The sequence below is a fragment of the Gossypium raimondii genome, chromosome 13, assembly GCF_025698545.1.
Source record: "Gossypium raimondii isolate GPD5lz chromosome 13, ASM2569854v1, whole genome shotgun sequence".
NCBI lineage: Eukaryota > Viridiplantae > Streptophyta > Magnoliopsida > Malvales > Malvaceae > Gossypium > Gossypium raimondii.
This window is the reverse complement of record NC_068577.1, coordinates 34,329,016-34,401,104: the sequence shown is the minus strand read 5'-3', so window position 1 is coordinate 34,401,104 and position 72,089 is coordinate 34,329,016. Positions and strand designations below refer to the sequence as shown.

Sequence of the window (72,089 nt, the reverse complement as noted above, 5' to 3'; positions counted from 1 at the left end):
CTCTGCCTGGTCGGACCCTCGGGCATTTTTGCCCTCTTATAATCTTTCATGTTGTTTCCAAGTTTAGTTTCAAATTGGGCGTGGAAAAATAGAGGTAGGCTTGGTTTGCCTAGTACAAAATAATATCATTTGCTTTGGGCTTTGGCATTTGCCATGAGAAGGCAAAATACCAACAGTTCTGAAATCCAGGGATGGTGAAAGTGCTTAATGTCACTTTTAAGGTATAGTAGGTTTTGATTTGATTGATCTTTGACGATTTTATCTCCTAAACCGAAGATTGTGTGAAAATTTATATATACTCGATTGAATTCTTTAGTGCAATACGAATGGTGGAATTCAATCTATCATGGCTCTTGCTTTGGGTTAAAATTGGATTGAGATATGTAAATAAGTAGCTGCCTGGTTATTTTTCCAGGAGCCAAAGCGTTGATCTTTCCAAAGCTTTGAAAACGAAACCCAGAACAAGTTTTTTCTCTGTAATGGGTAAAAGTGTAGTAAAATTTAAAAACCATGAGTTTGGTTAGTGGTCCAACACTGAGAAGAACAGATGTTTATTTGAGATTGCTCAAGCCGGGAGAAACAGTTCATAAAAAAAAAATACCCATCTATCATCGCTAGGGGTATGGTACAAACAAACAAACAAACAATCAATCTTGGTAAAAATAATATTTTCATTATTACTTTTCTGTCTCCTAGAGAGAGAATTCAAAGCTCAGATTTTGATGTTGTTAAGCGTGCATGGGGAGGTTAAAAGGTAGCAATCACCCCCATACCATACTACGAGACTCAACTTAGCATCCATGGCCATAACGTTTTTAAGATATTTTGATTTCCTGTGTGGTGAGGGCTTTTTTCAATTGACATCCCCACATTTCGGCCCTGTTGGAACATTCATACCATCACCCAACGGATATAATATAATTGGATAAAAGGTTGTTTCCCTCTATAATACCAAAATTATAAACTGAAAATGTATGCAATGATTTGTTTTTGTACTCTTTTTGCATGACAAAAATGGTACTAGCTTTAACCAAAAAGTGCAAAGATAAAATCATGTGCGTCACTTTAGTCTGCCTGCCTGAGTCACAAATTTAGATATTTATATTTGGAATTTTACTTTAGGAAATCATAACATCACAATTTTCAGTTTTACACCAGAATTTAGTTAAAGGAATAAATTTGTTAAGTTTGTGAACTCATAATATTTTAATATTCTAATAATTATAAATTTTATATTACATTCAAAATTATCAAAATATAATTACCACTAAGATATCTTTTCTAAAAAATCTGCTTTTTTACTTAAATATTATAATTTTATTTATTAAAATTAATTGTTGTCAAAATTATTTTTCAAAATACTTTTTTTTAGAGATGCCTCAATAGCCATGTTAGAATATTTACGTTAGCACGGAACTTTAATGAGAATTCTCGAACACACAAACAATAACTTGAATCAATAGGACAAGGCTCCAATGCGTGTATAAAGTATCTTTAAGGTTATACTCAGTGTGAAAATGAGTTTCAAGCAAATGAACCTCGAGGATACAATGAAGTTTGGTGACTATTTGCGTTTTGCACTGACGAAAATAGTCCACTAAGCACTGAGTAAAGTATAACAAGAAAATAATTTTTTTATAAAGAATTTCTACAGTGATTCTTTATAGAACAATATAAGAATAGTAGAAAATGGAAGAAGAATAGAAAGAACTTTTTTTGAGAACTTTTTTTTGGTATATCATCCAAATGAAATCTCACTCCTATTTATAGGAATTCTCATTATTTATGAATAGTCATTACTCGTAATTAATAACCAAAAGTTATAACTTTTGATTACTTTCACCATTTCATTTATAGTTATGAAATACTATAAATATTTGAAAATGTTCCAACAGTCTGCACCGCCAATTTTTCACTCCTCATTGAAATCAAGATAATTTATTTGAAATGATTATAACACCTCGACACATGTAGATGTCGAGCACCTTAAGAATTTAAAATGTAAATAGCAATCAGGCATGTTAGTATTTCACAAGAAACAAAAAAAAAATCATTTGCTACATTCTATGTAGCCTACATACCTAATTATCTCAAAATTCTAATTTCCAAGCATAATGTAATGATTGTATTGAGATCCATAAGGACATGTTACTAAGAATGCAACAATATTGGAGAATTTTCTTGTGGCTCACTTTGCATAGCTTACCGACGACAAAATTATTTTAGTTAGAGGAAGTTAGTTTTTATCACTCTAGCCAAATTGAAAAAGTTACTTTTGTGTTGTCATTAATTCTTCTCTGATTGAATGATGGAGACTCAAGACTTATACACTTTATCTCCCTTGCAGAAAAACAACATTAACATAGGAATATGTAGCGTTGTTGATAAGGCTTTCAATGGACATGCATCCTATATCAGGAAGTTTCGAGCATAATTTAGGACAGGTTCTTTGTTAAACGTTTGGAATAGGTATTGGCCTTAAGTCTAATTTTCAAGAGCTTCCAATTAAGATGGCATGGTTGAAAACTCATTTCAAGCACCTCCTACAAAATCCAACACTCGATGATATTGATCATCAAGCTAAAGCTTACATTCTTCGCTTGATCGAAGGTGTGCTGATGCCAAAAAGTGTTCCGTAACTTAGTTCATACCATGTACCTCAAGTTGTTATCAAATTTCCAAATGGATGGTACATAAGTCGGGGTTTGTTGTTTTGGCATGTCTATACGTAGCGCTATGAAAGGTGTGAAGAATACGAAAAAATGAAGTAAATGGATGCCTTGTGACTTTACAATCGTAGAGGTGGTATTGACATTCATAGATTGTGCATATACACTTTTGACCTCTCAATTTCTCTCTGGCTAGAAGGTAAGAGTAAAACCATAAAATCCATTACTTTTTAAATGTGTTATATGTTCGATCTAGTGCATTGAATGTAGTATATTTGTTTGTAAACTTGTAATTTTTTCGAACTAATTGGTTAATACAATAAATTCATTGATTACATTAATCAACCAATTTTGGAAGGAACTCGACTAAAAACCTAACAAAACCCTTACCTCGCTTGAGTAACCACGACTTCGCACAATCACAGCGTCGATTCAAAACCACCAGCCCATTGATTAACTCGTAAACACCAAAAAGGAATCCCCCTTTCAGAGATTAACCAAGAACGATTAACAATAAACAAAACCATTACTTACTGAACACACGCAATCAACAATGAACAGCCAAATCAATTGGAAAATAAAGAAATAAATGGAAGGGGAAAAATAAAGGAAATTTCGGCAGTAACTAGGGCAAAAAATTGGCAGAGGGAAAAAAGAATAAGAAAATGTCAGAAAAAGTTTGGGTAATTGGAGAGAAACCCGAAACTCTACTTTCTTTTCTGTGACAAAAAGATAATCAAATTATTTTCTAATAACCTCTCCCCCATTATCTCCTAAAATCACTCCATATTAACCCACTAAAACACAACTACTTAGAATTTTTCCCCAACACAACTCTTAGCCGAAATTGGAGCAAAAATACTATCTCCACGCCATCACATAGAATTGAACATAAGGCCTCCTTCAAACCAACATTCCACTTATTCACCAGACCAACAAGCCTATTCTGTTAATTATTTGCCAACTTTTACTTAAAGTTCTACTGAATAAAGATAGGGCTTATTCATAAAAAATACTAAAATTTGCCCAAGTCCTGGCTTGAACTTGGGACCTCTCACACACCCAGAACACTTAACCACTGAATGAGATACACAGTTGTGTCACACCTTTGCAAGAACAAAAATAAAAATTTTAGGTGTTACAGAGAAATTGTGATAGTTTTAAGGTATGTTTGAGTTCATGGTGATCCGATGGTGCTCGGACACTGACACATTAGAAGATGTTGCATTACAACTCGGGCTCCCAGTTGGCAGTTATGCAATCATGGGTTCAACTATAAATAGGGCTCCTAGTTGATAGTGATTATGCAATCATGGGTTCAAATTGGTTATGGTTCCAAGGGAACCCAGTTTTATGCTACTAGAAGATGATGTTTTATAAACCCTATAGTAAGTTTGAGATCGTAATCATAAAGGAAAAAGAGGGTTAAATTAGTATCCTTAACCTCATTTTCCAGAACCTGAGTCAATGGTAGAGGTAAGAACACTCTTAGGAGGTGCCAATTATAGTGGGCACAAGCTAAAACGCGACTCGGTGCAACAACGATTGTAGTTATTAAAGTGGTGCAAGAAAGGAAGGTCGATTGAACCTTGTCTCATTAAATGCACCTTTATCTCACAGGATTCCTGATGGATCCAGCTCAAGTAAAGTTGAATATCATGGGATTCCTAATGGACCTAATTCAAGAAGAAAATGATGGAACCAGAAAAAAATACTTATTGAACTACATTAGCAACTGTGTAATGTAATTATTCCAATTGTAGTTAGTATTATTATCATACAGGTTAAAATGATAGTGGGGCTAATCATTTTTTGATCCATTATTCATATAACTAGAAGTACAATGAATTAAAAATAAAAATTTTTCAGTTCACTAAAAAAAGAACGATCGTTGTTAAGCTCCAAAAAATTATCCGTATCTTTTTAATATGGAATAACGGTGCTGAGAACTATTTCTAATAAAAAGTTGTCATCAGAAATGAAATTCTGAATATCTTTGACATCTAGTCAATGATCAACCTTACTATAATAATTGTATGTGTCACTCCAAGCATCAATGTGGAAAAAAAATAAAACCTGGAAGAAAAAAATAGAAAAGGAAAAAAAGAAAAAGAATGGTGGACATGTAAAAAAGACTAAGAAAAAAAGGGTACTTGACCGTGACGGTTCGAGAAGAAAAATAGAGTCCTTGAAAAGGGGAAAAAAAGAAAAATATAGAACTGGGATGAATAAAACAAACTGAATAAAAGGAAAAAAAAAGGGTGAATAAAATAAACCAGAAAAAAAAGAGAGAAAATAGGGGATGAATAGAAAAAGGGGGGGAAGCCATGACCGACGGGTCACATTGGGGGCAGGGCATTAGCCCGTTGAGTACTCAAGTAGCAACAACATATCTTTTCAAATTATTTGAAAATTAAAATTTAAAATATATGCTTACACAAAATTGGAATTTAAAATTTGAAATTTAAAATATTTTAAACTCAAATCTGGTAATATTTTATTTCAAGTGATTTAATATTTTATATTAAATTTTCTTTAAAACTTAATCATTTTAATGTAAAATGATTTCAACTCAAAACAATAAAACCGAACTATGATTTAAATTAAAAAATTATTAGTAATGGTGAAGGCATGTCTTAATATTAGTTCAAATGGTAATTAATTTTTTTATTTTAAGAAGTTAAGAACTAAAAATAATTAATTTCTCTCACGTAAATTCTAAGTATGTAATCAAATATGAAAAATATGTTTACCATTTTTAATTTAGAATTTTTAAAAATTCACAAAGAAGATAACAAACAAATTTAAATACAATGGAACATTGGGTACATATTTTTAGACTCCTCCAACCGTGACGATTGTCTAGCATGATAGTTTTGATGCGGGCACTTCTTTTGACTGTGGCCAATTGTTCTGCACAAACTACAACATTTTGGTTCGACCGTCTCCCTCAATTCCATGTCGCCATGAAGCTGTTGGATCTGTTTAATAAAATAAATATATTGATTACATTAATATACCTTTTATAATTTTCCTCATATGATTTTTACACACAAAGCAAAATCGAAGCAAATGTTTCTCATTGGTTGTCCAATGTTTAAACTAATACTAAGTTGTATTACGTGGTCGAATTTTAATACAAAAAGACAACTTATATTAGTAGATGAACCTAAACATGTCTTAGTCTAACCGGAAATGAGCAAACCGATTGAAAAACTAATATGTCGTATATCAAATCCAATTAGGGAGATGCTTTGTCTTCGGCATCGGAGCGGATAACTCCTAGAAGATAAAGAAATATATGTGATTGACTGGACTAACAGTACATCGGACTGGACTCAAGAAGAATAGATCTTGAATCCATTTATGGATTTATTCACTTGTGACATTTATAGTGTGACATACCTAAATCTTGAGTGGATGACGAATTATGTATGTGTGACTCATACACTTTGATGTAAGTAAAAGCCTGAGTTTGAATAGATAAAGAACTGAAAGCTAGTGCATTGGGTGTACGACTTTTGCAGTATGTAGCGTCATTCACAAAACTGGAATTCATAGCCCGAGACATGGGTAAATGATATCCTATCATTGGCATTACATGGCTGATGAAAAGTAAACGTGGCAACGGGTCATTCGTCTTTATAATGAATGACTTGATTACTATTTAATAGTAATTGACTTTTCATGAAGTAAGATGTAATGGTTACCATGAGATAAAACATGATCATATTGGGAGAACGGATATTATACCAAAGATATTAAAGATATCCTATGAAGGTAACATACTTTTGATAAGGTCATCGGACGACAACTAATCGAGTTACTTTCATAATGGTACGCCGTTGAGGACAACTCAGTAATTATATTATATTGGAATGACTTTGTGACTAAATGAGTTTATAATTAATAGGAAAAAATTTGGAATTTAATTATAAATCATTTGTGCCTCAATTGTATATGTCCAATTGGTCCCTCCGCTAGCTCGTTTAAACTAGAAATGAATTGCATGTTGAATCAAATAAACAGAAATGAATAGAAATGGTGAAATCAAGAAATATTAAACATTTAGAAATGATTATGGTTTTCTCCAAAATGAAAATAGAGAAATGGAATTATTTGTAAATGAATGTGGGTTTCTCCAAAATGAAAATGAAAATGAAAATGAAAATGGGAAAGAAAAGAAAAATGACATGAAAAGTGAATTTATGTTTTGAATTAAATGAACTTCGAAAATGTAAATAAATCATTTGGTCATAGTGAACCGTTTAATGCGGAAATATTAAATATATTTTTCTCATAGATTCTTTTACAGAAAATTGTCATGATTTTAACAGAATTAGAATTGAGTTGAAACAAATTATTTAATTGGAAATATATTGAAGTTTATTTTTGGGAAAATAAAAAACAAATATTGGGTTGGATCAAATTATAATGTATTGGGTTAAAAATTAGAAAGTACTTGTAATTGTACCCCATATGGAAGAGTCCCAAAAGCCCCTTATGTAATAAAGGGGGATGACAACTAAGGTTGACGCCCCTACATCCTAGTTGAACTAGGATTACATTTTTCTAGTTGAAATAAACTTCGACAATTCAACAAGGATTCTACATTTTCTTCTTATAAATAGATGACATCGGTAGGGCTATTAACACAACTTGAAGATATTGTTACTCTGTTAAAAAATAGAGAAAAATTATTCTCAACTATTAAATATATTTTTCTGAAATAACAATTCTGTCAGTTTCTATTTTGAGAAGAGAATTTTCATTTTCACACAAAAGAAAAGAAAACTATTTCTAGTTTTGTGTTTTATTCGAATTGTTCGAGCCCACACTCGAAGCAACTCGTGGTACCAGAATAACGGAGAATATCATTTGGTTAAAAGTTAGGAACGACAATAATTCGTCTATCCAAAAACACAGGTATGATTTTGGTCTAGGATTTATTACTATAAAAATACAAATCAGGTCAGTTTTCAAAATTTTAATTTTCTGTTGTGTAAGAAAATCATTTTCTAACTAAATTTTTTCCAACAGAATCCTAGTGGTGTGCGATCGAACTTTGGGTACCCTACGTAGCCCCTGGTTTGGGAGCAACTCGAATGCAAGTGGAGGCACTTCCCACATTGAGATATCTCATAGTACAGGGAACTCGTTTCCTCAAATAGGCAATATGCATTCCAGCGTATACACCTTATCGATATATTATGTTGGACCGATATTGGCCCATGCACAAATTGCAATGACGTGTGCACATAGGTATCGAAAGGTTTGGAACCTCCCACACTCGCACCGCTTGTTTTAGAGATCAACTCCATAAGACCTAGCCAGGACCCTCGCGCGACAACTGATGTACTCTACAACCTGAAAAGTTTCCAAGAACCAGGAATATAGCTCAGCATTCATCAACCTCGCTCTCTGAGAGTTGACATCCATCACCTTCCTAAGCTTCTCAATATAGAAGTGTCTTGCCTCCATCTGTTTTACTTTTTTAGCCCTATTCTAGGCATCAATGTTACTAGCCTATAGACCGTAGCTAAGAAAACAACCAAAATTGGAAAATGACAAGTACGCTTCAAGACGGAGTTAACTACCTTTATGATGTTGGTGGTCATATGACCATATCGAGACTCATCATCAAAACTTTGAGCCTATTACTAGGGCTTCATGCCTACCCAACCACTCATGGAAAGGACAATTCATTTCCCCATTCATATAAGCCTTAAGCCTTGTCAGTCTATGCCTAAAATAGTATTGTTCTAGCTCGTTGTCATACCCCAGGATTAGAGAATCCAATTGAGAGTGAGATAATGAATGCTAATTTTTTTTAGCGTACTAAGATAGCATGATCCACCACACAGTTGGTTGGTTTGTGAAATAGAGTTTTGGCGCATATTAACAAAGAATTCGCTTGTTGGCTAAGGATTTAATTTCAGGGGTTTTTTAAGTGAAGAAAGATGTCGCTCAAGAATGGGTACACCTAAGGAATAGTACACCCGATTTACATGAATGTCGTTCAAGTGGATCTTGTACCGGGTTTAGTTGGAAGTTATTGGGATTCTGTAGAAACAGAAGTAAAGATCAAAGTAAAGAGTAGAGTAGCAAGATATATGAAGGATTGCTTGTACACTAAAACAAACCAACTAAACAAATCATCACAGCAACATGGTTGACTATTTCTCAACAGGAATCAATTGAATTTATTTGACCCTCCCCATGACTAGTCAATAGTAAGGTAAACCTTTATCGGATTTTCTTTTACCTACCTTGGATCTAGTAGGGAAATCAAGGGTACTGAGAGTATATCTATGGGAAGGCGACATTTCAGACTTTTTTCTATTTACTTAATGTTCAGGTTCTTCTTTCTAACCTCACCATTCTCTTCTTCTTCTTCTTCATTAAGATCAAACTAAGATCGCGTTTAATGAGTAGATGATTCAGCCTTTTGGTAAGTCTTACAGCTTTTCACATTACGATTATAGAAAGGAAAAGTGTTACAAGAAAGCCCTGCTTGGGTTCGCATGTAGTTGAAATGTTAGTAAAATATCTATAATGGGGATTATAATGAAAATCTTATAATCTTTTAAGCAGCTGTTGATTCTATTTTAGGACGAATATTTGAAACGAAAGCTCCAGGCTAAGGTTAAGATAAGTCTCTGGTGAGTATCTAAACCCAAATTTTGCATACAATATTATAATGATTCCCTGTATGGTTAATGCGCATATGTTCTTAAGAAGTTGTTGTATCTATGTATGGTTATATGTTCTCTGTGAAGCATTCGTATGTATACTCTGAAGTGTATGATGCACTGCATGAATATGACAACGTATGGTAAGCATGCATGAGAAGCTATATGTTAGTAAGTATGACTTTGTTAATATTATGAGGAAAATCTATGTAGATGCGTCCATTATGTCATTTGAGTGATGCATGATAATGTATATTGGCATTAAGGGGGTCCAAATGGAGTGTCGGGAAAGTATGTGATACAATAACAGACCCTACGATGGTACTTTGATGACATCCATCGGGACAGTAAACATGAAGGCCATTATGGCGAGTATGTTGTCCGCTAAAATAGTAAACACGAAAGCCAGTGAGGCAATTATGTGGAAAGAGCATGATCATGGCATATTCTGAAAATTGCAGATGAATGACATTTGTCTATTAGGGTTTCTACATGTCTCAGGGGTGGTGATAGGCAAACCTCAGGCTATGCTGAGTTTAGGCAAATCCATATCGTTGAACATGATAGTTGGTGTAATGCCTTGATGGCGAACTCCCTGTGAAACCCTTGTGGCAAACTCTGTAAAATCTTTTTGGCACATTATTCAAAAAGCCTCAATAGCGGGATAATCTGGGAAATATGTGTAGTAAGTTTTTTGGAATGTCTGTATTGTGAATTCTGAAATGCCTAAATGACGGTTTGATATTCCACCCTTGTGGCAAGAACAAGGCATGTTATAAGGCATTATCTAAAAGAGTTTTCGGTAATATACCCATTTAATGATTTCGCCATAGTGATCCGTGATAACTCTTGAAAAAAGTTATATTTCAGGACTCTAAACTTGGTTAATTGTTCGTACTTAAGTAAATTTAGTTGCATTTTATGAAATTATGTTAGTATTTTTATAACATTGCATCATAAAGTTTGTGCTTTCAATGTCAATATATGTTACTTTTACTTGTGGGAGGAAAGGAACTGCATGTTGTTTATAATAGGTGAAGAAAATAGGCAAAAAAGTGAAGGAGTGAAGTTTTTTCATGAAAAAAGATTGGATAGATTGCCAACACAACTGTCATGGAAATTCCAGGAAGATGCTGACTCAGGTGTCAATCCGTGCCACTCTTAGCCAATTGTACTTGTACCAGCAATATCCACCTGATAAAGAGGGAGAAAAGAGTGTGTGCTGAGAAGGGGACCTATCTTATAAAAAGAAGAAAGAGAAAGAAAGGAAGGAGGTAATTTTTCCTCCCACATAATTTCTCATGGAAGATCCAGAGATGCGAGAAAAGAAGGTAGCAGCTAAGGAATAGAGTAGCAACACAAGGAAGAAGGAGAAGCATTCAACCTTGGGCTTCGCAAAATGTTGCAGCACTGGAGTTGAGGACTGGAGTTGAGGGATGGATTGGAGAAAGCTTTCTGAAGTTCTTCCTTCATTATCTTAATCGATTTCTGTGAATTTTAACTGTGGAAATATGTTGTTGAATGATACTTTCATTTTGGATTTTAATTTCCAACTCATGAGCTAATTTCATCGAGTTGGGATTATTGGATGAATCTTTAGTTCCTTTAATGACAAAGGCATTATCTTGATTAGATTTACTATTTCATTTGATTTGCACTATTTTAAAATGTATGCATGTAGTCTCTAGACATGGATTAATGTATGGTATGCCCATAAACTCAATTTAATTTTGAAAAGTTTAGATACGCTATTTTAAATTGTGATTTAATGATACAACTGAGTATTCGACAGAATACTCGTAGCACTCTAGACATAGAGTTACGCTTTGTACGGAGAAAGGAAGAAACAATGTTGGTTATCCTTCTTAATGTTTGTAGACATGCAAAGCTTTAGGTAGGGTAGCTTGAATTTTGACTCTTGAAAGAAGCAACTACCTTAGATTTAATCTAAATAGTAGATTGGTTAAGATTTTGCCATGACATTATTGTGTTATGAGGAAAGAATCTTAGTAATCCCAACCTTCCTATTCAACAGCGTAGATTCTCTTAACTTTGTCTCCGTATCTTTGCCATAGCATTTTAAGTTAGTTATTTGATTTTAATATTACATACATGATTATTCCTCTACAAATTATTATTTTGTTTTGCTACAGCCTGATTCATATATTTTATAGTAATAGCTTAACCGAATTAATCCTATCCAATCCCTGAGTAGATGATTTTACTTACTACTTTATTACTTGATTCGACGTGTTCACTTGCACATTCCCATATTATATTCATGACAATCCGTCATGTCAAGAAACCTTGTGTATTTGGAATATTAGTAGTGCAAGTGTCCACCAAACTCAGAATTCCTTAGGTCTTCTTTTAAAGTCATCTGGGATTCTATTGCTTGAATTAAAATGTTGTATTCTTTTAAGCAAGTATGTTTATCTGGATTGATTTGAAGATACGATGTAACTGGTGTTCTGATAATCACTGGGTAATGTAAAGGAATCTTCAATAGTTGCATCCGCTAAGTTTCGTTCTAGGAAGTATATCCAATTCTTATCTGCAAAGAAATATATAACGGGATTTGAAATATGGAGTGAAGTCTAAGATCCGTTAGTTGGGTGAAATGTATATAAGACGGTTAAGTGTAGAGATTGGCGTATGGTTATTCGCCAACTAGGAATCAAAAAATTATCCGCCAAGGTCTGAAAGGAAATCTGAAACCCTTGAGTTAAGAAATTTTACAACATCGCTTAAAAGTAATAATGAGTGAGGCCGCTAAATTCCTTTGAACTTATATAGGTCTTTTGGTATGTAGGTTCTAAGAATCTAACTAGTGCATCGGGGGGGACCAAGCCAAGGATGTGCCATGGTGGCATATCGAGGGCAATGTTATGCATATATAGAAACACTTTTAGAAACATGCTTTCCAATGAAAAATAGTAATACATGCTACGAGTATGTTTGTTTTATCAAGCATTTATGTTGTAAGGCTTTATACTACCTTTGAGAGTCTATGACAAACAATAAATGTTTCATTCAAACCCATTTATCTTAGAAAGGATTTTAAATAAACAAAAGGTGCATTCAGTATGGCTTTCGTAGATTGTAAAAATTTTTTAAGTATGTAAGTATTGTGGCATATTATATTCTAATTTGATAAATTGGGTCAAGTATAGGGTGTTATACTCATACCTTCCATATGTATTATAACATGACATGTTACCTTTCCTTTAAGTTCGTAAAAGTATTCAAAATATTTAAAAAATAAAATGAAACTAATATTTACCTATGTTCATGACTTGTTTGCGCAAGTCTACATTATTGTAGTCCTGGTATAAGTTAATGGAGATGTGGTGGATGTGATAGGCGAATCTCCACAGAACTCCAAACTGCCTAATTGTGGAAACTAGTCCTTTTGATTTATCGGAGATAAAGCATATGATGTTTTGTTTAACAAAATGCCTCCATAAGTTTGTCAAGAAAAATTGTCATGATTCCATGTTCTTGGACTATACAATGGCAAATGTGATGGGTAGTACATTCTGGTTATTACCTTGTGCAACTGCAATCAGGAGTATCTACGTATATTTACCATATAGCTAAGTACCATCAACCTACACTAGTCACTTGCAGTAAGGGAAGGCCCTAACGCATAGATCAAACGTCTAGAACAAGTAATGGAAAATTCTTTCTCCAGTTGTAGTTCATCCTCCGGGCTGTAAAAAGGCAACATCTACAAGTTGACGAGAGTACCTGGCATGTACTCTTGCATCATGACTAACCACCCTTGATGTTTATTGTATGATGCATCCTAGTCTTCGTACAACTGCTCCATGACCATTTGTTTAGCCCACCATGCTTTCTTATACAACACTCTGTACTGGAATTAGGCTTGCATGTCAGCAATTAGAAGTGTACAAGAATTGTGGGCATGTCTTTCACCAGTGGCATGATGTAGTTGCAGATCATTTTTGCATCTTGTTTGTAAGAGTCTTGCATCATACGTGTAGACTTTATAATGTTGGTGTAGACTTTATGACTTTTTAGTCCACCGACACCTTCAGGCTATACCATTTGATGGCAAATATGCAGTCCTCCTTGATCGCGAATTGTTGCCCTACAAACAACTCTTCCAATTCAGAATCTACTGCCATTTCATATGGATGTGTCGCATCGAGGTCTACACTTAACATGTAGACCCTAAGGTCATTTTGAATAAAAATGCCACTACTCGGGTTCCCGACTGAAGAGTGTGTACATCTTCACCCTCATTTGTGCCTTCATCGTCGATATCATCCCAGACCATCATTATTATGTCCTTCTTCCACATCTACATCAATGCCCATCACCTCCGAATGTATCTTTAAATGGGGACCTAGAATAGGGTTGTTATACGCAGTCCCACCATGGTGTGGATTTTTGGCCAATGTGGATGTTCCTCCATAACCTCACTATTCTACCTATCTGACATTAAGATCAAAGTCAAACTAGTATTGTTTACTTAATGGAGTGACATTTTGAACAGGCTCCGAATCAACTAACTCAGAAAACAACTCACCTGATTTAGCGTTTATATTCCCAGTTGAGGAATAAATTACGATCATAGTGCCCACGTCTTCATCATCTACTAGTTCCATCTCTGCAAATTTGCACAGATTTGAGGAAGCTAGAATTTTGTAAAATAGTATTTACATCGTCCTTCCACAACAAAGACCTATTTTGACACTAATCATTTGTTTCATTTTTTCAACCTTTACATTCTTATTAATAATCTTTCTTATTTCAGGCGAGATTCAAATACACAACCAATTGTTGTTTGTAAAATTACTCCTTGAAATGAGCATATATGAATAATCGGTTATTCATCTTCGATACAATATCTATTTTCTCTTCTCCTACTAAACATAAACCTTTCCCCTTTGTTTTCTCTTCAACAAATAAAAAAAGTTCAACAAACCAAAACTAATACAGATATTTGAACGGATTGGTGGGGTTACATATTTTGGGTGGTGTCACCTAACAATGTTACAGGACCATCGGTGCCACCTGACATGTTGGCGATACCCCAAAATTTTTCTTTTTTGGTCTCTTTATTTCCATACAAAGCTATTTTTAAAAAAAAATACCACAGGTGTCGCCTGACACACCGGCGACAACAAAAAATTATTTTTTTACATACATACTAGTGTTACTTGACACACAGACGACAACAAAAAAAAATCATTTTTTAAACTGACACCAGTGCCACTTAACACATCGGCAACACAAAAAAAAACAATTTTATTTTTATATCTAACATTTTTTATAAGTTGATAGTGGTGTCACCTGGCACACCTACATCACCCAAAAAAATATTTTTTTTAAAAATTGACACTGGTGCCACCTAACAAACCGGTGGCACCAATTTGAAATTTTTTTTATCTGACAGACTTAATCTTTATAATTCTCCCCGGTGCCACCTGATAGACTGGTGACACCCATTAAACAATATTTTTGTTCTTTTTGTTCCTCCTTGAATATTAGTATTTTTAATGAATATTTTAACAAACACATATTGATGCCGCATAACAAAGTGGCGACACTCAAAAAAAATTATATTTTAAAAAAAAGCTGATAATTGATTAATGATGAGGGGGCAATACCACTGGTATATCAGGCAACACCAGCGAACACTGTAAATTTCAGATCATTTTCGTATTTAATTTTTCTCTTGATGATTATCTTAATTAATTAACTAATTTTGGTTATTTTAGAGAAAAAGCCTTGAAAGATGCTTACTACAATTAACACTAATATTAAAAATATTTATATAACAACTTTGAATTGACAAAAATTCTTAATATCATACGAAGTTTCATGGTCTTGCTTAGGGGAAAATACTTTGCCAAAAATTTGGTTGCTAGCTCGTCCCAAGTGTTGATGGAATCTATCGGCTGTGAATCTAACCACATAAAAGAATCATCAATAAGATGGAAAAGGAATAACCAATGACATATAGCATCATTGGATACCCCATTATATTTGAAAGTATCACAAATGGTTAGAAATCACTTAAGATGTTGATTTGGATCCTCTTTCATTGACCCTTTCAAATTGAAGGTTCGATTGTATCATTTGGATCATGGTCGATTTGATTTCGAAGTTATTAGCATTAATCACCGAGCGATTTATGCTACCTTGAACAACATCTAAATTAGGCATTACGTAGTCATGCAAAGTTCATTGCTTTATGGGTAGGTGTGGTGGTTGTCGAAATTTTCCTTGTAGATTTTTGATAGGCTACTAGTGGAGGTGATACGTCTCGAGGATTTTGCACCCTCCTCGTGTGTGTGATGATATGTTCCAGTTCCGATTCTGACTCAAATGGTAAGACACCGTTACCTGTTCAATTCATACAACACCTCCTCCAAGCATAAAAGATTAAATAAAATTAATTAAAAATTGTAACAAAATATAAAAAAATAGAAAATAAGGTCGTATCTATAAATCCTACTTTTACTACATATCTCTACCTAAGAGTGTACACTAAAAATTACTCAATCTTACGTCGCCTTCCCCAGCAACGGCGCCAACAACTTGACCAGTTGCGCGCGTGTGCGTTAAAACAATGAATTTATATAACAACTTTGAAAGTTCAATTTTACTGCAAGCATACAGTGCCAATCAATGTCAATGATAATATTTATAATTCCTATGGAATACGAAGTATTCCAAGGGGTTGAACCCAAAGGAAGAGGCAATTGAGTAATAGCTAGCATACACGATAGAGTCTAAGCGGCTACTAACACAATTTTATAGTACGACAATTCATAACAAGAGAAATTTGCAAGAAAATTAAATGTTCTACTCTAAGGACTAAATTACAAAGAATGTAAAACTAAGGGACTATCTAGCAAATAACCAATGAGGGTTGGTTTACTTCAATATGGTTCACCATACCTCGGACAAGGGACATAAATCGAGTAAATTATCAAGTGGCTCAATTTTATCTTCCGATTTCATTGGTTAATTCGAGACTCATGAACGGGTGCGCGGCAAGATTACCTTTCGGAATCATTTTATCTTGATATTCCCTTAAGGGTGTCACTACCTAAGTTCTTAGTTCTATTCAATTTAGTCCAATTTATTATGATTTAGTCCTTTATCCAAGAGTTTTAGTTTACCCACATCTCCATCAATCAACCTCGTTTGAGGTTTAACTACACATGCTCAAAGTAAAATAAATAAACATAAAAATGTAAAATAAGGCAGCCATGAAAGTAAAACTTAAGAAAAATATAAAAGTTGAGATTTTTATGCAAGAAAACTTAAATACCAGAAAGCTAAAAGCATATAACAAGAAAATCTAAAGTAAGAAACATAAAAGGAATAAGCTTTAACAATTTTAAAGTAGAATAAACTGGAATACATTAAACTAAAGCTTAAAATGTCTTGAAAGCAAGGTACAGGGACTAAAAATGCAAATAAATCATAGCTACAGTAATAACTAACTTAATTTACACTAAGAATAATAAGAACAAAAAGTAAATGCAGAAAAATAAATTCTAATCTAAGGTTTAAGAAAAGAAAAATAAAATCCCTAGAAAAGTGCAGAGAAAAATTAAAGAAAACCTAGAGAAAACTAAACCTAAAACTAAGTTAATGTGTGTCTCCCTCCTCCTTAGCAATTTTTGGTTGTTTTGAAGTGTATTCTAATGAATTTTCATTACCAAAAATGCCCTTATAGGGTCTTGTGTGATTGGTGGACCGGGTAGACAAAGACTACCCTTTTTGTCCAAGTTTTCCCCCCTGACGAAGGTGATATTGCGATACCTCGAGCAGTGTTGAACCTTGGGGTTTTCCTTGGGAGGTGAATATCACGATACTACTAAAAGTTGTCTTCATTCTTCTATACTATTAGAGGTATCACGATTCCAAGGGATGGATATCGTGATACCCTTGCCCTTAGTGTCGTTCATGCTCATTTATGACCTCCAACATTCCCCTAAATCACTTAAATACATGTTACGCCTCCTAATGGCGCTATTAGCCAATTTGGGTCACAAAATGGGCAAAAACAAGACATTTACACTTATTAACCGAAAATATAAAAATAACGAAAAACTACGTTAAAAACACTATATTGCTTGAGAAAAGGCTCCTTAAGTGCGTCAAAAAAGTCTAATTTACCACATCGATTTGTGGTAGATCAATGCATATAGAGGGACACTTTTAGAAACATGTTTTCAAATGACAAATAGTAAAACATACTACGAATATGTTTGTTTTATCAAACATTTATGTTGTAAGGCTTTATACTACCTTTGAAAGTCCATGACAAACGATAAATGTTTCATTCAAACCCTTTTGACTTAGAAAGGATTTTAAATAAACAAGAGGTACATTTAGTATAATTTTCACAGATTGTAAAATTTCGTTAAGTATGTAAGTATTGTGACATATTATATTCAGATCCAGTAAATCGGGTCAGGTATAGGGTGTTACACTCGTACCCTACGTATGTATTCTAATATGAGACATTACATTTCCTTTTAGTTCGTAAAAGTATTGAAAATATTTAAAAAATAAATTGAAACGATATTTACCCATGTTCACGACTTGTTTGTGAAAGTCTGTATTCTTTTAGTCCCTATAGAGGTTAACAACGATGTGGTGGGTGCAGTAGATGAATCTCCATGAAACTCCAAAACGCCTAATCATGGCAATTAGCCCTTTCGATTTATCGGAGATAATGCAAATGATGTCTTGTTTAACAACATGCCTCTGTAAGTTCATCAAGAAAAATTGTCATGATTCCATGTCCTTCGTACTTTCTAGTTATCGTATTTTACAATCACAATTAGGAGTATCTGCATATATTTACCATAAAGTCAAGTACCATCAAATTGCACCAGTGGCTTACAGTGGGAGAAGGCCCTAACGTATTGATTGAATATCCAGAACAAACGATGGAAAATTTTTCTGTAACACCCCTAACCCTAATCTGTCGCCAGAACAGGGTTACAGAGTATTACCGAGATTTTAGATCAAATATGAATATTCATATCACTTAACACACATATTAGAAACTAATCATAATTACTCATATTGTCCCTTATATGAGCCTTCGGTGCCTAAAATACACGTTAGAAATGAATCGGAACTAAACTAGAAACTCAGAGAATTTTTCGCGAAATTTCAAAATTCTCTTAGGTGTAGGGGACACAAGCCCATGTGGCCAAACCGTTTGGCTCACACGGCCAAGAGACACACCCGTGTAACATCCCGATTTAGGGCCTAGTCGGAACAGTGGTTTAGGGACCACAAATTCAATGAGGAAAAATTTATTTTTTACTATATTTTTATGGCCTACAATTTCATGAAAAGATTTCGTGAAAATTTCGTTCAAAAATTTTGACGTTTGGGCACTCAATTTAGTTAAAAGAACTAAATTGTAAAAACTGCAAAAGTTGAGTTTTATATGTTAAAGGTATTTAATTGTTATGGAAATATAAATTAGGGGTCCTTATATGGTAATTAGACCATTAGTTACTGATGGACAAAAATGGACTTGAGATAAGTGAAATAAGATTTTTTTTAAGTAAGGGCATTTTAGTCATTTAATAAATAAATAGAATTAAAAGGGCAAAAGATGTAAAAATTTTGTTCATCATCCTTGCTTGCTGCCGAAATTTGAAGGAAGCCATAGCTAGGGTTTCTTCACTTTCTAAAGTTCATAGCAAGTGATTCCAAGCCCCGTTTTTAATATTCTTTACGTTTTTGGAATCCCGATAGCTTAATTTAGCTTATTTTAGCAATAATTTAACCTAGGGCTCATATTTGGAAAAATACTCATAGGTGAAATATGTTTATTTTGCTGTTTTGTGGTATAATATGAAGCTAGGAATCATGTTAAACAACTTTTGCTACTCGATTTTAAGTGAAAACAAGTATATTGACATAATCGGCAAAAATACCTAATGTTCATAAGTAAGTGTTAGAGTTAGAAGTGTTAGAGATGAAGTTTAATTTCCGAGTTTTGGGGAAAAAGTGTAAATATGCAAAAGTTTAGGGGCAAAACTGTAATTTTACCAAAATTTAGTCAAGGTCTGTTTTGATGAATGTGAGTATTAAATAAGCTAAATTTATTATTATAAATCAAGAAGAACGAAATCTGGAGCTAGACCGGGGAAAGAAAAAGCTTGAGGACTAAAGTGTTAGATTTGATCACATTTTTGTACCGAGGTAAATTTACGGTAAATAAATGCAATATTTCAATAATTATTATTAATGCTGCTATTTTCCAGCAATTATGTATTTATTTCATGAAATTATTTAATGTTGACTTCAGTATGAGATGACAGAGAATCAGTGATAAAGGCCCATTGAAAATTAGGAGTCTATTGATACAAATGTCATGACATTTGGGTAAAGAGATCCCATGTAAGACCATGTTTGGGACATGGCATTGGCATCATTGAGGTTATGAGAGGTCCCATGTAAGACCATGTCTGGGACATGGCGTTGGCACCAAGATGAGAGGTCCCCGTAAGACCATATCTGGGACATGGCATGGACACCGATATGAGAACTCCCATGTAAGACCATATCTGGGATATGGCATTGGCAGTACAAAAAACATCCCATGTAAGACCATGTCTGGGACCTAGCTTTGGCATGTTATTATCAGAAAAGAGACCCAAGTATCCTTAGAATTCCAATGTGGCTCAACGGGCTAGAAAACAGATTATGTTCTATTGAAGTTCAAGTAAAAGTATAATTAGCAACTTCAGGTGAGTTATAAGAGTTAAGAATATGTTATGATATCAGTGAGAACTAATATTTCAGCAAGAGAAGAGTAAGTTGTAATCTTAAGCTATCTAAATAGATAAGTAAATAAACAAGGAAATGAAAGTAAGGAAAGAGGAAACTTAAGAACATGATACTTGCATATCATTATTTGTGTTAAATGTTGTTATTTATTTACTTGTAAACTTACTAAGCTGTATGCTTACTTCTTTTATTTCTTTTTCTTTCATATAATATTATCAAGCATAGTCGGGATCTTGAAGATGTCGGAGAGCGTTCACACTATCAACCACCGCAACTTGGTATTTTAAGACGATAAATGTTTCGAGCTATGGCATGTATAGGGACTTAGTCATTTTTATTGTATATTCTTAAATTATGAACAAAAGATGATATGTAAATATTTTATGATGAATATTTATTAAAATGGCTAAGTATGAAGGTGTTTGTTGTTATAAATGTCTAGGTGATAAATTATGCATAGAAATCATGAAAAGGTAAAAATTAGTAGTGAATCAGTTTTGAGACAGCCGTAGTGACATGATTTTGAAAAATCACCAAGGATAGCAAAAAATGAATTATAGGGTGGATGAGATATAGAATTAAAGCTTATTGAGCCTATGTTCATAGAAAAATAACTGTGTAGACAAAGAAATTATGTATTTTGAGATATTTGCATTTTTGTTAGACAAGGTCAAAGTGGTTTTCAGAATCCCCTATTCTGACTTTGGAAAATCATTAAAAAATTTACAAAAATATTTGTACATTATAATTTATATTTATAGATTCCTTATTGAGCCTATTTTCTTTAGAAATAACTAAGAACACCATATGAAGTTTGTACAATGAGATAATTAAATTCTACTGACGAGAGGTCAGGACAGTTGATCAGTGAAACAGGGGAGAATTTAACTAATAAACTGTACTAATTGGCTAAACCAAAAATTCTGAAATATTTATGGTAAAAAGATATATAAGTCTAGTTTTAGGGAAAATTTACGGATCTAAATCTTGAGTTTTTTAACTGGAGTTATAATTAATTTAGTAACTGTTGCACAAGTGGACAACTTTGTTGTGGATAGTGAAATTAATTTCAAAAGTAAAATTTGATGTCCCGAACTTTTAAGTTAAGTCAAGTAACGCCTCATGCTCGACTCCAGAAACGGTCTTGGGTAAGAGGTGTTACATTTTATTGGTATCAGAGTAGGTTTAGTCGGTTCTCGAAATATTCAGTATGAATAAGAGTCTAGCTATACATAACATACTTATATATTTTGATAGTGTGACGACTCCTGATGATTTTGAAATGTTTTCTTTTATAGTTATGGATCCCGAATGAGCTGGTATAGATGAATTAGAGAGTAATGCACCCACTCCCACAGAAAGGACGGTGCCACCAGATGTTAATGTTAGTGAAAGGCTCATTTCAGTTGGTCAGGGAGGTGGGGCTCGAGAAGCCTTTTTCCAAGCTATGAATGATTGATTTGCCAAGTTCATTCGCACGAATCTGACTGTTAGACCTCCACCCCCTCATGATTCTCAAGCTCCCCATGTAGCTTTTCCAGCCGCAGGTATAGTTATCAGGGAAAGGCCACCAGTTGATAAGATTAGAAAACAAGGGGCTGAAGAATTTCGGGCTACTAAAGACGATGATGCAGAGAAAGCAGAATTTTGGCTCAACAATACAATCAGAGTTTTTGATGAATTATCTTGTACACCTGAATAATGTATGAAGTGTGTTGTCTCACTTCTCAGAGATTCGACTTATCATTGGTGGAAGACTCTTGTGTCAGTGGTACCTAGTGAGAGGGTTACTTGGAATTTCTTTCAGGAGGAGTTCCGTAAGAAGTACATCAGTTAGAGATTTATAGATCAGAAAAGAAAAGAGTTCCTTGAGTTAAAACAAGGTAAGATGACTATGACCGAGTATGAATGCGGATTTGTTAGACTTAGTATATATGCTCGGGAGTTTGTGTCCACTGAAGCTAACATGTGCAAGAGATTTGAAGACAAGCTCAATGATGGTATTCGACTGTTTTAGAGATCAGAGAGTTTGTTGTTCTGGTTGAGAGAGCCAGTAAAGTAGAGGATTTGTGAAAAAAAAAGAAAAGGGAAAAGCTGAAATTGAAGCGCAAGACACGAAGAAAAGGCAGATGAGCAAATCATTTCAATCTACTTCCAAGAGGCCTAGAGAGTTCCCTAGTGGATCAAATTTTCCAACCAGATATTCTAGTCGAAGCAAAGGCAGAAGATTTGAGGGTTCTAGAGCTCAAACTACTACAGTTGCAAGTACGGGTAGTACTCAACCCACTAGACCAGAATGTGCCCAATGCGGTAGACGTCATCCTAGAGAGTGTAGAGCAAATGAAAATGCTTGCTTTAGATATGGTGCACCAGATCACTATATTCAGGATTGTCCAGAAATAGCTAAAAGAGAAGTAATACAGAGTGCGAGATCGAGAAATGCTCCTACTAGAGGCAGATCACAAAAGAACTCGGGAGTTGGAGCAAGTAATAGGGGTACGTCTAGAGACTCAGCAGCTAGATCAGATGTTAGAGCACCCGTAAGAACATATGCTATTCGTGCTCGGGAAGAGGTATCCTCCCCTGATGTGATTACGGGTACATTTTCTCTTTATGATACTAATGTTATTGCTTTAATTGATCCGGGTTCAACTCATTCTTATGTTTGTATGATATTGATGCCTAGTATGAACATGCCTATAGAATCTACTGAATTTGTAATTAAAGTATCAAATCCATTAGGCCAGTATGTGTTAGTAGATAAAGTATGTAAGAGTTGCCCTTTGATGATTAGAGGTCACTGTTTTCCGACCGATCTCATGCTATTGCCATCTGATGAGTTTGATGTGATTCTTGGTATGGATTGGTTGACTGCTCATGATGTGATAGTAAATTGTGGAAAGAAATACATTGAGTTGAAATGTGAAAATGGTGATATTATCCGGGTTGATTCAGATAAGCCAGATGGTTCTCTCTCTATGATTTCTGTTATGTCTGCTTAGAAATGTTTGAGAAAAGAGTGTCAAACTTATCTTGCTTTTGTATTGAACACTAAAGATCCAGAGCTGAAAATTGAATCGGTGTTAGTGGTACGTGAGTATTTAGATGTGTTCCAGGAAAAATTGTCAGGTTTGCCTCCTATTAGAGAAGTTGAATTTGGTATTGAGTTTATTCCAGGTACAACTTCTATTTCTATTGCTCCTTATAGAATGGCCCCGTTGGAATTGAAAGATTGAAAGCTCAGTTGTAGGAATTAACTGATAAAGGTTTTGTAAGGCCTAGTTGTTCTCCGTGGGGTGCACAGTGCTTTTTGTGAAAAAGAAAGACGGTTCAATGAGATTATGCATAGATTACCGGTAGCTTAATAAGGTAAGTATAACGAACAAATATCCACTGCCTATAATTGATGATCTGTTTGATCAGTTGAAAGGAGCTACGGTGTTTTCCAAGATAGACTTGAGATCCGGTTATTATCAGTTCAGGGTTAAAGAGTCAGATGTTCCAAAGACTGATACCATTTGGATTGACTAATGCTCCTGTTGTTTTTATGGACTTAATAAATCGAATTTTCAGACCTTACTTAGATAAATTTGTAGTTGTGTTCATTGATGATACTCTGATTTATTCTCGTGATGAGATTGAATATGCCGAGCATTTGAGAACCGTTTTACAGATTTTGAGAGATAATAAGCTTTATGCCAAGTTTAGTAAAAGTGAGTTCTGGCTTTGGGAAGTTGGATTCCTTGGACACATTGTCTCAGGCGATGGTATTAAAGTTGATCCAAGTAAAATTTTAGCAATTGTTAATTAGAAGCCTCCTAAAAATGTATCAGAGGTCAAAACCTTTCTTGGATTAGCTGGTTATTACAGACGATTTTTAAAGGGATTTTCCATGATAGCTACCCCATTAAGAAGGTTGTTGCAGAAAGATGTCAGGTTTGAATGGACTGAAAAGTGTCAGCAGAGTTTTGACAAGTTAAAGGCACTGTTGACTGAAGCTCTTGTTTTAGTACAGCCAAAACTGGGTAAAGAATTTGTGATTTACAGTGATGCATCCTTAAACAGATTGGGTTGTGTACTTATGCAGAAAGATAAAGTAATCGCATATGCTTCTAAACAGTTAAAGCCACATGAGAAAAACTATCCGATGCATGATTTAGAGCTGGCTGCCATTGTATTTGCGTTGAAGATTTGGAGACATTACTTGTATGGTGAGAAGTGTCGAATATTTACTGACCATAAAAGCTTGAAGTACTTGATGACTTAGAAATATTTGAATCTGAGGCAAAGAATATGGCTAGAATTGATTAAAGATTATGAGTTAGTGATTGACTACCACCCGGGTAAGGCAAATGTTATTGCTGATGCCTTGAGTAGAAAATCTTTATCTGCATTGAGAGCTTTGAATACCAATTTGGTTTATCAGATGACGGTTCCATTTTAGCTGAGTTGAGGGATAAACTGATATTTCTTGAAGAAATCTATGAAGCTCAAAAAAATGACAGTGAGTTGCAAGTTAAAAGAGCTCAATGCAAATCGAGTGTAGAGTCAGATTTTCAGGGTGGTTCTAACAGTTGTTTGATATTTAGAGACAGAGTATGTGTGCCAAAGAATGATGAGCTTATTCGGAAGATCTTACAGGAAGCACATAGCAGTTCTTTGTCTATTCATCCAGGTAGTACAAAGATGTATAATGGTGTGAAGAAAATGTACTGGTGGACAGGAATGAAAAGAGATATTTCAGAATTTGTTTCTAGATGCTTGATCTGTCAATAGGTGAAGGCTGAACATCAGGTACCTTCAGGTTTATTGCAGCCTATGTTAGTTCCTGAGTGGAAATGGAACCGAGTTACCATGGATTTTGTAGCAGGGTTACCGTTGACACTGAAAAATAAAGATGCAGTATGGGTTGTAATTGATAAGCTAACAAAGTCAGCTCATTTTATTCCGGTTCGTATGGATTATTCACTTGACAAGTTGGTTGAATTGTATGTTTCAGAGATAATTAGACTACATGGAGTACCGTTATCGATTATCTCAGACAGATATCTGAGATTTACATCGCGGTTTTAGAGGAAATTGCAGGAAGCTTTGGTTACAAAGTTAAATTTCAGTACATATTTTCATCCTCAGACCAATGGTCAGTCAGAGAGAGTTATTCAGTTACTTGAAGATATGCTCAGATGTTGTGTTTTAGAATTTCAAGGCAGTTGGGAGAAATATTTGCCGTTGGTAGAATTTTCCTATAATAATAGTTATTAGTCGAGTTTGAAGATGGCACCTTATGAAGCTTTGTATGGATGTAAGTTTTGTACGCCTTTGTATTGGACAGAGCTTAAGGAAAATCAGATTTACGGGGTTGATTTAGTCAAAGAAAGAAGAAAAGTAAAAGTTATCGAGATTGTTTAAAAGCGACTTGACGGACAAAAGTCTTATCAGATTTAAAAAGAAAAGAGATCGAGTATCAAGTTGGTGACAAAGTGTTTTTGAAAGTATCCCCGTGGAAGAAAATTTTCAGATTTGGCAAGAAAGGCAAACTAAGTCCACGTTTCATTGTACCGTTCGAGGTGACTGAAAGAATTGGGCCCTTAGCATATCGGTTAGCTTTGCCAACTGAGTTAGAGAAGATTCATAATGTATTCCATGTGTCTATGTTACGTCATTGCCTTTCTGATCCGTCACATGTGATCTCACTGACAGAGGTTAAGATTCGACCAGACATGACTTATGTTGAAGAACCGATAAAAATTCTTGATCGAGAAATTAAGCAACTAAGGAACAAAAGTATTGCACTTGTGAAAGTATTATGGAATAGGCATGGAGTTGATGAGGCTACATGGGAGCCTGAGGAGGCCATGTGAAAACAGTACCCAAATCTCTTCTCAGGTAAGATTTTCAGGGACGAAAATCCCTAAAATGAGGGAGAAATGTAACATCCCAATTTAGGGCCTAATCGGAACAGTGGTTTCAGGACCACAAATCTGATGAGGAAAAATTTATTTTTTTTTATGGTAGAATATGAAGCTAGGCATAATGTTAAACAACTTTTGCTAGTCGATTTTAAGTGAAAACGAGTATATTGATATAATCGGCAAAAATACCTAATGTTCATAAGTAAGTGTTAGAGTTAGAATTTTATGTTGTCATAAAAGGGAAAAATGTTCAGCATGTTATAAAACATAAGAATAAGAGAGATGAAGTTTAATTTCTGAGCTTTGGGGAAAAACTGTAAATATGCAAAAGTTCAGGGGCAAAACTGTAATTTTTCCAAAATTGAATCAAGGACTGTTTTGATGAATGTGAGTATTAAATAAGCTAAATTTTTTATTATAGATCAAGAAGAACGAAATTCGGAGCTAGACCGGGGAAAGAAAAAGCTTGAGGACTAAAGTGTTAGATTTGATTACATTTTTGTACCGAGGTAAGTTTACGGTAAATAAATGCAATATTTCAATAATTATTATTAATGCTGCTATTTTCCATCAATTATGTATTTATTTCATAAAATTATTTAATGTTGACTTAAGTATGAGATGACAGAGAATCAGTGATAAAAGCCCCGTTGAAACATTAGGAGTGTATTGGATACAAATGTCATGACATTTGGGTAAAGAGATCCCATGTAAGACCATGTTTGGGACATGGCATTGGCATCATTGAGGTTATGAGAGGTCCCATGTAAGACCATTTCTGGGACATGGCGTTGACACCGAGATGAGAGGTCCCTCGTAAGACCATATTTGGGACATGGCATGTGCACCAATATGAGAACTCCCATGTAAGACCATATCTGGGATATGGCATTGGCAGTACAAGAAACATCCCATGTAAGACCATTTCTGGGACATGACTTTGGCATGTTATTATCAAAAAAGAGACCCAAGTATCCTTATTATTCCAATGTGGCTCAACGGGCTAGAAAATAGATTATGTTCTATTGAAGTTCAAGTAAAAGTATAATTAGCAACTTCAGATGAGTTATAAGAGTTAAGAATATGTTATGATATCAGTGAGAACCAATATTTCAGCAAGAGAAGAGTAAGTTGTAATCTTAAGCTATCTAAATAGGTAAGTAAATAAACAAGTAAATGAAAGTAAGTAAAGAGGAAACTTAAGAACATGATACTTGCATATCATTATTAGTGTTAAATGTTGTTATTTATTTATCTGTAAACTTACTAAGCTTTATGCTTACTTCTTTTATTTCTTTTTATTTCATATAGTATTATCAAGCATAGTCGGGACCTTGAAGACGTCAGAGAACGTTCACACTATCAACCACCACAACTTGGTATTTTAAGACGATAAATGTTTCGAGCTATGGCATGTATAGGGACTTAGTCATTTTTATTGTATATTCTTGAATTATGACCAAAAGATGATATGTAAATATTTTATGATTAATATTTATTAAAATGGCTAAGTATGAAGGTGTTTGTTGTTCTAAATGTCTAGGTGATAAATTATGCATAGAAATCATGAAAAGGTAAAAATTGGTAGTGAATCAGTTTTGAGACAGCAGTAGTGATGTGAATTTGAAAAATCACCAAGGATAGAAGAAAATGAATTAGAGAGTGGATGAGATATAGAATTAAAGCTTATTTAGTCTATTTTCATATAAAAATAACATTGTAGACAAAAGAATTATGTATTCTGAGATATTTGCATTTTAGTTAGACAAGGTCAAAGTGGTTTTCGAAATCCCCTATTCTAACTTCGGAAAATCATTAAAATTGTACAAAAATATTTTTGAGTTTTAATTTATATTTATAAATTTCTTATTGAGTCTATTTTCTTTAGAAAGAAGTAAGAACACCATATTAAGTCTGTATAATGAGATAATTAAATTTTAGTGACAAGAGGTCGGACAATCGATTAATGAAACAGGGATACTTTAACTAATAAAATGTACTAATTGGAAAAACAAAAAATTCTGAAAATTTTATGGAAAAAAGATATATGAGTCTAGTTTTAGGGAAAATTTATGTATATAAATTTTGAGTTTTTTATCTCGAGTTATAATTAATTTAGTAACTACTGCGCAGGTGGACAGCTTTGTTGTGAACAGTTAAATTAATTTCAAAAGTAAAATTTTATGCCCCGAACTTTTAAATTAAGTCAAGTAATGCCTCATGCTCGACTCCGGCAACGGTCTTGGGAAAGGGGTGTTACAGTCAGTGTCTTAGGCCATGTGGGCATTCAAATTTGGACACACGGTCGTGTCCTAACACGTGTTCATGCCCGTGTAACTCTTTGACTTGGGTCACACGGCCAAGCCACACGCCTGTGTGCTAGGCCATGTGAGCATACTAACTTGAAAAATTAAGGTCCAGGGGTCACACGGCCAAGCCACACACCCGTGTTCTAAGCCGTGTGTCACACACGGTGGAGACACAAGCCCGTGTCTCTTTCCGTGTGGACAAAAATAGGTCATTTTATGGCCACATTTCTCACACATTTTTTATTTTAACCTAAACACTTCAAATTTCATACTTGTAGGCCATAACAAGACCTTCAATAGACTCAACTAAAACTCTAATATTGTCTCATATATCATAGCATTTAAAATTTACCATATTGTTCAAAACACATATACACATATTTATGCTAATTATACTACACTATTTCAATAACCAACATGCCTATAAACTATCATTCATTTAACCATACCAAACCCATATTAAGCATGATAAACTACCTACGTATGTATATAAGTTGATTGTAAGAAAATAAACAAAATGTAATTCATATTATATACACAACCAACTTTGATTAAACCATTCCAACCCTATACATTCCATATAAACAATAATGTACGTTGCAAAAACTACCGGAACAAGTTGGATAGTGCGACTTGATTTCTTGATATGGTCTCCAAACCTCACGATAATCTACAAGGACATTAAACAACAAAAGTAAGCTTAATTAAGCTTAGTAAGTTTGTTAGGTTAAACGTAAATCTTACTGAACCTAATATAACAAATCAATAAGCAAATTATTCATGCAATCTCCCTGTCAATCACAACTTTAATCGATGAACACACTTATTTCAATCAATTCCAATAATAACAATAAGTCTTTCAATTACGATTACATAAGTCACTTACCAAATCTTACCAAATTGGAGAATGACTTACGGATAAAAGTACATCGTTATTAGAAGCCTGAAGCCTGAACAGAAGCTCATGAAAGCTAAACAAAAACCCATAAGGGTTGAACGGAAGCTCGTAAGAGCTGAACAGAAACCCATAAGGGGTAAACAGAAGCTCAAAAGAGTTAAACGAAAACTCATATGAGTTGAACAGAAGCTCGTGAGAGCTAAACAGAAAGTAAACATGAAAGTTCGCAACAAATGTTGAACCCCGGTTTACTTGGGTAATTTCTCATATTTTCCTCCGATGTCGTCAATTCATCAAATGCCGAATATACTCAAATCCCGCGTTCCAAACATTTCGAACATTCAACTTAAATTCATAACTTTAACAATATTTCACTTTCAACAATAGATATGAATAAATGCACAATATCATTCATTAATTCAATATATATATTAAAGTTTAACAGTACGAACTTACCTGGGTTAAATTGTAATATTTACAAGAGTTCGGGGACCATTCTGCTAATTTTCTTTTTTCACGAGTATCTACGGGCTCTTGATCTAAAATATAAATTTATTCATTCATTAGCATATATTTTAGTTCCAATTCACTTCACAATTAATACCCTCAAATTTTAAAATTACACAATTACCCCAAATTTTAAAACTCTTACAATTTAGTCCCTTAACTAATTAGTTTATCAATGAACAAATTTTTTTAATTGATAATTTATCTAAATATTCTAGGCTATCATACAGCCCTTAATAAACAGAAATTTAATACCAAACCCTAATATTTAACCTTTTCACAATTTGGTCCTAAAATCAATATCTAATAAAATTTCTACGTAAAATCATCATACAACAAAATTAAAGCTCTAAATCCATGTTGTTTCATTAAAAACATCCAGTATTCAACAATTGTAACTTTCAAAATTTCTAATAAAATAAAAATTAATGAAATAGCTAGTTGGACATAATTGTAAAGGTCTTAAAACATAAAAATTACAAGAAAATGGCAAGGATTAAACACACTTGAAGATAAAATATGAAAACCAGATTTATGAGCTCTTCAATGGTTTTTTGGATAGAAAATTGATGAAGAAATTGTCTAGAAACTTTTAGATTTTCAATTTGATATTTTAATTTCATTTATTTCCAATTTTGCCCTTGAATCACATCATTTTATTTTTTTTTTTGTGCTTATGCCACCTCAGCCATTTCATTTGGGCTAATTTACTCTTTAAGTTCTCTATATTTATTATTTAAGCCATTTAATCACTATTTATTTTAATTAGCAAGTTTTGCACCTTTTTCAATTTAGTTCTTTTAATTAGTTAACTATCAAGAAGTCAAAATTTTCTAACTAAACTTGAATACTACCTTAATGACACTCCATAAATATTTATAAAAATATTTATGGCTCAGTTTATAGAATTGAGGTCTCGATACGTCATTTTCTAAACCACTTAACCTAATAAATCCTTATAAAACACAAATTACTAATTCAAAAATTTTTCTAAAACCATATTTGACTCGTAAATACTAAATATTAAAAATTACGAGCTTACTCATTGGATTTGGGTGGTCTCAAACCACTGTTTCTGACATCACTAAAAATCAGGCTGTTAAAACTATACCCCCTTTAGGAAATTTCGTCCTCAAAATTTATTACCTGGGAATAGGTTTGGATATTATAATCTCATTGCTTCTTCTGTTTCCCAGATAGCTTCCTCCGAACCATGACGATTCCACAATACTTGTACTAACGGTACTCATTTATTCCACAATTCTTTAACCTCTCGGGCTAAAATTCCCACTGGTTCTTCCTCATATGTCATATTTGTCTGTAGCTCAATCTCACTATGAGAAATCTCGTGTGAAGAATCAGATCTGTACCATCTCAATATCGATACGTAGAACACATTATGAATTTTCTCAAATTCAGGAGGCAAACCTAATTGATAAGCTACAAGGCCGATTCTTTCAATTATTTCATACGGTCCGATAATTCTCGGACTCAGCTTCCATTTTCTACTAAACCGTAATACTTTCTTCCACGGAGAGACTTTTAAGAATACCCAATCACCAACAGCAAATTCTATATCCCTTCTTTTCAAATCCGCATACGATTTCTAATGATCAGAAGTAGCCTTCAAACTATCTCGGATAATTTGAACTTTATCTTCAATCTCTCGAATCAAATCAACTCCTACTAGTTTGGATTCACTCAATTCAGACCAATACAATGGCGTTTTACATTTCCTCCCATAAATTGATAGCTATTATTATATGCAAATTTAGCTAATGGTAAATGCATTTCCCAGCTACCTCCAAACTAAAGTATACAACATCTCAACATATCTTCCAAAATCTGAATCACTCATTCTGATTGCCCATCAGTCTGAGGATGAAATACTGTACTGAAATTTAGCTTTGTACCCAGAGCCTCTTGCAATTTACTCCAAAATCTCGATATAAATCTCGGATCTCGAACTGAAATAATGGATATTAGAACCCCGTGTAACCTCACAATTTCGAATATATATAACTCTGTTAACTTCTCAAGTGAAAAGTTTGTTTTAACCGGAATAAAATGTGTTGATTTAGTCAATCTGTCAATAATCACCCAAACCGAATCTTTCTTTCTCTGAGCCACAGGTAAATCGGATACAAAATCCTTCGTGACATGCTCCCACTTCCATTTAGGAATTATGACAGGTTGTAATAAACCTGTTGGTACCTGATGTTCTGTTTTCACTGGCTGAAAAAACAAACATTTTGCTACAAATTCAAAAATTTCTCATTTCATACACGGCCACCAATACATTCATTTCAAATCACAATACATCTTCGTACTAACCGAATGAATGGAGTACATGCTACTATGAGTTCAGAAATAATATCATTTTTTAAATCTGAATTACGGAACACAAATTTTATTGTGATAACGTAGCATACCGCTATTATTAATGCTATACTCTAAACTCAGATTATCTTGAACCATTTGTCGTTTCAACACCAATTTCGGATCATCATCTTGCAATTCTCGAATTCGTTGAAGAAACAGAGGTTTTGTTCTCAACTCTGCTAATACAAAACCATCTTTATTAAGAGATAAATGAGCATTCAACGCTCGGAGTGAAAATAATGACGACTTTCGACTAAGTGCGTCCGCAACTACATTAGCCTTTCCCAGGTGATAATCAATAATCAGATCATAATCTTTCAGTAGTTCTAGCCACTGTCTCTATCTCAAATTCAATTCTTTTTGAGTTATCAAATACTTCAAACTTTTTTGATCCGTAAACTCGTAACATTTTTCACCATATAAATAATATCTCCAAACTTCAAAGCGAATACAATTGCAACCAACTCAAGATCGTGTGTGGGATAATTCTTCTCGTACAGCTTTAACTGTTGAGAAGCATAGGCCACTACCTTTCCTGACTTCATCAGTACACAACCCAAACCATTTAGAGACGCATCACTATGTACGCCAGATTCTGGCTGAGTTAAGACTAGAGATTCTGTCAAGATCTTCTTCAGCTGATCAAAACTCTACTTACACTCATTAGACCAAACAAATGAAACATTTTTTTGTAATAATTAGGTCAATGGTGAAGCAATCATCGAAAATTTTTTAACAAAACGTCGGTAGTAACCTGCTAGACCTAGAAAATTTTGCACTTCTGAAACATTTTTCGGTGTTTTCCAATTTACCACAGTAGACACTTTACTCGGATCAACTCGAATCCCATTAACTGATACAATGTGACCCAAAAATCCAACCTCATGAAGCCGAAATTCACATTTGCTAAAATTTGCATACAACTACTTTTCTCTCAAAGTCTATAGCACAATCCTTAAATGTTGTGCATGCTCAGATTCTGTCTTGGAATAAATCAGTATATCATCAATAAACACAACTACAAATCTATCCAAATAAGGTTGAAAAATTCGATTCATTAAATCCATGAAAGTAGCAGGAGCATTAGTCAAGCCAAATGGCATTACCAGAAACTCATAATGACCCTATCGAGTTCTAAAAGCAGTCTTTGGTACATCACATTCTTTAACCTTCAATTGATAATACCCGGATCTGAGGTCTATCTATGAAAACACTTCAGTACCTTTCAATTGATAAAAAAATCATCGATACGCGGCAAAGGGTATTTATTTTTAATTGTGACCTTGTTCAACTTTCTATAGTCTATGCACAATCTCAAAGAGCCGTCTTCTTTTTCACAAATAAAACAGGTGCACCCTAGGGAAACATGCTCGGTCGATAAACCCTCAGTCCAATAACTCTTGCAACTGTGCCTTTAATTCCTTTAGTTCAGCTGGTGTCATACAATATGGTGTTACTGATATCGAAGCAGTTCCAGGAATCACATCAATTACAAACTCAACTTCACGATCAGGTGGTAAACCTGGCAATTCCTTAGGAAATACATCAATAAACTCATTAACAACTGGTAATTGGTCTAGCTTCGTTTCTGAATCCCGGGTATCAATGATGTATGTTAAAAATGATTCATTACATTATCAATCTCTGAGCAGAAAAAGCTGAAATGATTCTATCAATTTCTTTCTGACTTTTAGACTCAACTGAAATTATCTCTCCTGTCTAACATTTCAAATCAATCTGTTTCTGTTTACAATTCACCACAGCATCATGCAAAGATTACCAATTCATTCTCAGAATAACATCAAATTCTCGAAAGGGTAGCAACATCAAATCAGCAGGAAATTCACAACCTTTCACTTTCAGTGGACAATTATGACACACTAAATTAACTATTACACTTTGACCTAATGGATTAGTAACTTGAATATCATAATCAGTAGATTCAACAGGTAACTTCTTTTCTGCTACTAATGCAATGCAAATATAAGAATGAGTGAACCTAGGGTCAATCAATACATACACAGTAACATCAAAAAGATAGAATGTACCAGCAATCACATCTAGAACAGTGGCGTCCTCTTCTCTTTGAATGGCATAGGTACGCGCAGGTGCTCTAGCCTCTGACCAAGTAGTAGTATCTTTTACACTCGAACGAGCAGTCCCAATGGCACTATTTGGGCCCGAATGTCTACTTCTTTGAGAAGTAGCCAATTGCTTTTCTTTATGCTCTTTATCCTCTTTTTGCAGTTGAGGACAATTCCGGATAAAATGATCAGTTGCTCCACATTTGTAACAAGCCCCCACTTTACTTCTACACTCACCAGGGTGGTATTTCCCACAATATCTGCATTTGGGCTTAGAAGTATCTTGCACACTACCCACACTAACAGCAGGTCTAGTAGTTCCTCCAAATTCTTGTTGAATTATCTTCTTTTTATTTAAACGTTCAGGCATTAAGGTAGCTCAAATGAAATCATCTTTAGACTCTTTCGCAGGTAATGCCGAAAATGATTTAGAAGAACCTCTTTTGTAAAATTCTCGATTCCGCTTATCTTGTTGCACTTTTCTGTTATACACCTCTTCCATCTTCTGTGTACGATCTAACAATACAACAAATTCTCGTATTTCAGTGCCTCTAATCATCATTCAGATTTAATCATTCAACCCTTTTTCAAATTGGATGCACATTTCTTCTTCGGTTGGTACAATTTCCTGAGCATATTTATTGAGGTATACAAATTTTTCTCTCATACTCAGCTATTGATTTGTTCCCTTGGCGCAACTCAAAGAATTCCCTCTTTTTCTTATCTAAATACCTTTTGTCGACATATTTTTTTTTAAATTCACTCTACAAGAATTCCAAGGAAATTTTTCTTTTGGCACTACAACCACTGTTGTCGACCACCAATTATATGCTTCCTCTTTCAGTGATGAAACAACACATCTCAGATAATCATTAGGGGAGCAAGCCATTTCTTCAAAAGCCCTTAGTGCATTTTGAAGCCAATATTTAGCTTTAACCGAATCATCCTCTTATCTGCCTCTAAATTCTTCAACTCCACACTTTCTGAGTTTCTCAACTAGAGTAAGTTTACTAGATTCAGTCATTGAAGGAGGTGGAGGTGCAACTAGAGGCGCTATAGATGGTACAGTAGCGGGTGGAGGTTGCTGAACCAATTTTTTTCCCTGCATGAATTCACTAAACCACTGGTTCATATATCGAAATAACATGTTTTTAAGTTCTTGTTCTTGAGCCTGAGGGATCGGGACATTACTACTCGTCCCATGTTCAGAAGTCTGTGCTCTACTATTAACTTCATCATTGTCAGCACGTTCAGATCTGTCTGACATTTTTACAATCTATAAGAAAAACAAAGGTTAGATCGGATCATACACATCACATTATCACAAATTTATAAGGCATGTATTTCTAGACATTTTACATATTACCTTCGTTCTAAAAATTGGCTAAATCGAAGCTCTGATACCACTAAATGTAACCCTTCTAACCCTAATATGTCACCAGAACAAGGTTACAGAGTATTACCAGACTTTTCAGATCAAATACGAATATTTATATCACTTAACATACATATTAGAAACTAATCATAATTACTCATATTGTCCCTTATATGAGCCTTCGGGGCCTAAAATACACATTAGAACTGAATCGGGACTAAACCGAAGAATCAGAGACTATTTCATAAAATTTCAAAATTTTCTTAGGTGTAGAGGACACACACCCGTGTAGACATTTGAAGTGGAGCACACAGACGTGTCCCAGTACGTGCCCATGCCCGTGTAACTCTCTGACTTGGGTCACACAGCCAAGCCACAAGCTGTGTGCTAGGCTGTGTGAGCATACTAACTTGTGAAATTAAGGTCCATGGGTCACACGGCTAAGCCACACACCCGTGTGCTAGGCCGTGTGTCACACACGGCTGAGACACACGCCTGTGTCTTTACTCGTGTGGATGAAAATAGGCCATTTTAAGGCCACATTTCTCACCCTTTTTTTTTCAACCTAAACACTTCAAATTTCATACTCATAGGCCATAACAAGACCTTCAATACACTCAACTCAAGCTCTAATATTGTCTCATATATCATAGCATTTAAAATTTACCATATTGATCAAAATACAAGCGTGCATATTTATGCTAATTATACTATACTATTTCAATCACCAACATGCCTATAAACTATCATTCATTTAACCATACCAAACCCATATTAAGCATGATAAACTACCTACGTATGTATATAAGTTGATTGTAAGAAAATAAACAAAATGTAATTCATATTATATACACAACCAACTTTGATCAAACCATTCCAACCCTATACATGCCATATAAACCATAATGTACGTTGCAAAAACTACCAGAACAAGTTGGATAGTGTGAATTGATGTCTTGATCCGATCTCCTGACCTCACGATAATTTACAAGGACATTAAACAACACAAGTAAACTTAATTAAGCTTAGTAAGTTCATTAGGTTAAACATAAATCTTACCAGACCTAATATAACAAATCAATAAGCAAATTATTCATGCAATCTCCCTGTCAATCACAACTTTAATCGATGAACACACTTATTTCAAATCAATTCCAATAATAACAATAAATCTGTCAATTTCAATTACATAAGTCACTTACCAAATCTTACCAAATCGGAGAACGACTTACAGATAAGAGTACATCGTTATCAAAAGCCCAAAGGCTGAACAAAAGCTCATGAGAGCTAAACAGAAACCCATAATGGTTGAACGGAAGCTCGTAAGAGCTGAGCGAAAACCCATAAGGGTTAAACAGAAGCTTAAAAGAGCTAAACAGAAACTTATATGAGTTGAATAGAAGCTAGTGAGAGCTAAACGGAAAGTAAACACGAATGTTTGCAACAAATGTTGAACCTTGATTTACTTGGGTAATTTACCACATTTTCCTCCAATGCCATCAATTTGTCAAATACCGAAGGTACTCAAATTTCGTGTTCCAAACGTTTCGAACATTCAACTTAAATTCATAACTTTAACAATATTTCACTTTCAACAATAGATATGAATAAATGCATAATACCATTCATTAATTCAATATATATATTAAGTTTAACCGTATGAACTTACCTAGTTTAAATTGTTATATTTGCAAGAGTTCAGGGACTATTCTGCTAATTTTCCTTTTTCACGAGTATCTACGGGCTCTTGATCTAAAATATAAATTTAATCATTCATTAGCATATATTTAAGTTCCAATTCACTTCACAATTAATACCCTTCAATATTTCAAAATTATACAATTACCCCAACTTTTACAACTTTTGCAATTTAGTCTCTTAACTAATTAGTATATCAATGAACTAATTTTTCTTAATTGATAATTTATCTAAACATTCTAGGCTATCATACAGCCCTTAATAAATAGAAATTTAATACCAAACCCTAATATTTAACCTTTTAGAATTTAGTCCTAAAATCAATATCTAACAAAATTTCTATGTAAAATCATCATACAACAAAATCGAAGCTCTAAATCCATGTTATTTCATCAAAACATCCATTATTCATCAATGATAACTTTCAAAACTTCCAATAAAATAAAAAATTAATGAAATAACTAGTTGGACCTAATTGTAAAGGTCTTAAAAACATAAAAATGACAAAAAAAATGACACAAACAAAACTCATTTGAAGCTATTATATGAAAACCAGCTTTATGAGCTCTTCAATGGTGTTTTTGGACAGAAAATTGATGAAGAAATTGTCTAGAAACTTTTAGATTTTCAATTTTCAATTTTAATTTCATTTATTTCCAATTTTGGAATCACATCATTTTATTATTTTTTGTGCTTATGCCGCCTCAACCATTTCATTTAGGCTAATTTACTCTTTAGGTCCTCCCTATTTATTATTTAATCCATTTAATCGCTATTTCTTTTAATTAATAAGTTTTACACCTTTTTCAATTTAGTCCTTTTAATTAGTTAACTATCAAAGCGTTAAAATTTTCTAACAAAACTTTAATACTAACTTAATGGCACTCCATAAATATTTATAAAATATTTATGGCTTGGTTTATAGAATCGAGGTCTCAATACCTCATTTTGTAAACCACTTAACCTAATAAATCCTTATAAAACACAAATTACTAATTCAATAATATTTCTAAAACCACATTTGACTCATAAATATTAAATATTAAAATTTACGAGCTTACTCGTTGGATTTGGGTGGTCTCAAACCACTATTTTTGACACCACTAAAAATCAGGCTATTACATCTTCTCTCCGGTTGTAGTTCGTCCTCTAGGCCGTAAAAAGGAAGCGTATGTAAGTTGACAAACGTGGCATGTACTCTTGCATCACAACTAACCACCCCTGAAGTTTGTTGTATGACGCATCCCAATCTTCTTGCAACTACTCCATGGCTATCTATTTAGCTAACCATGCTTTCTTGTATGACACCTTGTACTAGAATCAGACTTGCATGTCAGCAACCAAAAGTGATACAGAAATAACGGGCATGTCTATCTCCAGTGGCATGATGCAGTTGCAAATTCTTTTCACATCCTATTTGTGATGGCCTTGCATCATACGTGTAACAGTGCATGTATAAGGCCCTTCAAATTTTTGAATCGTCCACAGTTGAGTCCTCTGCATAAATATAGCTCAAACCTGCCAGTTGCACCCTTCTCCAAACCTCCAACATTCCCTAAAATATAATGTCAGTATAAACTTTATGACTTTGTAACCCACCGACACCTTCATGCTATACCACTTGATGGCAAATACGTAGTCCTCATTGATCCTGAATTGTTTCCCTACGAACAACTCTTCTAATTTGGAATCTACCACCAATCGATAAGAAGATGTTATATCTGAGTACTCAGAGAACTCGGATGCATTCGCATCGGGGTCTACACTCAACATGTGGGCCCCAAGGTTGTTTTTTATAACAATGCCACAACTTAGGTTCCCGACTAAAGAGGGTGTACATCTTCACCCTCCTCTACTTCTTCATCATCGATATCATCTCGAACCATCATTATCAGGTCATTCTTTACCATTTGCATCAGTGTCCATCACCTCTGAATGTATCTCTAAATGGGGACCCAAAATAGGGTTGTTATACGCAGTTCCACCATGGTGTGGATTTTCAGCCCATGTGGATGTCTCTCCATAACCTGACTGTTTTGCCCATCCGACATTAAGATCAAAGTTAAACTCGTATTGTTGACTTAATGGAGTGACATTTTGAATGGGCTCCACATCAGCTAACTCAGCAAACAACTCAACTGATTCAGCGTTTATGTTCCTAGTCGAGCAATAAATTGCGATCATAGTGCCCACGTTTTCATCATCTACAAGTTTCATCTCTGCATATTTGCACGAATTGGAGGAAACTGAAAATTTGTAGAATAGTTTGGACATCGCCCTTCCACAATAGAGAGCTATTTTGACATTAATCTTTTGTTTCATTTTTTCAACCTTTACATTCTTATTAAACCTCATTCCTATTTTCTGATGAGATTCAAATACACAACCAACTGTTGTTTGTAAAATTACTCCCTCGAAATGAACGTATACGGAGAATTGGTTATTCATCTTCGATACAATATTTATTTTATCTTCTCCTACTAAACACAAATCTTTCCCTTTTTTCTCTGTTGAACAAATAAAAAAAGTTCAACAAAAACCAAAACTAATACAAGATATTTGGACGGATTGGTGGGGATATATATTTTGGGTAATGTCACCTAGCAATGTCGCGAGACCACCGATGCTGCTTAACACGTTGGCGATAACAAATTTTTTCGGTCTCCTTATTTCCCTACAAAGCTATTTTTTTTAAAAAAAATTACCATTGGTGCTGCCTGACACATGGCAACACAAAAAAAAAGTAATTTTTTTAAATGCAGACACTGGTGCCACCTGATACACCTACGACAACAAAAAAATCATTTTTTTAAACTAACACCAATGCCGCTTGACACACTAGTGACAAAAAAAATCAATTTCCTTTTTAAATCTAACATTTTTTTTAAATTGACACTGGTGCAACCTAACACATTGGTGGCACCAATTTGAATTTTTTTTCTATCTGACACAACTATTCTTTTTTAATTTTACCCGATGCCGCCTGGCAAGCCAGTGGCACCCATTAAATTTTTCTTTCTTTCTTTTTTCCCTCCTTGAATACTCATATTTTTAATGGATATTTTAACAAATACATATTGGTGTAGCTTAACACAATGACGACACCCGAAAAATTATTTTTAAAAAAAATCGATGATTGATTAATGATGAGGGGGATATACTGCCGATATATCAAGCAGTACCGACAAATAATGTAAATTTCAAATCATTTTAGTATTTAATTTTTCTCTTGATATTATCGTAATTAATTAAGTAATTTTGGTTATTTTGGTTATACTGCTAAAGTATGAAGTTTATGCTGTAAATTGGTATAGCCTCAAGACTTTGTGTTACATCTCAATTTCGTAATGGACTGAACTAATATGATGCCAAGAGGAGCACCATTGAAAACCTAGCTTGAAGGCATTTTGTTGATAAAACCTTAACAAAAAACAGATACAGTCTATAGCTAGAATGGTTTCTGTAGAAGAAAATACATTACTTATTTTCAATAGGAAAAACAAATGATTAAATATTCTATGCCCTCTGTTTGTATTGGTGCGAGGAAAATGGCCTTCTGTCTAAATACCAAAGTGTAATAGCTTAAGGATTTAAATTCATACGTAAAACAATCAATAATTCTAGAATCGGTGCGCCAACAGCAAAGTCTGGCCTTCCCTAAATCAGACCTCGAAATAGAAACACTAGAAATGCTGGACCAGCCAAAAAAATAAGCCAACCACTGCTCTATCAGAGTAAGAACTGCTCTATCAGTTCTTATCTAATTGATAGCTTTCAAAGTTTCATTTTGGCAATGTTAAAATCGCCTCAAAATGTAGATTGCTAGTTTGCTTTCATCTAGAAATCTTTCTTTAGTTAGAAAGAAAGCCTACATTTTAAGTAAATTAATAACTTGACAAGCCGAAAATGAATTCTTGCAATCATGATAACTTGAATAGAACAAGAAACTAGTTAGAAACACTATCAAAATCAATAATTTTCCTTTGATAGTGTACAACATTTCTGAATCATATCCAAATTTTAGACAGTGGGAAAAATTCTAAGATTGGAAACATTGCACCAAATTTTGGCAGAATGCAAGCGACCAACTCAAAGAAAACCTTTTGATTGAGGTAAACTGTTCATACTGATTACAGAAATTCCCCAGCAAACATTTCATAACAGAATCTTCAACCAATCCAATTGATCATAAAGAAAACCTTAAGCAGAAAATCTTAGGTCCATTTCTTATTAAACCACATATTCTATACCAACCAAAGCAACTTCAATCAAATACCAAGTGATTCCAACTAAATCAATAACATGTATATCTTAACAGATATATAAGTATCCACAATTTGTTAAGTGTTACAAGTGCTACTGTCTGACTTTGTATTACATCTCAATTTATTTTCAGTCATTTTTCCAAGCAATCATTCTATCCATCTGACAAAAAAAACAAAAACAAAATAAATACAGATACTCATGAATTATCAACTTAACATGAATTATTATTACCCATATCGACCAGTTGATGCACAAACAAGAGCACCATTGTATAACAGGATATGTACGCATCTAGGCTGCTTCCGGCGTGCTGCTCCCCTACCATCTCTTATATTCACAAACCGTGCATATCCCCTGATATCAAATCCAACAAAAGATATACATATAAGAACAAATGAAAACAGAGATCTCTATCCAAATGAATAAAAAGAAAGTCAAGCAATCTTGAAAGAAACAAAAGACCACCATGAAACAGCAACAGGGCCGAGCGGATGAAGAAGAAGAAGCAGACTGCTGATGAGTGATGAAGAAGCAGTTGTGGCGGCCGAAAGGAAGGAAAAAGTTATGGAATCAGAAGAAATCAGAAGAAGCAGTTAGGAGGGTAAAACAGGGTAGAAGAAATTGGGAGAACTTAATACGCAACAAAACTGAGCTTTTCTTCCGGAATAAAAATCGGTGGATTTTGGAGATTAGGTCTGTAATGTATTAAACCCGTAATAGCAATACACTGAACCAAACAAAAGATTAAAGTGAAATTAAGTGGGACCCACCGGTAGCCAATACACCCAACCAAACATGCTGTAAGATCAAAGAATACAATAATTCAGTAAAAAACAAAAAAAAAACTTCCGATCGTTTATTTCTTTCGTATAAAAAACCCATTTTTGCAAAAAGGAAAAAGGTTAAATCACGTGGGGGCCAAGTATGTAAACCTATCATAACCACACTGTGGTACTAGAAAGAAAAAAATTGACAGTGAAGCACCTGAAAATTCATCTCCAGCCCAGCCCCTCCTGCATGTTGCCACGTGTACCCTGCCCTTCTCAAAATTTTGGCGGGTGTGTTTTTTCACTCATTCACAGTGGAGCGGCGCTCAGCTGTCACCACTAGGGGGTCATTCCCGTCTTTTTATCACCCCCTCTGTCTAGGGTTTGTTGCTCTGACAACCTCTCGCTCCCTGTCCCTTCTTCATTTTCTACATTTTTGTTTTCTCTTCTCTCTTTCTCTATTTGCAAATTTTAGCTTTTCTCTTTTCATTTTTGAGTTTCTGGGTTTTGTTCTTTGAGAGCAAAATCTTCTCTCCTTTTCTCTGTTTTTTTTCGTCTCAGTAAATGAGAAAGGTTTATGATTGTTAAGTTGGTTTTTCTTTGCCCATCAAGCTTTGAATAGGTTTTCTTTTTCTTTTCACTTTATCATTCTGTTTGAACCAAATATATCTGTAGAGTTGCTTCATGGGTGTAATGGATCTGAGAGCAAAGGTGGATCATAAAAAAAAAATCATCTTCAATGCTTCGAAGTTTTTCATTTCTTTTTTCAACCTATTGTTTCTTTTCTTTTTAATTTACTGATTAGATCTGTATTTATTATTCAGAAATCATGGAGTGAAGATATGATGAGTGAGAGCAACAAGAAGTTTTGTACTGATTGCAAAACCACAAAAACCCCTCTTTGGAGAGGTGGCCCTGCTGGCCCCAAGGTATTTTTTTTATCCTTCCATTTTCATCTCTCTCTCACACACATCTTTTTGAAGTTTGGGTTTATTTCCTTTTTTCTTTTAAAATCATCAGCATGAGTCCTTCTCTGGCAAAAGCTCTCATCTTTTTTCATACATATATTTGCTTCTTTTTAAGTTGATGAGTCTTCATCCCGTTTGATTGTTTTGGTTAATAATAATCATAACCAAATCTATTACTTTGCTTTATTTGAAATTTATTGATTGTTTTGTTTTTTTGCTTTTTGGGGGGTAATTTCAGTCACTGTGCAATGCATGTGGAATCAGATACAGGAAAAAAAGGAGAGCAATGTTGGGTTTGAACAAAGGAATAGAGAAGAAGAAGAAGGAGATATCACATTCACCATCATCAGATAGTAGCAGCTCTAGTGCTCCAACAAATGATGGTGGTGGTGAGAATCTGAGTGCCAACTTAAATGGATTGAGCGAGAGTGTGAAGATGAGATTATTTGCTTTGGGCAGTGAAGTTTTGTTGCAAACCTCATCGTCTTTATCTGGGGTGGTAAAGAAACAAAGGTGCCAAAGGAGAAGGAAGTTGGGAGAGGAAGAACAAGCTGCAATTTCTCTGATGGCATTGTCGTGTGACACAGTTTTTGCGTAAAATATGAAACAGATAGACAAAACAAAACAAACGAAATGGGGGTTTCAAAAAGGAGGGGGGGAAAACACTAACCGAAAAAGCTGTTTCTTCATTTTGTCTTTTTTTTGCCTGGGATTTTCCTTATTAGTGAAATGAAAAAAACCCATGTTATTGACTGCTGCTGCTTCTTTTTTTTTTTTTTTTACGTAAGAGAGAGTTGAGGGAAGTAATGTTTTTTGGGATGGCTGATGATGGTTCAATCATAATGTAAATAGTAGATCGAGAATCAATGAGAATGAGAATTTAATCTTTGGTTATTCATACCTTATGCAAACAAATTTAGTGGCGTATTTTTGTTACGAAAGATGATTGTAGTATGTAGCATGTAGATTGTTGAGAGGAAGTTCATCTTGGGGAATGGTAGTTGATCTTTTCGGGTTTGGTGATGGGCTGAAGTAGGGGTGAGCAAAATTCGATTTGACTCGAAAAAATTGAAAAAAAATTCGAATTTTGAGTTAAACGAATCGAGTTATTCGAGTTAATCGAGTTATTCGAATCAACTCGAATTTTTTTTTCGAATTTCAAGTTTGAATCGAGTTGAGTTTTCGAATTCGAATAACTCGAATAATTCGAATATCAAACTATAATATTTACATTTTTACCTTAAACTCCCAAACTTTTTTTATTTTTCCCTCAAAACTTTTACTTCTTCTCAGTTCCCCCCAAAACTTTTACTCCCCTCCCCTCCCAACCCCCCAATCTATCCAAAATCCATTTCCCACCAAAATTTTACTCTCCCATTTACTTTTTCTCAAAATTTTACTTCAAAAAACTCTCAAAACCTTTTATTTTCCCCCAAAATTTTTACTCCCTCTCACTTTTCCCATAAAACATTTATTCTCTTTCCATCCCACCTCCGATCTACCCCAAACCCTCCCCCTCTCCAATTTTTTTTTAATATTTTCCTTCCAAAATTTTACTCCCTCTATTTACTTTCCCTCAAACTTTTATTCCCCAAAACTTCTTATTTTTCCCCTAAACTTACTTCTCACCCTTTACTCTCAAAGAAAAAAATCAAAATTATCCAAAAAATAATCACTAAGTATAAATAGTAATAATTTTATTTATATCTACTATTTATATTATTAAATTAAATTTCACATTTTATATTATTTATATTATTGAATTATTTAGTCATATTGAATATTTATATTAAAATTGAATTATTAATTATGCTATAAAATATTCATGTTAAAATTTTATATTGGTATCAATTTCACATTTTATTTTAAAATAAATTTTATTAAAAAATCATATTTTTACATTTAATATATTTTTAATTCCAAAATACATAGTGACAAGAATCAAGATAATTGAAACAACTAAGCAAGCAAAGAAGCTAACCAAGATATATAAAAATTAATAAATAAATTATGAGGTGATGAAAGTTAATAAAAAATTGATTAAGGTGGTCAAATTTTATTACGATGGGTGACAATGGTTACAAGGACCCAAAATTATTTTTTAAAATTTAACTCGAACAAATATATTCGATTCGATTCGATTCGAATTCCATCTCACTCGACTCGATTCGGGAAAACTTCAAATAAAGTTAGGATGATAAAACGAGATTCGAAAACTCAATTAACTCGAAAATTTTCGATTCGATTCGATTCGATTCGATCGAATGCTCACCCTAGCCTGAAGTGGCCTCAAGAGTGAAGTAATATCGCCTAAACCCAACGCTTTTCCTGCCTGCCCATTTAAGCCCCAAATGGAATTTTTCCTTCATTTCAGAGGCTAAACTATCTGACACTTGGAATTTCTTCAATTAAAACTGGAATTTGGAATGATAAATCAATAAACAAAAGGGATTCGCCTAATTCTATTTACGTTAAAATGTGATGGTAGTCCCTATACTTATAGATTTGGTCTCTATAAGCTTGGTAGAGTGGTCATTGGTGTACTTGGTAGGAGAGATGAAAAAATTGTGGTAGAGGTGAAAAATGGAAGGAAAGAAAATAAAACATTTTTAAAATGCATACTTTTTAATTAACATGGACATCTCTTTCATTTTCTCCTCTCATCATTTCAATTTAGAAGTGTTAATTTTTATGCATTAGGATGAAAAATGATCTCTCTTCTTTTTTTTCCCTCACTTTTCTTCCTAACCAAGTACACTCAAAATTTATTTTCTTTCTACTTTTTCTTTCTTCCCTCTCATCCCTTAACTTTTTCACCCAACCAAGCACATCCTAGTCTAATCATTATCATTGTTGGTAGTTTCTATATAAGTAGGGCAATTTTACCAAAATTTCAAGTTGACAAATTTTAACATATACTACTTACAATTTGTAACCCGATTGAAATTTTTAAATAAAAAGGTAATTAAGTTATAGATAAACTTTAACCTCTGCAGGCTACGAATAATTATAAGGAACAAAAAATTCCAAACAGAGAAATGCTTTCATTGAGAGTTGAACTCAAGACCTCCCGCTTACTAAACGGGTGCTCTAACTAACTGAGCTACGAAAGCAGTGGACTTTAACATCGAAAATAACTTATAATACAAAAAAAATTTGCAGTTGACCATGAACTGTAATGCAAAATAACAGATTGCTAGGCTATACATATTATGACTTTCAGCCTTTGGATCTCAATCCTCATGGCAACTGCATATGCATACATTACAATGTGGATTTATGTGCCATCTCTTTGAAATTAAAAGAATTGATACAAGGTAATACATATATATATATAGCCAAACACCTCATCTCCTCATGGGAATCCCCTAAAGCTAGAAATTCCCACCCAGGGAATTTTAAAGAATCAATATCAGCTCCTTTCCTTTCTCAAGGAAAAAGAATACATCATAACTTATAAAGTCTATTATAGATCAATCCTCTAAACGCGATTCAAACACCCGCCTCTTCCTCTTCTTGAAAGGACAACCCAAGAATTGAAGAGTAAGAAAATAAGTAATCATGACGGTAAAGTCGTATGCATATGGGGTATTCAAAATCCCCCCATGCTCATGCTGCTGACCAAGGAAATTGCTGATTCTCGATAATGTAAAGTAATGGGCTCTCACCGCTGGTCAAACTGGAAATCATCAACGAAAAAAACATGCATGCGAATCAAAAGATTATCTCCTTGAGGATTAGGAGGACCAACATGACAAAGCACATTATAACGAGCACTGTAGCACACATCACCATGCCTCCCTGTTTCTGTGTTCTCTCTGCCTGCAACTCGAATTCATACAAGAATTTAGAATGATTCCCAGAAAACATGTAAATGAAGATCAATAATTGGAGGAAGACAAGACCTTCTGTAGTTGTTTGAGGCCTTCTTCAACTGTAGTTGCAACATTTTGAATGTTGTAGTCTATCCTATCCACAATGGTACCCTGTTTTGGAGATTGCATTTAATGACTCTGGAACACGTTTGTAACTTACAATTAATGCTAGATGGATCATTACCTGATCAATCACAAGAACTGACAGATCTTTCATAATCTGAGCAAGCTCATTTACAGACTCCACAACCTACACAAACAATTTTAATACAAGCATAAATAATTCATTTCGGATGGCTATGAAAGCAGCATCAGATGAAAAAAAGATCAAGAGCAATGAACTTGCCTGTTGAATCTCCCTTTCCCTCTCAACTGAAAGTGCCTCATTTTGTTTTAACTTTGCCATCTGATGCTCACTAAATATCTAAATGACATCATTATGAAATGTTAGAATCTGACACTAAACTGGAATCAGATAAAAGACACAAATCCATCAAAACCTAATATAATTATACAGGGGAAAGATAAGGAAGTTAAACTAGGCACATTTTGGAGCTTGATTCTCACATGATTATCAAGATCCTAACATGCTATTTGGCATTCACCACCACATACATGAGTTTCGTGAAATGTGTTTGGATTGATCGTATATTACAAAAGAAAAAAGGTTTAAAGAACCAGTATACCATATCATCCAAGTCATCATTTTCTGCATAAGACCTATTTCCATTTATATTCATCTCTAGATCAACTCCATCCTGGCCCTACAATAGAAACCAGTAATTTAGTTACATTAAAGAAATGCACAGAATGCATTATAATAAGACTGGAAAACACAGAAATGAATGGAAAGAGTTTGAAATTGAAATTGTATGACCATTTGGCATGTCAAACTACAACCAAACATTATGCAATATTGCATTGCCAAGAAGGAAATTTCTTTCTATACCTCTGTTTGCTGCCTGAGGCGCTTCAAATAAGTTGATTGCTTCTTCCGGAGCTCCATTGATAGGTTCTGAAGGTCAGTAGCAAGTTGACGCTGCCAAAAAGGAGAGAAACATGAAAAACAAGAAATGTAAACAAAAGAACAGTTCAGAATAGCACATCATTCAAGAGCATAAAAGCTTAAAATTATGTCAGAGGGCATGCCAAATAAAGCCCTGAACATCGGACATTATTATCTTCCTTTCAGCAATGACATATGCGTAAGGGCTAGAAAGTCAAAGATGACCTTTTATCTCACCATCACTAAGCCTTACCTGGACATTTTTCCTAACATTTGAATCCTCAGAAGGTCCAGATGCAGAGAGTTTTTGTAATCTCTTCTCTGATTTCCTCAACAGATAAGTTATCTCATGGGTAAGAGACTCAATAATGCGTTGATCTTCTTTACCATCACCAAATGAAGGCATTAAAGCCTTTGCATGAGCCTTAGCCAACTCAGCCATTTTTGTCCGTGCACGTTGCACATTTGCTGCTATTTCTTCAGACACATCTACCCAAGCTGGTGGTAGACCCACTGTAACTGCACCATTACTGCAACAAGCAAACAACACCTTATTGTCCTACTACAGAGTTATATGATCATTCAAACAGAGATATAGACGTACTTATAACTATTTGAATGAGAACATGAACTTCACAAGAAAACCCAATTGTAGTTTATGTCTACATTCCCTCATTGCAAAACTTTGATCTTTCATTGCACTGCATAAACCGCCTCATAATCTTTGTAGCTCTTTCCATATCATTTGAAATATCTCACAGCTAAATCATTCTTGTAAGAATTATTCAAGGATTACCAACAAATTCAATCATAAGCATCCTCGAAACAGTTTATAATCTAACACTCCTGCTCAGCCTAAACTATACCAATTTTACTGAAAATAAAATGAGACAAATTCAGCTCAAGTAAGCTAACTAATTATATTTAGATAAATTCACGCATAAGTAAAAGAAAAGCAACTATTGCTCTCGATCTTGAAATTTTTTTTTTTAATCTTATATTGAAAACTAATAGTTGCAAACGTTGAATTACCTTGAATTTCCAGGATCCTCGGTACTTAGAGGAGTATAAGAACGATTTGGATGGAGCAACGAAGTACTAACCATCTCGATCACCGGTCCTCCACCGGAGCTCTTGGTCGCCGCAGACGATGCCGACGAACTCGCCGGAAGTCTAACACTCTTCAACGCATCCCTGTATTTCCTGAATAGCAGCGACCGGTTCCTCGTCGCCATAGCTCTAAAACGAAAATATATATTTAACTAAAAATTTTAAAAAAAATGAATCTAAATCTAGATTCAGATTTAGAATTTAGAATTTAGAGATCTAAAAATTGAGGTTTTGTCATGGCGGAGCTAGAGAAAGCAAAAAAGAGGGATGGACACGTAATTGGCCGTTAAGTGGGCAGTTGATCAGAGACGAACGGTAGAGTCAAGCGCCGGCGAAGCTGAGGAGGAACTACCAATAAAGTAAAACTACAAAGAAGAAATGATACGGTTGGCTTGGCGTGGGGACTTCTCTCTTTCTCTTTTTTTGGCTTGTTTTTTAATTTTATTAGGCTTAATGTTGCAGATTAGAAGTATGATTAATGTTTTAAACACTTATTCTATCTTCAATTTAGTCGGGTTCAATTCGTATGGTCGGGTCCTACGCTACAGTGAATTTTTTCGGCCGGGTCGAGAATTCGAGATCCGCATCCACCTTATGCCAGCCGAACTTTTTAGGTTTACCTCCGAAGTAACTAAATTATTAGTATGTTTACGTTTTAGTTATTTAATTTTAAAAAATTACAAAATGGTTACTATATTATTTGAAAGTTTTTATTTAAGCCACTTAGTTATTAAGTTTGTTTTTTTTTAAAGTCTAGTTAACGAGCTTCAAGCAACGATTTAACGATCAATACAATGGATCATATATGTCGATGAATAGAAAAACATATTGTAGATCCAAGTTAATCTAATAGTCAATGTCGAAGATCAGAGAAGAAAGTTATTTGAATTTTAATTTGTTGGTCCGTGACATTTAAAGTTGTTTCACGAAAAAAAACTAAATTGTAGAAAAGAATAGGAAAGTGAGATTTCGGTTAGTGTAAAAGTTGCAAACACAAAAGGTCATATAACAACAATTCTAAAAGCCTAATAACTTACATGAAATTTTTTGAATAATTTAATAGTCATTTTGTAACCTTTTGAAATTAAATGACCAAAACATAAACTTATAAATAGCTTAATGACCTTTGAGTTGGATGTAGTTTACCCTTATTTAAATTATTCTACCAATTTAATAAAAATACTCTACGAGAACAATCCTTCTGATCATCTCTGATCTTTTTGAAACAATGTCTAGAACTACCCATAGCCCCTCTCTAACACATAAATAGGAGAATAATGCGCTTCAACGCACTCGAACCTATGTCCTCTTGCATTAACAACAATGTCCATACCAATCGAGCTAAAACTCAATCTGCAAATATAAAAAATGATTTTTATTTCAATACAATAAAATAATTAGTATTAAAATAGATGTGTTTAAAAGTTATTTTTTATAAGTTTTTTTTTTTTGAGAGGTCCTTCAATATTTATAGATGATGAGTTTTCTTATGGATAGTTCAACCACCATGTTTTCCTAACTTAAAATTCTTTATAAGTGCAAAAAGTGCATCTAGTACAGTATGAAGGACCTTGACACCTACAGATGTCAAGTTATCAAATAAACCAGTGTATCTAGAGACAAAGTGTAACACCCTATACCCGGTCCAGTCGTCTGACCCAAGCTATAAGGCATTACGATAATAATCTATTAACATTTATCATGATTTTCAATCAAATTCAACCAAATAAATAATATTCAATCATTTATATGCTTTTCAATCAAATCTGGACCTAATTTGAGTTTACGAAACATTTAAAATAAACCGAGATCAATTATGGATTAAATTAAAACTTCTACAAAATTTTGAGTAAAATATACAAACAGGGGTCACACAGCAGTATGGCTTACGGACATGACCGTGTGGTCAAATCGTGTACAGTTCAAAAATAGGGTCACACAGTCGTGTCGCAGACCGTGTGCCAACCTGTGTGTGATTCGAAATAGGGTCAAAAGGCCATGTCTTCAAGCCGTGTAACAACCTAAGATTGTGTGAGACATATTTTCACCAAAATTGAATAGGCCAAATGGTCGTGTGGAGTGACTGTGTGTGGCACACGGCCATGTGATAGCCCGTGTCTCAGGCCGTGTGCACCTAAAATGACTTCCAAAACAAGCCAAAACATAACAAATTTCTTAAGTGCCAAGCCAAACCAATATCAACCATTTATATACCATCAAAACACATTCAAACAAGCTCAAAACATGCCAAAATCATTCAACCTATGTGTCTAACCAATATGCCCTCATTGGCACCACAAATCAAATATCAAACTAAATTTATATTCAACAACCACAAGTTCAGCTACTTAATAATCTTATCAAACATACCATTCCATCCATCAAGCTAATAACCTATCATAACAATTTCAACCACTTCATTCTATGAACAAGTGTATACAGCTTTGATATCTCAAACACCTTTATAGAGATATAAACTCCTACTACATGACAAGTTCCACACCACAATTGGATTTTCATACCAAACCATGAATGAGCGTATTATCAACTAAAAACATACATTCATTACACGAGTATAGAGCATACCATTTTATAGTAAGTACTTAAAACATATACATGATTCTCCCATTACATGCCACATATCCCAAAAGAAAACATTTTCAAAATCTACCAATAGTTAGCTGGATAATGTGATCTTTGAGTTGATCCGATCGCCCGATTCCATAAAACGATATCTACAAGGAAATAAGAAAATGACACAAGTAAGCTACAATAGATCTTAGTAAGTTCACTGGTCGAAATAATAAAACTTACCATATAAACATAGCATAACATTTAACAACACTATTAATAAACATTAACCCTGTCAACCACAATCATTCAACATGTGAGCTTTATACACAAGTTGCATAATCTATTCAACCATACAAAGTCATTCAATTACCAAGTCGCGATCTAATGTCAGAAATTATGTAGACATTCATAAAATCCATTAGCAAGATATTTAACCAATTGAAATCTGCTCGATGAATGATATAAACAGATACAGATACACGGTTATCCACCCAAGACACACCAAAATGCTCAACTGAGCCAATCCAACTAAAAACATGCCTAGGTACCAAGTGCCTAGCCCGTAGGCTAACATCCCTTCAGAAACACGCCTCGACATCAAGTGCCAAGCCCGTAGGGTTTACATCCGCCACTAAAAACACGTCAGAATCACTATAAATATAACTCGATAGTCCGCAACAAATGCTTGACTCCGATATATTTCAATGTATAATATCAAGTAAAAACTCAGCATCTCATCACATGCCAATCCTATACAGCACACAAAATAACCTATTGACATGCCAATTGTATTCTATCCTATGTTCATCCGAGCTTGATATACAAGATCACATAACATTTTACAATTCAAATCATTTTCTCCCCTTGAACCAATTTGTAAGAATTCAAACATATACATACATACATACATACATACATACATACATACATACATACATACATACATACATACATACATACATACATACATACATACATACATACATACATACATACATACATACATACATACATACATACATACATACATACATACATACATACATACATACATACATACATACATACATACATACATACATACATACATACATACATACATACACATACACACATACATTTATTTTAACATACCAAAATTTAGAAATCAACACAATAATACCAATGATACCAAATTAAACCGTATGAACTTACCTGGGCTAAACTGCATGGATGGTAAAAATTCAGGGACTAATTAGCAATTTCTCTTTTTCCACGATTATCTACTGGATTTTGATCTATAAAGTAGTTTATTTCAATTAGTAGCTTCAAATTTATGGAAATATTCAATTTATTGAGCATGTATTCCTATTTACAATTTTTATAATTGCCTCATATTTTCATACTTTATTCAACTTGGTCCTTAAACTAAAATAGGATTATTTTCACAATTAAACCTTGTACACCCATTAAGCTGAATGCTTAACCACCTCAAACTAGCCATAAAATCTTGAAATTTTACAATGAAACCATACCAAATTTTACATACTTTCAATTTAATCCTTAAACTTATAAATTATAAAAAAATACTTTGTAAACTACAATCAAAATCATCACCAAGCTTCAAACCAAGCCAAACACAACTAAAAAGTTTCAAAAATCTCAATGGCATATTTTCTAAAATTTGATAGTTTCACAATTTAACCCCTAAACTAGTTAGATTTCATTACAACGAACTCAAAAATATAAAATTCAAGAAAAATGGACCGAGAAAACACTTACATGCATGGTGAATAGCAAGGCCGAATGCTCCTAGGTTTTAACCATAAAAGTTTTTGTTGAGAAGCAAGAAATGAAAGAGATGAACTTGGTTTTCCTTTTGTTTTTTTATTATTTTAATACTTAATTATTAATTTAATTAAAAATTTTAAATTATAACTTAAGAAATCAACCATATTACCGTCCACCATCTTCAATTATGGCTAAAGTGCCATATTATACCATCCCATTTTATTAATTTATACAAATGGGCACTTAAATACTAATAGTGATTAACTTTTGTAGGTTTTACAATTTAGTCCTTTTCTTTAATTAACTAACCAAACAATAAAATTACTGGACCAAAATTTAATACAATCTTCAATTAACCTCGTAAATATTACATGAAATCACTATTTTCAACACTACTAGAAAACTAACCAAAATATTATACGGACCAAAATTTAATACAATCTTCAATTAACCTCGTAAAATATTATACAGACTCACACATCGGAATTATGATCCCGAAACCACTAGAAAACTGGTTGTTACACGAAGTTAGGAAATTTGGATTATAAAGTTAATTTTTTAAGTTTATAAAAGTTATATAACTAATGCATAATGTTTTTTCTTATTGTTCTTCATATATTTAACTAGTAGACTCTTTTAAATAATTTTTCATTCCTATTAAACATTCAAAAATATATATCTAAGCCTTAAACATATAATGATTTTCATGAAGCCAACATACCATTAGTAATTTTCTTTTACAAAATAAACATCACTTAAGTGCTTTTTGGTGTTATGAGAATGCAATATATCAAATTTTCGACACAAGATTCATAATAATTACACTAACAACAATGTCTAAATAAAATGCTAATTTTCTATTCAACCTTAATTTCTTGAGGGTTTGTATTAATCAATTCTAATTTCTTTAAGGATTTGCATTAATCAACCTCTAAAAATTATATCACTCAATCACGGTATTAGGAATTTCATACAAAATTAATAATATCAAAATATTCAATAAATAAAAAACTAAATCTTGCGTAAAAATCCTAATCTATTATAAGAAAAGTCACAATCGTAATTTTCTAGGGATTAATCAATAAAGCATAAAAAGAAAAGAAGAGTTGATACTAAATTGGGAGATCAACATGAAAGTATTGAAAGATTTAACCCCTATCTTGTAAAAATTCTAGAGTAAGAGGATAAAATAAATTTGAGAAAAACAATGATGAGTGTTTGAAGAAAATACAAGAATTTAAAATTTTTGGGTTTTAGTGATCGGGAGAGTTTCATTTATTTTATAAAATAATATTTTCAAAAATTTTGGTGAATCCTATTCAAATTTTTGTATTCAAATTTTGTGGGGTTAACTCTTTTGGGATCAACTTTTTTTTCTGTGAATTAATACATTAATTATATAAATTTTTAAAAATTTATAAGTAATGTTATTTTTTTGGGGGGTCAATTGACCGGACAAGCTTCAATTTGGCTTGAATGTATCTACATTTAATGATGATTGTTGGGCGTTTTAATCGTAATCAATACAAGAGGAACTTGACACCTATGATTTTTTAGTTATGTTAGAATTGAGTGACTCGAATCCTTATTAAAATAAAATATAGTGATAAAATAAAATAAAAGTAAAATCCATATAGAACTACACTTCTTTTATTTTATTTTAGAATAAGGTTTTAAACCTTATTAAACTTCATCTATTTGATATTGATTAAAATAAGGTGTTTTAATCTTACTACATTCATTCTATTAGAATATGGTTTTATAAGCCTATAAATAGATATAGTCTACTCTTCTTGTAATTATTCGAATTCGACATAGTGAATTATTTTCTCTTCTGCCCATGATTTTTTTCTCGAAAAGGTTTCCACGTAAAAATCTGTGTGTTCTTTCTTTTTCTTTTTCTTTTTCTTTACTTTGTGATACATTGTCATTACCGATATTTTATTTTTTCACAAATTGGTATCAAAGCTTCCGGGTTGTTCATCTCAATCACGATAATGACGTCTTTAAAGTATGAAATTTTACTGTTGGATCGCAACACCAAATTTGCGTTGTGGCAGATAAAGATGCAGCCAGTTCTTGCGCAGATGGACTTAGAGGATGCCCTATTAGGGATAGATAAGATGCCTTCGACATTGACAGAGGAAGAGAAGAAGCGTAAGGATAGAAAGGCGTTAACACAGTTACATCTGCATTTGTCTAACGAAATTTTACAGGATGTGATGAAGGAGAAGACCACTGCTGCATTATGGAAGAGGCTGGAACAAATATGTATGTCGAAAACTCTAACCAGCTAGTTGCATATAAAGCAGTGTCTTTATGCTCATCGTTTGGAGGAATGTGCGTCTGTGCACGAACACTTAATAGTGTTCAAAGAAATTCTCTCAAACTTGGAAGCCATAAAAGTTCAGTATGATAAGGAAGATCTAGGGTTGATTCTACTTTATTTGTTGCCCCCGTCTTATTCAACCTTTAGAGGCACGATTTTATATAGCTGCGAGTCTCTCATTGTTGATAAGGTTTATGATTCTTTGATCTCGTATGATAAGATGAAACATCTTATGGTTAAACACGACTCTCAAGGAGAAGGTATCAATGTTTATGGGAGACAAGATCGAAATATTGATGATGATCGTGAAAGGACACAGGAACGAAATCCTCGCGGTAAATCTAAGGGTAGATCGAAGTCTTCAAACAGAGGTAAAACATGTAACTTTTACAAGAAGAAAGGACACATTAAATCTGAGTGCTATAAGATGCAGAACAAGATCAAAAGGGAGGCTGCGAATCAAAAGGGAAAACAACCAAAAAAATTATGGTGTAGCTGATGTTGTAGAAGACTACAGCGATAGTGAACTTTTAGTCGCTTTTGTCAACAATTCTAAAGTGAGCGAGGAGTGGATCCTTGATTTGGGCTACACCTTTCACATGAGTCCCAATCGGGATTGGTTTACAACTTACGAAACAATGTTTGAAAGTGTTGTTTTGATGGGAAATAATGCTTCGTGTAAAATCGCAGATGTTGGAACGATTAAAGTTAAGATGTTTAACGAATTTGTCAAAACACCTAGTGACATGCTACATGTTCCAAAATTGAAGAGAAAATTAATTTCATTGAGTACTCTTGATTCAAAAGGGTACAAATACATAGTTGAAAGTAGAGTTTTGAATATTTCTAAAGGTTCCCTCGTTATGATGAAAGGGCAGAGAATGACAGTCAAGTTATATGCTTTACAGAGTTCTACTGTTACTGGTGATGCAGCTATCACTTCCTCTTCCTTGTTAGATGATGATGTTACTAGACTTTCGCATATGCGCTTAGGGCATATAAGTGAGAATGACATGGCAGAATTGAGCAAAAGAGGACTTTTTGATGGGTAAGGAATTTGCAAGCTAAAGTTTTGTGAGCACTGTATTTTTGGGAAGCAAAAGAGAGTTCGATTCACCAGATGAATCCATAACACGAAGGGAACATTAGAGTATATTCATTCTAATCTGTGGGGGTCATCCAGAGTGCCTTCGAGAGGTGGAGCTAACTATATGCTAACACTTATTGACGATTTTTCCAGAAAAGTTTAGGCGGTTTTTCCTGAAATAGAAAAATGATGTGTTTTTTACATTTAAGTCTTGGAAAACTATTATTGAAAAACAGACGGGAAAACAAATAAAAAACCTCCACACAGACAATGGCTTAGAGTTCTGTTCTGATGAGTTTAATGAATTATGCAAGTCAAAAGAGATCGTGAGACACTTGACAGTTCGTCATACTCCACAACAAAACAATATTACAGAACGAATGAACAAAATGATCATGGAGAAAGTTTGATGTATGTTGTCGAATGCTAACTTACCGAAGTCGTTTTGGGACGAAGCAGCCTCTACTGCATATTTTTTGATCAATTGATCTCCATCCATTGCCATTGATAAAAAGACTCCACAAGAGGTATGGTTTGGTAATCTTGCTAATTATTCTGATTTAAAGATCTTTGGGTGTCTTGCGTATACTTATGTTGGTGATGGAAAATTGGAACCGAGATCCATTAATTATGTTTTTCTTGGTTATAAAACTGGTGTAAAAGGGTATAAGTTATGGTGTCCTGAAAATAGAAAAGTTGTGATTAGTAGAGATGTTTTTTTTTATGAAACTGCTATGCTACCTAACTTATCTCTTAAAGACTTTTCCAATAAAGAACATTAAAAGTAGGTGGAGCATCAGATTAATCCAGAATCTACAATAGAGTCTACTCCTCAAACCAATACAGAAATTCAGAATAGAGTTGTTTTTCACCACAATACTCTATCGCCAAAAACAGAATTAGAAGAGAGATCAAACCTCCAAAGAAGTATGCCAAGGCTGATCTAGTTGCTTATGCTTTAAATGTGGCTGAAGATATAGATGTAAATCAAGAGCCATCTAATTATTCTGAGGCGGTTAGCTGTGAAGACTCATAAAAGTGGATGTTCTCTATACAAGAGAAGATGGAATCACTTCACAAAAATAGAACATGGGGTCTTGTGAAACTTTCTAAAGGTAAAAAGGTTGTTCATTGTAAATGGGTGTTTAAAAAGAAAGAAAGGATTCTAGGAGTTGAAGAACCCAGATATAAAGCAAGACTTGTTGCAAAGGGTTATAGTCAAATTCTAGGAGTAGACTTCACAGATGTGTTCTCCCCAGTTGTGAAGCATAGTTTGATTTGGGCTTTGCTTGGTATTGTGGTCATACATGATTTGAAACTTGAGTAGTTAGATGTAAAAACTGTATTTTTGCATGGTGAACTTGAGGAGGATGTTTAAATGTAACACCCAAAGGGTTTTACAGTCTCAAAAAAAGAGGACTATGTTTGCTTGCTGAAAAAGTCCGTTTACGGTTTGAAACAGTCACCAAGACAGTGGTACAAGAGGTTTGATTCCTTTATGACTTCTTATGATTTCAAAAGAAGTAACTTTGACAATTGTATTTACTTTAAGAAAAATAGTGATGGTTCTTTTGTGTAGCTACTCCTTTATGTTGACAAGTTAATAGCAACGAAAGATAAATGAGAGATAAGAAAGGTCAAAACCTAACTAAATGAAGAATTTGAAATGAAAGATTTAAGATCAGCAAAGAAGATACTTGGTATGGAGATTCTCAGAGATAGAAAAGCAAGTAAATTGTACTTAATTCAGAAAGGGTACATTGAGAAAGTTCTTTGCAGGGGCAATATGCAGAGTGCTAAACCTATTAGTACTCCTTTAGCAACCCATTTTAGACTTTCATTGGATTTGTCTCCACAATCAGATGATGAGATTGAGTACATGTCACATGTTTCATATTCTAGTGCAGTGGAATCTCTCATGTAAGCTATAGTTTGTTCACATCCAGATTTATTATATGCAGTCAGTGTAGTTAGTAGATACATGGCGAATCCCAGTAAATAACACTGGAAAGTAGTTCAATGGATTTTAAGATACTTACGAGATACTACTGATGTTTGTTTACAGTTTAGAAGAACTAGAGATAGAGTCATTAGGTATGTTGATGCTGATTTTGCTAAAGACCTTGATAGAAGAAGATCTCTCATAGGTTATGTCTTTACAATCGGAGGTTGTGCAATCAATTGGAAAGCCACTTTGCAAGCTACAGTCGCTTTGTTTACCACTGAAGCTGAGTACATGGCGATTACTGAGGCTTGTAAAGAAGCTATTTGGTTGAAGGGACTCTTTAGTGAACTCAATGAAGACCTTCAAATCAGTACAGTATTTTGTGACTGAACCAAGTTTGAGCATTACTTAGACTTGGTTGGTGTTCATTGTTGAAGTTAAACCCTTAAGGGGATTTATGGAATAGATGGAGAACTTGTTCGTTGAGAGTTCGTGATGAAGAACTTATTCATTGAGAATTCGTGTCAAGGTGGAGATTGTTAGAATTGAGTGACCAGAATCCTTATTAAAATAAAATACAGTGATAAAATAAAATAAAAGTAAAGTCCATATAGAACTACACTTCTTTTATTTTATTTTAGAATAATTTTTTTTAAACCTTATTAAACTTCATCTATTTGATATTGATTAGAATAAGGTGTTTCAATCTTACTACACTCATTCTATTAGAATATGGTTTTACAAGCCTATAAATAGATATAGCCTACTCCTCTTGTAATTATTCAAATTCGACAAGTGAATTATCTTCTCCTCTGCCTGTGGTTTTTTTCCCGAAAGGGTTTCTACATAAAAATCTGTATGTTCTTTATTTTTCTTTCTTTTTTCTTTGAGATACATTGTCATTACCGACATTCTATTTTTTCACAAGTTACATATAATTTACTTACATTACATTTTGAGGGCTAAGAATTTTAGCCCTTGTAAATACAAGAGGACCTTGACACCTATGGATGCTCAAATTTCTAAATAAATGTTAATGTTTAATAACACTAACCTTGAAAATTGATTTAAATAAATTCGACACCCATAAATATCGAGATCTCTATCATTTCAAATTTTACTATTTGAGGTTAATCTAACCTTAATAAATGCATTTAATTAATATCAACACTCATGTAAACATATTTTTACAGTAGTTATAAATATCCCTCTCCTCCTTTTTTTCACTCAATCAAAAACTTATCCCATCATTGTTGAGTTTTAAAGTAAAATAATCTCTCTAAATTGTTACTTTTACCTTAATTATGCTTTTTAACTTATTATTTCTTTATTGAGAGAATATAAAGATATTGCTTTATATAAAGTGAATATGGTATTTTTTAACTTATAATTTAACTTAGCATTTATTTGTTGTTATTATTTAATTTTAGTGTTAACTTTTAATATTGTTCAACATAAAATATTGATTTTTTTTTTTTTTAACTTACTAGCATGAGGAACAAATTCTTCAAATTCGATGAAATGTAAATTCTTTGAGATTGAATGAGGAGCAACATCGACTGAGAACACAACTAGATGTTGTTGTTTTATTCTAAAGGTGGGGGAAATGCCTCATTTTTCAATGTGGCCATTGCTGCTTACAGCCATGACGGTCAGGTAGTGTGTAATATCCTATACCCAACCCAATCACTAGACTCAAGCTATAAGGTGTCACATTCGTTGTTAGAGCAACTACGGTTAAATTACAATTCAATTTACATCCTTAAACATTCAAATATTAATAAAATAGGTATTTAAAATGATTCATATCTATTTTTGGGTTTTATACAAGCTTACGAAATTTCTAATGCTAACTCGAGATCGAATTAAGACTAAATTCTAATGTTTTCAAAAGTTTAGGTTAATGTCGTGACGCCAGGGGGTTTCTTGTCGCGCCGTAACATATTGTCTGGGTCTCATCTTAATGACCCATGCACGATGTCTCATTGTGTCATGGAGGTCTGATCTCGTCGCAATGACATGCATCCGACGTCACGACGTGACATTCTGTTTTTGCAATTTTCCAAACAAAACTTCAACTTGCACTTTTCAAACAAATCTACAAGCACATTCAATCACATTTCCAACTAAAACATGCAATTTCTATACCTCAAACATAAACAAAACACATGATCAATGGTATACCAATGCTATCTTACCTATACGTTAACTAATTGGTATAATTCATTCCCTACCTCCAACACACATATCTATTTACCTAAGTCATTGGCATTTACAACATCTCATACCATTTCCAACATATTTGAATCCATTTACATGTTATATTCTATTAACAAAGTTTACACATCAACCTTTACAAACTAAAAGTGTATATAAACATAGTTTTGTACCAAATTTAACTCAACCTAGGTACATGCCATATTTAAATTAAAATGGAATTGATACAAACATTGTTGATTCAGGGATTGCCTTCTAGATGTTGGATCGATTTATCGTACTCTCAAAGATCTACTAAATATGTGCATGGAGAAAACAAACCGTACGTTGAGCGAAAACGCTCAATGGTAATTCCATGAATTCAAATAAAATAATACATGTATTAATAATTTATCGCAAGGTATATAATATCAATGGTAAAATCAATTCAAGTCATTAATAATTTATACACCTTATCTATTATAACACACATATAAGCACAATATATCATTTTATCAACATTCCATATCTTCTTATACTATTCTTGTCATCCCGGGTAGCCCAACAACAATGACTTTTGCTATCTATATTCACTATACCACCCCTAGTGGCCCGACAACGATGGTTCGCACTATACAACAACAATGGTTCGCACTATACAATACATTATCATCCCGAATGACTCAGTAATGATGACTTTCACTATTCTTACATTTTACCATCACGGATAGCCTGAAAATGATGGTTTTCACAATTTACTTATCCTACTATCACAGATAGCCCGAAAACAATGGTTTTCACAATTTACTTATCCTATCATCTCGGATAGCCCGACAATGATGATTTTCAACCTAAGGCACGCCAACTAATTCAACGGTACTCGAGACCGTTATTAGGGTAACACCGAATCAATATACATTGTAAGTATATATCACTTTTCAATCTCAACATCAATACATTTTATACATTTCAGACCATTCAGCATCCTATATCATACTAGTTTTTCCTAAATTTAACCAGTACACAGTTTCGATATTCAATATCGTCACACAATTCAATTCAATACATGCTCTCAATCACATTCATTTTAACACTTAAAACATTCAATTCTCAACAATGGCATCTCATCAAAACTTCACTAATTGATAAAATTTATCCTTGGGTTAGCTTAATCGAGCTTCCAAGCTAAAAAAAATCTATAAAATTAAAAGAAAAATGACTAGAGACTTACTTGAAATTGAAGCTGAAAGCTTGAAAACCCTTAATAGCATTTTTCTTCTTCTTATTCTTCTCTTCTTATATTTGGTTGGAGAATATGAGTTTATCTCTCTTCCCACTGAAATCTCACTTATATAGTGGGATTAATTTGTTAATTAAGTTAATTAAACTTAAATTAATTAAATAAATCTTAATTTGTTTAAGTTAATGGCCATTTCATCTTACCATCCACTAACACACACTTAAACATAGTCTAATTTTTGTGGCTTTTTTACCTAAATAATACAAAATATAAAATTAATAACTGAAATGGCATGCCCATGAGATTATTTACTAGAATGGTATGTTTGCTACAGTGTTTTGCTGGTGCCGCTTGACAAATTGGTGACACCGAACTAAAATGTAATAATCTAAAGTATTTAGGGACCTGATGTGCAAATTTTCCATTTTGAGTGGCTGTTGGAAAAAAAGTGAAAGGGTGTCGCCTGACAATATGGCGGCACCAAACCTTAAATGTGGCCAATCGCCTTGTAAACCCTCATTAAATATTATTTTCTTTTTATTCCCCTTCAACTCACTACATCGTGTTTAAACAAGCCCTTAACCTATTTTTGTAGTTAAATAAGCTCTTAACCTATGATTTTTACTCATAAAAGCCCTTTATTTTAATATTAAAGTAAATATATTTTGAATTTCAAGCTCTTATGTTAATTTCTTATTGATGCAATAAAATTATATACACTTTAACATCAACATAAAATCTAAAAAGTAATCAAAATTTCAAAAGAGTAGTTAAGATGTCATGTATATAAGCACTCTCAAGAAATTTTAAAATTTTATTTAATAAACTATTCTCATCAAATTCACATCAACATAAAATTTAGGACTTGCATGGGTAAAAATCATAGTTTAAAGGCGTATTTAACTACACAAATAGTATAAAAGCTTGTTTAAACAAAATATAATAGTTTAAGTGCTTTTTAGTATATTAGCCTTTCATCTATGTTTTCATCGATTCTTAAGCATTGAAAATAATCAAACAATTTCTGCAATGTAAGTGCCAGGTTCAACAACATACAGTCTAGCAGGGGTAATATACTAAAAAGCCCTTTAATATGGGTAAAATATATTTACTTTAATATTAAAATAAAGGGCTTTTATGAGTAAAAATAATAAGTTAAGGGCTTATTTAACTACAAGAATATGTTAAGGGCTTGTTTAAATACAATGTAGTGAGTTAAAGGGGAATAAAAAGAAAATAATAAACAAGGAGGGTTTACAAGGCAATTAGCCACATTTAAGGTTTGGTGCCGCCACACTGTCAAGCGGCACCCTTTCACTTTTTTTTTCCAGCAGCCACTCAAAATGGAAAATTTGCATTTCAGGTCCCTGAATACTTTAGATCATTACATTTTAGTTCGGTACCGCCAATTTGACAGGCAGCACTAGTAAAACATTGTAGCAAACATACCATTTTGGTAAATAGTCTCATGGGCATGCCATGTCAGTTTTTTTTTGTATTATTTACGTAAAAAAGCCTATTTTTATTTTGAACCTTTGGTTAATTACAATTTAAGTCCCCAAGCCATTTACCCATTAAAAATCTATAGCGACTGGACTTTACAATTTAGTCTTTGAACCCTAATTGACCACCATTTAGGCTAAATTGACCATCTCAATTTCATTTCATCAATATAATAACTCTGTAAATATCCTTATTCAATATTTATGACTCAGTTTGCAGAAATGAGGTCCGAAATTGCATTTTCCGACACCACTGAAAATCAGGTTATTACATAGAGACTAGAGACCTTTACTTTTCTTTTTCCTTGCAGTGAAGCCACAATCACCTTGGAAGATGTAGCCCTAATCATGGGCCCCCCACTGAAGGAGTTGTTTCAACTAGGCGATCTTAAATTGACCTTGAAATGGAAATGTCAACGTTGATCGAGCATTAAATAGTTGATAAGGATGGTATCAACAAGGGCTAATTGAAGTTCCCATGGCTAAAAACATTGGTTGAGCATTTGTTGGCAAACAATATGGTCAATAAAGTGTTCAAGCAGTATGTTAGTGCGTACATATTGTACATCATCGATGGAATGCTAATATAAGTCAAATAATCTCTACCATTTCATGTATCTGCTTTTGCTTGAGTACCTCACTCGTGTCCTTATATACAACTGAAGGTATGCTCTATTGGCATTCCTTTACTAGGAACTTACGAGAGTGACCTATTGAAAAGCCCTCGAATTAAACAGTTGTTGCACTCTCCTACAAGTATGGGTATGGATGGAGATGACATTCAAAGCCCCAATCCTTTCTCACCCATTCTTTTTTTCCAATGGTAAAAAGGTAAGAAGATATTTATAAGTATTTATAATATGCCTTATAAATATTTAATATAGGCTTAAGGGGTAAAAAAAACCCAAAACTTCAACAAAAAAAATAATTTAAACCCCTTGCGAAGTTGACATTTAAAAAATAATATTTAAATAGATTCATGATAATATATTAATATTTAAACAAATTAATTATATGGGTTTAATAAAAGTTATAATATTTGAATTAAAAATGTGAAACTAAAATGATATTAATAAATTTTAGTATGAAAACATTGGATATATAATACCTTGAAGTTTTATATTCATAAATAATTGTAATAATACATAAAACATAAATAATGGGTTAGTGCTTTTAGGAAGATGTTGCATAAGCTAAAATGTAGGATGTCAAACATAATTTCTATTTGGCGCAAACAACATCCATCACAGCTTCAATGATTTATAAGAAACAAAACTATAGAACATTGAAAAATGTAGACATGAATGGATGTTGAATGTCTGAAAATATATTTCTTAAAACCCATCAAAACGCTGCTGATAGTAGAAAAATGTTTGGGAGATGAAACAGATGCACGAATAGACATGATCATTTTACACTTATGTCTGTCTGCAATATTTTTCACAAATCAACTTATTTTTGCATATCATGTCCTATATATACGCAAGGAAGAAGCATGATTCAACGTCTTTTTCTTTTCATATTATTATACTTCAACTATTTAAAGCATCAATTTCCTCTATTTTTGGTTCATTTTGTAATGGCCAATTAGAAAAATTCGTTAAGCAACTTTGGCCAATAAAAAAGTGTCGCATGACTTTCTTTTGTCAATGAAAAAATGTCACATGACAATTAGATTCGTTTAAAAAAATTAAAAATTAAAAATAAAAAATTATAATATTAAATATTTAAATATTTAAAAGTACGGTTGACTTTGATCGGCCGTTGATCAGTGTTGGCCTACCATTGACCACCATTGATGGATGTTGACTTGCCACATGGTGCTATTAGAATATGCCACATGTCTCTTTTAAAAACAATTGATATTATATATTATATTGATTAAAAATGTAAAAAATCATATATAATATATAAAAATTAAAAATTATTTTTTATGAAAATATAAAATATATAATTTTAAATTTTAAAATAAAAATAATATATAAAATTAAAATTGTTATAAAAATTTTAAATATATATATTTAAATTTCAAGTAATTGCAAAAAACTTGAAATTTAAATAGTTTTAAATTTTATAAAAAATTTTAAAATTTTTAAAAATATAATTTACATTTTTTATATTTTTACAATTTTATAATTTTTTGTAATAATATTATTAATTTCAACTAATTTATTTTTAGTTATCGTAATTTTTTGTAAATTTTATTTTATAATTTATATTTTTTAGATTTTATACATACTTTTTATGATTTTTTATATATTTATTTCCATTTTCACTTTTTTTAATGTGTATATACATTTAATAAAATAAAATATTTGTTTTTCTTACATAAAGTCACCATGTGCACTTTATGATTGGCTATCTAACAGTGAACTAAAAATATAATGTGGGCTACCAAATTTTAAAAAGAAATTTAAATATTAAAATAGAAAAATAGATATATTTGAAAGTATTACAATTGGAAATGTAAGGGTAATAATATAAGCACAATTAAAGCATAGTTTTTGTTAATATAGTAAAATTATAAAATTTTCTTTAATTTCCATTTCTAACGATTTAGTAAATACTATATTGGAAATATTATGGATCAGCATATTTCTCTCATTCGATACCTAAACTATTTTATTTTTATTAAGTTGATATTTCGTTAATCAAACTGTTAAATCTATTTTAAATAGAAGCTTAACCCATTAATTAGTACTTAAATGATGCATTTTTCTCATTTTGGTTACAAGTGATACCTAAACTACATATTTTTCCCAAGTTAGTACCTTTGTTAATTCAATTGTCAGCCAAAAGAGTAAAGTGTATTTTTACAAAAAAAGACATGCCGCAAGAAAAGACAAAAAGTATTATTTTTCTCATTTATATTATTTTTTACTTTTTCTTTCTTTAGAACCAAAACAATTGTCGAACTAATCAACAGTGATGAAGCTAGGAGGCTGGTAGGGGCCCCAACCCCCCTGAAATAAAAATTTTGCATTTAGGTCATTTTATATTTTATAAAATTTTAAATTCGTAATGGCAAAATTACACTTTGGCCTCCCAAAAATGATAAAAATTTGATTTAATCATTTCAAAATTAGAAAGATATAGGCTACTAAAATGGTGAAATTGCATTTTTATTATCATAAAAATATATAATTTAATGCTAGCCCCCAAAAAGTTTTTTGGCTTCGCCCTGCCAATCAGGCCACCAATTCTCGATTTGTTCAGGTCTTTGGGTTCGATCAAATAAATTATTAAAAATAATAAAATAAAATAAAAATATTTAAAAATAGAGAAAACTAATTCAATTGTTTTTTTTAAATTGGTTCAACCGACCTATATCAGTTTGCGGATCAATTAGTTCAACCCTATCTTCAGGCCAATACCCCAACCGGTTTGATCGTTTATTCCAATCTAGTTCTGAAAGCACTGATTCTAATTGATGAAATAAAATTTTCAATTTTGTTAGGTCAAGCAAGTAGGCGATGAAGTTTGAAAACAAAATTAATCGTCTACATTTTGACCTTAGGAGGATGAATTTCGATTATCACTAGTATTTTCATGCGTTATAAAAGAAGAATAGTTTATATCAGGTGGCAAATTATTATTGCCATATGTTTTAAAAGAAAAAAAAGGAAGAGTTAAAAATATTTTTAAGTTTATATGATGTGATAATTTATTATTGAGTGAAACTTTTTAAACAGATATAACATTTTGTGTAAATGAGTAGCGAAGAATAATTTAGTTATCACTTGTGATAAAAAAATTTAGATACCAAAATGAGAAAATGCATAATTTAAGTACCAATTTATAGGTTAAGCTTTTAAAAAAATAGATTTAACGATTTGATTAAAAGAAGTACCAACTTAGGAAAAAGAATAGTTTAAGTATGACTTATAACAAAAAAAGAGTTTAAGTACCAAGATGAAAAAAAACAGTATAATTTAAATATCAATTTGTGCATGAAACCTTCTTTAAATAGCATTTATCAACGTATTTAAAAGTTATAATAGTGTGGGCAACAACTTCTTAACCAAGTAATAAGAACATTAAGTTGTGAAGTATAAGAGTTTGAGTTCGATTCTAAACAGCCAACCTCATCCCCCATCCCCAATTCTAAAAAAGAAATTATAGTAGTGTGAAGTCAATTGCAGACATATTTTAACATTTGCTAATGTGTCAAAAATTGTTAGTGACGCATGGCAACATATAAATTGACTTAGGGTCAGTTCAACATTGCTTCTCTAAACACTTTTGAGCAAAAGTTAATTCTTTTTGCTTTTGCTTTTGCTTTTGGCTGAAAAAAAAATACTTTTTTGACGCAAAATATTTTTTTCTGTCAAAAGCACGTTTGAAACATCTTATTTAACAATATTTTTATCTCAAAAATACTTTTTATCCCAAAAGTATTTCTGAGAAGCTATGCTAAAACTCGCCCTTAGAACTAAATGTTTCTAAAATACACTAAAACTCTGCTTTATTATATATATGTTAGAGATTTAAATTATATATTTATTAAAACTTACAAATATAATTTTATTTATTAAAAATATTTTATATAAATAAAATATGATTAATGAATTAATATTTTAACTAAAATTCATTATTATGTATTTAATTTAGGAATAAAGTTAATTTTATTAAAATTTGAGATAAAGAGATAATTACATAGAACTAATTTAATAAAAGTTTTTCATTCTGTTCTTCATTAAGACATAGTGTTACGTATTATGGTGGAATGTGCAATGACTATATTCTATTCTTCCTCAAGATATAGTGTTACGTATTTTGGGTTGCAATCCTCCTGTTAAAGGAACTAGATTGGATTATCTTACGTGGAGATGGACGTCAGCAAGTAATTTCTCTTTGTCGAAAACTTATAAGAGAGCCTTTGCTCAATCAGAAAACAAAAGTTTAATCAGTGATAAGTACACTTGGAAAATTTTGGCACCACAAAGAGTTCGTATGTTTCTTTTATGGCTGGCCCTCGAGAGAATCTTGACTAACAAGGAACGCACAAAGTGAGGTATGTCTCGCGAGAGAATCTACTTTGCATGTAGTTAGGGATTGTAGATTTTTCCAAGTAGTTTGGAAAGTTGTTATTCCAAACTTCAGTTGGGGGTTTTCTTTAACCTTCCTCTTGTAGAGTGGATCTTATAGAACACTAGGAGTGTAGGGAAATTATCAACCCAAAGTGGTGAATGGAGCACCTTCTTCTCCATTGTTTGTTGGTTAATTTGGAAGAATCGGAATGATTTTGTTTTTAACAATGCTAGTGGTAATAGCCATAAGCTTATTGCTTCAGCAGAAGCATGGACGAGGTTGTTGAACCTTAAAACTGGGATGCCTACTTAGGATATTTCTACTAGTTGGAGGAAGTGCTGGCATTTCTCTGATACTAGTTGGGCCAAGATTAATGTGGATGGCTCGAATTCAGTGTTTCAATCGAGAGCGGCTATTGGAGGAGTTATAAGAGGACCCCATAAGGGATGGCTTGTGGGTTTTGGCATGGTGACAAGCTTGGTTGATATCTTTCAAGTAGAAGCTAAGGCGATGCTTGAAGGGTTGAAACTAGCTTGGGAGCAGGGATTTCAACAAGTGGAAGTGTAAACCATCAATGCTCCCTAACTAGAAATTTTGCCTTGTGGTTTTGCTTGTGTAAAGAATATAGTGGAAGTTAGATTGCTCCACATTTGGATTGTTAAAGATTGGCAAGAGAAACTTAGACTTTTATTGAGAGATGGCAACAGAGTCGCTAATTGCTTGGATAAGGAAATCTCGGGAAGCTTGAACCAATTGATCATTCTTGATGAACCTCTGATCTATGTGCGATGTCTATTAGAAACTGATGTTTATCACACAATGTCTGATGTAATCCAGAAAAGTTAGACTAGTTTTGTTTTAGTCTAATATTTTTTCTTCTAAAAAATAAAAAAACCCATAAAAAGTGGTTTTTACAACAATTTTGACTAATAAAAAAATATTGTTATAGACTATATTTATTATTATTATTCGAAAGACAGAAGCTGTTTTTATTTTTATTTTTAAAGATTAGAGATGATGTTTATTATATATAGCACTGACTGTATTTTGTTGAATAATTTCTGTTTAACTTTTTATGAAAAACTTGTTAGGAAAATCCACTGGAAGAATTGGTAGATCTTTTTATTTTTAGACGAAATTCATCTCCAAAACAACAAGAAAGACCCAAGTAGCTGGCCTCCCCAACTTTAATTTCTTGGAAATTTATTAATTTAATCTACTTCACAAAATCCAAGGTCAGAGCTCAAACAGCTCCCAGAGTGATTTAAAAATGGACGCTGATTCATGGAGTACCCGCCTTTCTTCAGTTTCTAAGAGATACCAATTTACTCTTCAATCACGGTCAGGTAATCTTTGAATCCCATCCTTTCCTTCTCTACTTTTCTTGGCGTTAATTCTTTTTCCTGCTTTTTATGCGTGGTGGAAAATGGAAGTAAAGGGAGCAACTTGACTATATTTTTAGCAAGTTTTTATTTATTTATTATTGAACGCTTAGAAATGGGTTCAAAATGCAGATATGTTTATGGGGTTTGAAGAAATAGATGGAGAAGATGATATAAGAGAGGAATTTCCATCTCCTTTTTGTTCAGAACATTTCGATATCCTCAGCTTGTGCTGTCACATTGATGATGAGCATCCCATGGAGGCTAAAAATGGGGTATTGCTTTGTTCTTTTCTTTTTCATTTTTTTATGTGTCATAATCAAGATGGGTATATTGAAAATCTTTTACAGTGATCCTTCTCTTTGTAATTGATCGAAGTGGCATAAATGGGTTAAGCTTTGATTTCTCATCAAAACTCTAAAAGGAATTAAGAAGGGGTTCGCTTGTTATAGACCCAAGTTTCAAATTTTAAGCTTTAGCCTCAAGATTAATATTTTAGCTGCTGTTCTACTTAAACAAGTCTAGTGTAGTTAGCATACTGATGTTCTCGGATGAACTACTTTTGTTCTAGACCTAGCAATCCATGTATTTGTTGCAATCGGATTAGTTTTTCCAAGTCATATTTTTTTAAGGTGATATATAGATTGTGACATTAACAATTTGTGTTAGATAGTTTGCGTTATCTTTCTATGTTGTTTCAACTTTCAAGTGTATTTTTTGTTTTAGTTATATTTTTCTGTGTCATGCTCCGAATTGCCAGATCTAATTTGGAATATGAGCTCTGGTTCAACTAACATGAAAAGTTAGCTCTAGTGTTAATTTTGCTTACGAGTTTGGTATTGATGCTGGTAACTTGACAAATTGTAGGTTGATATGTTATAGTAAGGTTGGAGAGAAGGAGCTTTATAATTTCTCTTTGTGGATTTTCTTTTCCATGGTGCTCGAGAGCCTTCTACAAAGGAAAGGTTCGCTCTTGAATCTAAACTCTGTCGTTGTTTTCTTTACAGGTATGCCCGGTCTATGCAATGAAAGTGGAAGTCGATATGGTTGCACATATAACCCTACAACACGGAAATATATTCAAGATATCCTTTTCTATGAGTTGTTATTTATGAGTAGTCAAATTCCTCTTTAAACTATATCAATAAGTTGTTTCTTTTCATGTTCCATGTGCCTTGAAAATTGTCATGGGAGTTTGCTACATTTGTACAATTTGATCGTTGGTTATCTTTCTTACCGGCAAACTTTTATCATCTTTGTTCTTCCTCAACAACTTCTGGGCCATTTTAAAGCATTTAAACCAGTATGCTAGATGGCTTAGATGCCCCTCTCTCCCTCTTGACTGGTGGTGTACTTTTAGAATTGTTAGCTTTGTTTGTAGGGCTTCCTTAAGTCATTCTAAGGACTTGATTTTGTACTTTCATTTCCTTAACAAGTGGTTACATGCAGCACAAAAGGAAATCAAGTAAAGGTGGATCTCATTCAACTCTATCTCGTTTGAGAAAAGAGCTGCGAGAAGGAAACCTACAGTCTTCATCCAATTCAGCACCTGATCCGTTGTTGTCTTCATTTATTTTGCCCATGGTTGATGATTTTGTTAGTGTTAAGCCTCACTTTTCTTGCGAAACAAGTGCAACTGAGAAAAGTTCAGACATTAATAAGTTGGAAAGGTAGGTCATGTTTGATTGTTCCTTTTGTCCCCTGCT

General features: G+C 33.2%; 4 protein-coding genes, 1 long non-coding RNA gene and 1 other non-coding gene across 8 annotated transcripts in view; 2 read left to right on the top strand and 4 right to left on the bottom strand.

Annotated features, from left to right (window-relative positions):
- Positions 1–33,563: 33,563 nt before the first annotated feature.
- On the bottom strand, positions 33,564–34,632 carry LOC128036176 (uncharacterized). The gene is made up of 2 exons (XM_052627074.1): positions 34,075–34,632; positions 33,564–33,710 (listed from the first exon to the last, which is right to left on the bottom strand). The coding sequence occupies exons 1-2, from the start codon at positions 34,630–34,632 to the stop codon at positions 33,564–33,566; spliced, it is 705 nt and encodes a 234-aa protein (XP_052483034.1).
- Positions 34,633–41,583: 6,951 nt separating this feature from the next.
- LOC105784161 (uncharacterized) lies at positions 41,584–42,596 on the bottom strand. The gene is made up of 2 exons (XR_008192654.1): positions 42,067–42,596; positions 41,584–41,955 (listed from the first exon to the last, which is right to left on the bottom strand). It is a non-coding gene; the product is annotated as an uncharacterized LOC105784161 (long non-coding RNA).
- A 129-nt stretch (positions 42,597–42,725) lies between these two features.
- LOC105784160 (GATA transcription factor 15) lies at positions 42,726–44,251 on the top strand. Of its 2 annotated transcripts, none has more exons than XM_052626208.1 (3): positions 42,726–42,990; positions 43,193–43,297; positions 43,575–44,251. In XM_052626208.1, the coding sequence occupies exons 2-3, from the start codon at positions 43,211–43,213 to the stop codon at positions 43,932–43,934; spliced, it is 447 nt and encodes a 148-aa protein (XP_052482168.1). In that variant the 5' UTR covers positions 42,726–42,990; positions 43,193–43,210; the 3' UTR covers positions 43,935–44,251. The 2 variants fall into 2 exon arrangements, with proteins under 2 accessions (XP_052482168.1, XP_012465413.1); XM_012609959.2 differs by having other exon boundaries at positions 42,728–43,079.
- Positions 44,252–46,360: 2,109 nt separating this feature from the next.
- Positions 46,361–49,776, bottom strand: LOC105783866 (syntaxin-43). Its single transcript, XM_012609555.2, has 8 exons — positions 49,250–49,776; positions 48,471–48,747; positions 48,161–48,250; positions 47,898–47,975; positions 47,558–47,635; positions 47,396–47,461; positions 47,242–47,322; positions 46,361–47,158 (listed from the first exon to the last, which is right to left on the bottom strand). The coding sequence occupies exons 1-8, from the start codon at positions 49,450–49,452 to the stop codon at positions 47,051–47,053; spliced, it is 981 nt and encodes a 326-aa protein (XP_012465009.1). The 5' UTR covers positions 49,453–49,776; the 3' UTR covers positions 46,361–47,050.
- Positions 46,376–46,449, bottom strand: TRNAT-AGU (transfer RNA threonine (anticodon AGU)). The gene has a single exon. It is a non-coding gene; the product is annotated as a tRNA-Thr (tRNA).
- A 20,217-nt stretch (positions 49,777–69,993) lies between the features above and the next one.
- Positions 69,994–72,089, top strand: part of LOC105782741 (protein DEHYDRATION-INDUCED 19 homolog 3) — a 2,820-nt gene continuing 724 nt past the window's right edge. The window contains exons 1-4 of one of the 2 annotated variants that reach the window (XM_052626274.1): positions 69,994–70,347; positions 70,516–70,658; positions 71,391–71,470; positions 71,829–72,053. In XM_052626274.1, coding sequence (XP_052482234.1) covers positions 70,272–70,347; positions 70,516–70,658; positions 71,391–71,470; positions 71,829–72,053 — 524 coding nt within the window. In that variant the 5' untranslated portion in view covers positions 69,994–70,271. The remainder of the gene's footprint in view (positions 70,348–70,515; positions 70,659–71,390; positions 71,471–71,828; positions 72,054–72,089) is intronic. The other variant, XM_052626273.1, reaches the window with a different exon arrangement.

Excerpts from the sequence above, each read along its gene's own strand:
- LOC105783866 (XM_012609555.2), bottom strand. The coding sequence starts at position 49,452 with ATGGCGACGAGGAACCGGTCGCTGCTATTCAGGAAATACAGGGATGCG. Across the intron at positions 47,976-48,160 it reads GCCTCAGGCAGCAAACAGAG|GGCCAGGATGGAGTTGATCT; the intron begins GTATAGAAAGAA and ends TTTCTATTGTAG. Across the intron at positions 47,636-47,897 it reads ATGATGACTTGGATGATATG|ATATTTAGTGAGCATCAGAT; the intron begins GTATACTGGTTC and ends GATGTCATTTAG.
- LOC105784160 (XM_012609959.2), top strand. The coding sequence starts at position 43,053 with ATGGGTGTAATGGATCTGAGAGCAAAG. Across the intron at positions 43,080-43,192 it reads TAATGGATCTGAGAGCAAAG|AAATCATGGAGTGAAGATAT; the intron begins GTGGATCATAAA and ends TTTATTATTCAG. Across the intron at positions 43,298-43,574 it reads GTGGCCCTGCTGGCCCCAAG|TCACTGTGCAATGCATGTGG; the intron begins GTATTTTTTTTA and ends GGGTAATTTCAG.
- LOC128036176 (XM_052627074.1), bottom strand. The coding sequence starts at position 34,632 with ATGCCTGAACGTTTAAATAAAAAGAAGATAATTCAACAAGAATTTGGA. Across the intron at positions 33,711-34,074 it reads CTAATCCATTAGGTCAAAGT|GAATTGCCAGGTTTACCACC; the intron begins GTAATAGTTAAT and ends GTATTTCCTAAG.